The 72,089-nt window shown below is 37.5% G+C and overlaps 4 protein-coding genes across 5 annotated transcripts; all 4 read right to left on the bottom strand.

The window, feature by feature from the left end:
- Positions 1–42,366: 42,366 nt before the first annotated feature.
- jpt1a (Jupiter microtubule associated homolog 1a) lies at positions 42,367–47,412 on the bottom strand. Its single transcript, XM_079884163.1, has 5 exons — positions 47,237–47,412; positions 45,681–45,820; positions 44,471–44,577; positions 44,280–44,307; positions 42,367–43,547 (listed from the first exon to the last, which is right to left on the bottom strand). Exons 1-5 carry the CDS (start codon positions 47,290–47,292, stop codon positions 43,402–43,404), a joined length of 477 nt encoding a protein of 158 aa, XP_079740289.1. The 5' UTR covers positions 47,293–47,412; the 3' UTR covers positions 42,367–43,401.
- Positions 47,413–49,155: 1,743 nt separating this feature from the next.
- sumo2a (small ubiquitin like modifier 2a) lies at positions 49,156–52,923 on the bottom strand. The gene is made up of 4 exons (XM_079884409.1): positions 52,825–52,923; positions 51,433–51,561; positions 49,752–49,823; positions 49,156–49,649 (listed from the first exon to the last, which is right to left on the bottom strand). Exons 1-4 carry the CDS (start codon positions 52,843–52,845, stop codon positions 49,587–49,589), a joined length of 285 nt encoding a protein of 94 aa, XP_079740535.1. The 5' UTR covers positions 52,846–52,923; the 3' UTR covers positions 49,156–49,586.
- A 115-nt stretch (positions 52,924–53,038) lies between these two features.
- Positions 53,039–66,574, bottom strand: gga3a (golgi associated, gamma adaptin ear containing, ARF binding protein 3a). 2 transcript variants are annotated; one of them, XM_079884272.1, is made up of 17 exons: positions 66,437–66,574; positions 65,552–65,636; positions 65,156–65,231; positions 64,979–65,077; positions 64,691–64,814; positions 64,480–64,577; positions 63,662–63,742; positions 62,588–62,725; positions 62,430–62,511; positions 62,218–62,328; positions 61,812–62,054; positions 60,033–60,118; positions 59,733–59,896; positions 59,099–59,361; positions 58,811–58,980; positions 58,534–58,644; positions 53,039–54,147 (listed from the first exon to the last, which is right to left on the bottom strand). In XM_079884272.1, the coding sequence occupies exons 1-17, from the start codon at positions 66,531–66,533 to the stop codon at positions 54,037–54,039; spliced, it is 2,139 nt and encodes a 712-aa protein (XP_079740398.1). In that variant the 5' UTR covers positions 66,534–66,574; the 3' UTR covers positions 53,039–54,036. The 2 variants fall into 2 exon arrangements, with proteins under 2 accessions (XP_079740398.1, XP_079740399.1); XM_079884273.1 differs by having other exon boundaries at positions 53,042–54,147; positions 59,099–59,358.
- Positions 66,575–67,569: 995 nt separating this feature from the next.
- mif4gda (MIF4G domain containing a) lies at positions 67,570–71,660 on the bottom strand. The gene is made up of 6 exons (XM_079883568.1): positions 71,539–71,660; positions 71,210–71,283; positions 70,958–71,067; positions 70,624–70,779; positions 70,438–70,530; positions 67,570–68,211 (listed from the first exon to the last, which is right to left on the bottom strand). Exons 1-6 carry the CDS (start codon positions 71,643–71,645, stop codon positions 67,984–67,986), a joined length of 768 nt encoding a protein of 255 aa, XP_079739694.1. The 5' UTR covers positions 71,646–71,660; the 3' UTR covers positions 67,570–67,983.
- Between the last annotated feature and the right edge of the window lie 429 nt (positions 71,661–72,089).

Below are 72,089 nucleotides of genomic sequence, written 5' to 3'. Positions count from 1 at the left end.
TCTTTATGACGTTATTTCTGATTGATGAACGTTCTCATAACGTTGATATAAAACGTTCTTAGAACAAGGTTCTTGGAACGTCTTTATGGCGTTATTTCTGATTGATGAACGTTCTCATAACGTTGATATAAAACGTTCTTAGAACAAGGTTCTTGGAACGTCTTTATGACGTTATTTCTGATTGATGAACGTTCTCATAACGTTGATAGAAAACGTTCTTAGAACAAGGTTCTTGGAACGTCTTTATGACGTTATTTCTGATTGATGAACGTTCTCATAACGTTGATAGAAAACGTTATTAGAACAAGGTTCTTGGAACATCTTTATGACGTTATTTCTGATTGATGAACGTTCTCATAACGTTGATAGAAAACGTTCTTAGAACAAGGTTCTTGGAACGTCTTTATGACGTTATTTTGTGATTGATGAAAGTTCTCATAACGTTGATAGAAAACGTTCTTAGAACAAGGTTCTTGGAACGTCTTTATGACGGTATTTCTGATTGATGAAAGTTCTCATAACGTTGATAGTAAACGTTTTTAGAACAACATTCTTGGAACGTCTTTTTGACGTTATTTTGTAATTGATGAAAGTTATCATAACGTTGATAGAAAACATTCTTAGAACAACGTTCTTGGAACGTCTTTTTGACGTTATTTTGTGATTGATGAAAGTTCTCATAACGTTGATAGAAAACGCTCTTAGAACAAGGTTCTTGGAACATCTTTTTGACGTTATTTCTGATTGATGAACGTTCTCATAACGTTGATAGAAAACATTTTTAGAACAACATTCTTAGAACGTCTTTTTGATGTTATTTTGTGATTGATGAAAGTTCTCATAACGTTGATAGAAAATGTTCTTAGAACAACGTTCTTGGAACGTCTTTATGGCGTTATTTGTGATTGATGAAAGTTCTCATAACGTTGATAGAAAACGTTTTTAGAACAACATTCTTGGAACGTCTTTATGACGTTATTTTGTGATTGATGAAAGTTCTCATAACGTTGATAGAAAACGTTCTTAGAACAAAGTTCTTGGAATGTCTTTTTGACGTTATTTTGTGATTGATGAAAGTTCTCATAACGTTGATAGAAAACGTTCTTAGAACAAAGTTCTTGGAACGTCTTTTTGACGTTATTTTGTGATTGATGAAAGTTCTCATAACGTTGATAGAAAACGTTCTTAGAACAAGGTTCTTGGAACGTCTTTATGACATTATTTGTGATTGATGAAAGTTCTCATAACGTTGATAGAAAACGTTCTTAGAACAACGTTCTTGGAACGTCTTTTTGACGTTATTTGTGATTGATGAAAGTTCTCATAACGTTGATAGAAAACGTTCTTAGAACAAGGTTCTTGGAACGTCTTTTTGACGTTATTTCTGATTGAAGAAAGTTCTCATAACGTTGATAGAAAACGTTCTTAGAACAAGGTTCTTGGAACGTCTTTTTGACGTTATTTCTGATTGATGAACGTTCTCATAACATTGATAGTAAACGTTCCTAGAACAAGGTTCTTGGAACGTCTTTATGACGTTATTTTGTGATTGATGAAAGTTCTCATAACGTTGATAGAAAACGTTCTTAGAACAAGGTTCTTGGAACGTCTTTATGACGGTATTTCTGATTGATGAAAGTTCTCATAACGTTGATAGTAAACGTTTTTAGAACAACATTCTTGGAACGTCTTTTTGACGTTATTTTGTAATTGATGAAAGTTATCATAACGTTGATAGAAAACATTCTTAGAACAACGTTCTTGGAACGTCTTTTTGACGTTATTTTGTGATTGATGAAAGTTGTCATAACGTTGATAGAAAACGCTCTTAGAACAAGGTTCTTGGAACATCTTTTTGACGTTATTTCTGATTGATGAACGTTCTCATAACGTTGATAGAAAACATTTTTAGAACAACATTCTTAGAACGTCTTTTTGATGTTATTTTGTGATTGATGAAAGTTCTCATAACGTTGATAGAAAACGTTCTTAGAACAACGTACTTGGAACGTCTTTATGGCGTTATTTGTGATTGATGAAAGTTCTCATAACGTTGATAGAAAACGTTCTTAGAACAAAGTTCTTGGAATGTCTTTTTGACGTTATTTTGTGATTGATGAAAGTTCTCATAACGTTGATAGAAAACATTTTTAGAACAACATTCTTGGAACGTCTTTATGACGTTATTTTGTGATTGATGAAAGTTCTCATAACGTTGATAGAAAACGTTCTTAGAACAAAGTTCTTGGAACGTCTTTTTGACGTTATTTTGTGATTGATGAAAGTTCTCATAACGTTGATAGAAAACGTTCTTAGAACAAAGTTCTTGGAACGTCTTTTTGACGTTATTTTGTGATTGATGAAAGTTCTCATAACGTTGATAGAAAACGTTCTTAGAACAAAGTTCTTGGAACGTCTTTTTGACGTTATTTTGTGATTGATGAAAGTTCTCATAACGTTGATAGAAAACGTTCTTAGAACAAGGTTCTTGGAACGTCTTTATGACATTATTTGTGACTGATGAAAGTTCTCATAACGTTGATAGAAAACGTTCTTAGAACAACGTTCTTGGAATGTCTTTATGACGTTATTAGTATTTTCTGAATGTTATATTTAGGCTATCATAAAACGTTCTGGGAACATGTTGTTTGCTTCTTAACAGTTTACAATCACTAGATTTGTATAATATGACTATATATATCCATATAAACATTTTAAACATCACAGTAGTTTATAACACCACCCCAATAAACCAGCACTATATAGCCTATTAATAAATTAATATTAACTAGTGCAAAATGCCTGTGCAAAATCAGTTTTTGTGTGTGTTTTTTTAGTAATTGTTGGTTTGGTGTTTGAGTGCTCATTGTTACAATTACACAGCCAAAGTTTAGTGACATTTTTATTTTGTGTACAGTAGAAAGCAAATACTGATCCTGAAATAATGACATAAAATAAATGTGGAAAATTGAACTACACGATGCAGGGAGCAGACTACACAGTGAACTCAGAGAAAATGCTACGCTTGAGTAAAAACAGTTTGTGAATAGGCTACTACAAATGATGCCCGTGAAAGAGATTGTAAACGCATTGAATAGGATATGTTTTGTTGGTTAATAGCATGCTACTATTACTATTAGTAGTGATAATGTTAAGCACCAGAATGAAATATATTCAGAAGTAAACAGCATAGCTGACTTACAGATTCGGTTAACATGCACAAATGAGTAAGCGTGATGATTCAGGGAGCAGGCTACACGGTGAACTCAGAGAAAACGCTACGCTTGAGCAAACAGTGTGATACTACAAATGATGGCAAACTGCCCGTGCAAAATCGTTTTTTTGTGTGTGTTTTTAATAATTTTTGTTTTGGTGTGTTTGAGTGCTCATTGTTACAATTACACAGCAAAAGTTCAGTGACATTTTTATTTATGCATGGAAGAAAGCACCAAGGAAAATTTAACTACACGATTCAGAGAGCAGGCTACACAGTGAACTCAGAGAAAAGCTGTGAATAAAATACAATATTCAGAAGTAAACAGTGTAGCAGTTGCTGACAGAGTGTTTATGCCAGAATGTTTAAACAATTACCTTCTTTTACTAATATATTTAACAATATCTTTTGTATTTCTAATCCAAACAACGTCAAACTTTACACTGCACTCACTTGTGCCTGTAGCAAAAAACCTGTCAAGTTTGAAAATGTTGTTGTTAACAGACAGACATACAGACACATAGACAGACTGACAGACCTTCCTATAATTTATAGATAGATGTATGGATAGATATGCTATCCACATATGTGAAGCACTGTTAAATATATTGAAATACATTTTGAAAATATATTATTTCAAAAATACATTGAACATACATCTTTTAAATTGTTCCTCATGTTACATCTGTAAATATGTTTACCTGGATATATTTCACAAAATATATTCATGCCTTAGCCTATATCATGTTTAGTTTTTAATAAATGTTTTTGCAATTTTATTTCTACACCACATTAACCATTTATAAAGCTTTTTATAATATTATAGGCTATTACACATTACATTATATTATAGCCTATTATAACCTATGATTTTGTAAACATACACTCGTGCTTCATCATTCTGTTACAGTTTGGTGATGACCACTAGCCTATACACTTAAAAATGTTAACCTCACATTTCAGGATATTTTAAATGATTACCAAATAATTCCCTCCATCAATTCTTCTTTTATGTAAATTCTGCGTGACTTCTAACGTTACGTCTTTTAATTGGCGCGCGCACTCGAGTTACATTTGAACCAGATTTGAACTGAGTTACCATGGAAACGGGCGGGGAGCTCAACTAACTGACGACAAGCAGGAACTCCGTCTTTCACTGATGCATTCGCTAATTTCAGGTAAGTTTGGTGAGTTTTGTCACCAACATTACACAAATAGTACATACAAATGTTTCTGACACATTCTTTCATGTAAATGACACCCTTCCGTTGAATATTTACTTTATAGAAATGGTTTAGTGTCTTTGGGAAGAGTCCGTTAGCATCTCAAATTTTAGGCTAACGTTAACTAACGATAGAGGTGAGGTTAGGTTGATTAGACTTTAGCTGTAAGTTTAGGCTTTAGGCTTTTAATCTTATGTGTTGATTTGAGGTTTTGTAAAAGTTTTGCTGGCAATTTTTCAATGTGAATGGATGTAAACTAAAAAGTATTCTGGATGGTTAATTCATAGTTTTCACGTGACGGAATGCCCACCTGGAGGGCAAATTGGGGTTTTATAATGCCATCATGCCTAGTATTAACATGAATGTCACGCAACCGCTTAATTCGAAGGTAAGTCAGTTGAATCACCGTTTTATATTAATGTGCTCTTTTAATTTAAGCATAACTTACAGCCGCACACACACACACATACGTTAACGTTACACACAGATTAATAACCTTGCTTCAAAAAAATGCTACTTTTTTTACAAGTGAATGAACGATTTATTTGTCCAAAGGACAAGTTACAAGACCAGGGTTAAAGGAGAACTCCGGTCAATTTTAACATTGAGCTCATTTTTTTGTACATTTGGAGTGCTGTCAATACAGAGAACAACGACAAAAATTGGTGTTGCCTACACCGAGTTATCCTCTTTTTAAAATTTGCACCCTGTTGACTTCAATGGGGCAAGTACTAAACCTGCTTTTAGCCTCTTAACATCCTTGATGTGTCATTACAAGTGCACAGAAAATGTGAGTGATTCCTTCTGAGTGAACACGAGTGAGTCTGACTGCAGTAGATGTGAAAGAAATGTATAAAAATGATGTTATTTAAGCCAGGCAAATACCTTTGTTTACATCCTGTTTTTCGGTTGAAGTCCAAAGTAGTCGATTGCCGAGTTCACGCGCGTGATCATAGGTATTAAACCTATGCGTGTGAACTCTGCAATCGACTACTTTGGACTTCAACCGAAAAACAGGATGTAAACAAAGGTATTTGCGCTGGCTTAAATAACATCATTTTTATACATTTCTTTCACATCTACTGCAGTCAGACTCACTCGTGTTCACTCAGAAGGAATCACTCACATTTTCTGTGCACTTGTAATGACACATCAAGGATGTTAAGAGGCTAAAAGCAGGTTTAGTACTTGCCCCATTGAAGTCAACAGGGTGCAAATTTTAAAAATAGAATAACTCGGTGAAGGCAAGACCGATTTTTGTCATTGTTCTCTGTATTGACAGCACTCCAAATGTACAAAAAAATGAGCTCAATGTTAAAATTGACCGGAGTTCTCCTTTAATGCCAAGCGGCAACCTCCCCGTCTCTCTCTTGAAACCAACACGGAAGTGAGTTAAACTGCAATTCATTAACTGGCCGCTTGGCCTGGCTGCAGGAGTGAGTCAAATCTGTATCTCCCTCATGTTAAAATTACCAACTTTACAGCAGAAAAAAACATGTTTACAGCCTGGATCTCTATGTGGCTTTGGTCTATACAGCTAATTTTGCCCTTCATAACAACTGTGAGGGGGGTGAATTATTTTATAACTCGTCCGTTTAGTTGATTAATATTTAAATTTAAGGGTGTGGCCAGTGGCCACTTGAGTGACAGGTGGATTGCCGCTGTCAGTGCTAGCCGTTTGTCTGCTGTTACTAGTCGTCACACTTCACCTCAGCAAATGTTAGCTGCTGAACTTGCCATCTCTGCAGTGTTTGTGCTTTTTTCCGGGATTATTTCATACAATTTAATACTTGGGTACAAAGCCCACGTCTTTGGATTCCGTCGTTATCGTTCGAGAGAACAACCAGCGCTGTATTTCAGTTGTTTTCCTCTGTGAACATGCACTAATGGATGTCTGACAATTTCGTTGCTTTTTGGGGTTTTCAAATTTAAAACGTCAATAAATGCTCGTTCGTTCTGCTCTCACCGAACAGATGGATTATAATATGCTTATGTACCGTCAGATGAAATCATGCAGGCGTCGGCGCTTTCTCCGTCCGTGCAATAAATGCACATGAATGAGCGCGGATTTTCTAGCGCATTTACTTGCACTTCAAAGGTAATCTATGGTTTAACCCATTTGAGAGACGGCCAAAATCAGAATTTAAAATGGACTGAATAAAGCTCTCTACGAACTTAAGCGATGCCGCGCTGACGGACCATGAAAGAGTGACGGACATGTAACGTTATGCACATAAATCACTGTCACACACAAACACTCTCGGAAGTAATACACAGTCTAACTTGTAGCCACGTCTTTTAACTATTATAATATTTCGAAGGGCAAAAATAGGAATGTTTAATTGGTTTTACATTATCAGCTAACTCGATCACGTCGAGCTAGGTGATTTCAGATAGCCAGGCTGCTCAGCTCCACTCACGCCCCGCCTGTTTGCCTATTTTCTGTTATCCGGGAGTGACGCAAGGCAAAGATGGCGACGGACGGCTACGCCCACTTTAGGCTTCAAAAATGCTCTTCAGAAACCTACGGGTGACGTCACGGACACTACGTCCATATTTTTTTACAGTCTATGGTTAATGCCAAGCCCTTGTTTATACATTTTTATAATTTTATTATAAAAGCTTAAGAAAACCTTTCTCAATGCTGCTATTGTCATACAATGAAAGTATTACTTCCATAGTATGGCAAATTAGTACAAATTAGAAAAGTTTAGCAGGTACATAATTTTGATGCACGTTATCTTATTTTCCCCTCAATGATGGAAGTTTTCATTTTCAGGTGTAGCTAATCGTTTACAATGTGTTATTAAACCTTTCCATTGTATAACATTTGTAACCTACATTTTAATCTTGTGTGTTTAATATTTATAGTACTCAAAGCACAGCCTAAATAACTTAAGGGTTAACATTTATAGAGTAGTCACACTGTTGTTATTATTAAATGTTTATGAAATAATAAATCACCATTAGTAACATCAGTCAATCTGTTCACTTTACAGACAGGGCATGAAGAGACTGGACCACAGACTGGATCACATCATGAACAGACTGGACCACAGTGCTAGTTTGGCACCCCCACACTACTTATATTTAAGGGTTAGTTCACCCAAATATGTATATTCTGTCAGTAATTATACACCGTCATGTTGTTCCAACCCCTAGAACGCGAGCTGTCGGTAGCTGCAGTCACCAAAGTCTGTCTGAGTTCTATACAGTATAGTTTTTATACATTTACAAGGAGGTGGGACTTTTGGAGGTGGAGACAAGTCAAACAAAGCAGAGGGATGATTCTTGATTCAATCAAGAATAAGCATAACACTATCATTCAAATGATCCAATCAGCCTGATAGCATCACCCATACCTTCACATGATAATAGACAAAACTTGGAGTCATGTCACTGTTCAGGAGGTGTACACAGATACAAAGGTTAATGTCCGATGACTGGGTTGCTTGACTTAATCTTCTTTGAACTGTCAACTCACATGAACATAAATTAAACTGTCATCATCTATGCCTCACATGAACATAAATTAAACATATTCCCACAATATGTTAGCCAGCCATTAAAAACCGTTTTACCCACTCCACAGTGCACCAAACGCAAATCAGTTATAACACTAGACTATCGATGTATATGTCCGTTGAGGGAATAATGTTAGAAATCAAACTTACCTTTCATCACATTGCATTAGTTATAATTTGTTCCCTGTAATCATAAGCCTTGTCTACAGCAGCAGCGGAGTGATATTGATTACCTAGGCAACCGAGTGAGCCGGTCCACACATGATGCAAGAGTACCGGCATAATTACCTGCCGCTGGCACACTGTGTTTACTTTTTGCCGCATTACTAACCGGAGCAAAGTAAAATTCCGCAGCTGCTGAGAAACTAGTTCCTTTGGGATCATTGAGATGAAAGGTAATGTTTGATTTCTAACATTATTCTCTCAACGGACATTTTCATCGATAGTCTAGTGTTATAATTTATTTGCGTTTGGTGCACTGTGGAGTGGGTAAAACGTTTTTTTAATGGCTGGCTAACATATACCCTTGACTCGCGCTAGCCTAGCATCGGCTAACTATCCAAATATAAGAAATAAAAAAAAAAAAAAAAAAAAATGTCTCCACTGATGAATAACAACCAGGCTGACTTAAAAATGAGGTCCGATGTCAAAAATCCCGAACCACCCCTTTAAAGGGATAGTTCACTTTGAAATTAAATTTTGCTATGTTTTAGCTTACCTGAAGGGCATCCAAGATGTAGGTGTCTTTTTTCCCGCAGTAGTTTTAATTTTGATATTTTTAGGTCAAACCGTTCTTGTCTGTCAGTCATTTCATGCAGGAATATGGATTCTGTCTCAAAGAGTATGCACAGAGTCCAAATTAAAACAATTCCCCATCGTCCAAATTAATCAATTCCCCATCGTAAGTACACATTGATGGCCTAAGACACGAAACGAGCGGTTTGTGTGAGAAAACGAACGGTATTTATATCGTTTTTACCTCTTATAACACAGCCACGTCCAAATGATCTGAGGGCGTGGGCGCTTCCTGCTGTGTGACGTGTGCGCATAGATGTATATACACTAGATGTCGCCTTGGCTACGGCAGTTCATTGGAACGAATGTCTTTAATGCGACATCTAGTAGGGCTGTGCAATTAATTGAATTTGACGCTTGCCTTGTCCAGTCCAGCGCATTTTGAGAGACGGAGAGAGAGAGAGAAGACGCATCACCGCTGAACACTCACGCGGTTTGTGAAATTGTATCTTGGAGAAAGTTTTAAAATTATTGATTTGATTTTATAATCTGTGTGGATTCATTTAAGATACTCATACAATCTACATGCTAAAGTGAATCAATGTTTGCGGGGGGATTTCCCGCATTATAAGTGGTAGACCTGCGGGAATTAAATACTCATTGAAGTATTATCTGATACATTATTTATTTTAATAGTTCAAAAAGTACAATCAATGTTCAAATTTTGATTTTTTAAGAATTGTTGAAAGGTGTCTTTGGTAACACTTAACAATAAGGTTCATTAATTAGCATTATAACTAACTTACCTTAAGATAAACTAATAATTAACAATATTTCTATAGCATCTTAGTTAATATTAATTTCACCATTTACTAATACGTTATTAAAATGAAATGTTGTATTTGTTAACATTAGTTATACCATGGTCTGGGTGAATACTCGATTCTGATTGGCTGCAGGGTGTCCATTAAAAAGTGATAATGTACACCTAGGAACTGATGACAGTTTTAAATGATGCGCTGGTTCAAACTCACTGATCAACTGCTGCGGTCAGCTCGCTGTGGCCACGTTGCTTGGCAACGCCTGTATACTATTAAATAGTGCGCTCGACTTAATAAATAAAAACCCTCACGATTTTTACTCTAAAACACATTAAACTTTAGTAAGTGACCATGGTATAAGCGGGTTAATGCCCTTCGAGGTGTCCATTATCAGGTATTAATGGACTTCAGCGGAGGTTCACACCTCGCCGTCGTCCATTAAAACCTGATAATGGACACCTCGTCGGGCATTAACCCTTACTTAATGCAGTGTAAACTAACATGAACAAACAATGAACAGCTGTATTTTTATTAACTAGCATTAAAAAAGATTAATAAATACTGTAACAAATGTTTTTCTCATTGTTAGTTCATGTTAGTTAATACTTTAACTAATGTTAACTAATTAACATTATTGTAAAGCGTTACCGTGTCTTTTTAATAAATGCAACACGTTCCCAGTCATGTGAAATAATCGTGTTACATAATCGTGATTTCAATATTGACCAAAATAATCGTGATTATGATTTTTTCCATAATCGAGCAGCCCTAACATCTAGTGTATATACATCTATGCGCACACGTCACACAGCAGGAAGCGCCCGTGCCCTCAGATCACTTTGACGTGGTTGTTTTATAAGAGGTAAAAACGATATAAATACTGTTCGTTTTCTCACAAAAACCGCTCGTTTCGTGTCTTAGGCCGTCAATGTGTACTTACGATGGGGAATTGTTTAATTTGGACTCTGTGCATGCTCTTTGAGACAGTGACCATAGACCTGCATTATATGACTGACAGACAAGAACGGTTTGACCTAAAAATATCAAAATTGAAACTACTGTGGAAAAAAAGACACCTACATCTTGGATGCCCTTCAGGTAAGCTAAAACACCAAAATTTAATTTCAAAGTGAACTATCCCTTTAAAGGAACACTCCACCCATTTGCATTAAGCTTTGCAATGTTAGAAACCCAGTCATACTATTGAATGGTCGTGCAACATTTTCTCATTTTCCCCTGAGACGGGAGAAATCTGTATTTACCTCTTTACACTTCCTCCTACAATGATGCAAAAATCGTCATTTTGCGTCATTGTAGGAGGAAGTGTAAGAGGGGGGGGATTTCTGTTGAGACTACAAGCACTAGTTCCCACCCTTTCAAACCCGCCCATAGGGGGTTGGAGCTAATATGCTAACAGACCTATCACAGATCAGTGCCAGTGCGTTTGATTTCACCGGCAGAAACCTGCATGTCCGGCCGTCGAGATCGTCCAAAATGTCCGGGATTCGGCTTTGCTTTCTACGGTCGCCATTCATTGTTTACATGCACACCTTTTGTTTCAATCTAACTGAATTCATTCCGATTGGTGAATCTGAATGTAGTGTTTACATTAACGCTAAACATGTGATCGGTTGATGTGCGTTTTACCATTGCTAAGAAAATACTCGCTCCTCCGTGAGAGATAGCCCAGAGACCGGTGCGTCTCACAGGCGCCGCTCATCAGTAATCATGCCACCGCTTTTGCATTCTACAGTCGCCATTCATCATGTTTACTGTGGCGAGCAGGACGAGGCTAGGGCCGCGGGAGAAAGACGCGAGGCCGGTGGCGTGATCGGTTGATGTGCGTTTTACCACTGCTAAGAAAATTCCCGCTCCTCCGTGAGAGATACGAGCCAGTGCCTCACAGGTGTCGGTCATCAGTAATCACGCCACCGGCCTCGCGTCGTTCTCCTGTGGCCCTAGTCTCGTCCTGCTCGTCACAGTAAACACAATAAATGGCGACTGTAGAACCCAAAAGTCGAATCCCGGACATTTTGTGCCCGGGCATACTCACAGAGACTAGTAACTTAGCTTAGCTTAGCTTTATTATTTACAACTGCTCTCTAACCGGTAGGTGTGGCTTGAGAGTGGCCTCGTAGAGCAGCGAAGCAAGTGCATTCTGGGAGTTGTTGTCTTTCATCCACATAAGCCAAAAATACATTTTCTGGCTTTTCTTAGTCTAGAAAGCTCCAAACTAAAAAAATAATTTCACATTAGGGCTGTGACGGTGGCAGTTTTTTACCACCGCGGTGGTAATGGACCCAAATACCGGCGGTGTTGCGGTGTTTGGGTGGTTGTTTTGAAATAAATAAATAAAAACAAAGAAACGACACAATAAAGCCTGTAAAGCATTGCTATAAATATAAGTAAATACTGGTAACTTACATAATATAATAAATCTATTCTATTTAAGAAAAATCTTAATCTATTTAACAAAAAAAAAACTTTTGTTTACATACCTGCAAACTTGTCGCTTTTCGCCGAAAATCGCCGTTTTCTTGGTCAATTGTGTCATTTATGTGAATCGCGTAGAACCGGAGAGGTTTTTTTTTGGGGGTGTATTGTTTCTCACAGTAAACTGCCATGCAGGCTAGAATTGCGAAACATTATTGGATAATTCTTATAATTGACATTTCTCTGGGCCAATCGGGATCTTAGCACTTTTTATAATCTTGAAGCACACGCACAGCGTCAACAACAGCTGAGCTCGCGATTTGATGAGACGCCTCTGGCTACCGTGCGAGTCTAATGGAAACCATGGAAACTCACGCAGGAATTTTCCAGCATTGAACTTGTTTTAGCGCCCGCCAAAGTGATTTTTTGTCCTGCCAAAGTCTTATTTGATCGGTGAGTAATGTAGATGAACGGCTGCGTTTGTGACAGGGCGTATGTTTTAACTAAAAGAACGACGAGAGAGAGAGAGAGCCGGTCGCGCGCGCGCGCACTCTCTGTGTAAACGACTTCACCGTCTCCATAAGCGCTGCCCTTGCTCTCTCTCCCTCGCACATATTAATCAAAATAAATCGACACGGTGGTAAAATGTCGGAAGACCAAAGTTTCGTGTGGAGCATTCGGAGGTTTTTTTTTCCCTGAATTATACTGCTGGGTGTGAATTGTGCTAAATAAGTTTCCTTATCTTCTCGCGTTCCGGACATTCAGCTGACATAAAACAACACTTTAATTAAACGAAATAAAACTATACAGTGATGAAATGTTTTCTGTGTTGACACAAATCTTGGATTTCCATGTCCTAACTGCTGGGATAATCACACAACGCGCACGACACGTCCAATTCGCGAACTAATGACTCCTTTGAACCGATTCATTTTAATGAACTCAGGAGACGTCTGAATCGGTGTATAACTAATCAGTAACACTTTAGGTTTTATTTATTACATAAATTATATAAAAAGTACAGTTTGCTAACTCAAGCTTAAACTTTAAAATAAATAAAACCACTTTTTTTTAAAGCATTTTAAACATTTTTCCACACAGTGCTATCAAGAATCGATAAGAGAATCGTTAAAGGAGAAGTTCACTTTTAAATGAAAATTCTGTCATCATGTACTCACCCTCATGTTGTTTCAAACCTGTATGAATTTCTTTCTTCTGCTGAACACAAAGGAAGATATTTGGAAAAATGTCAGTACCGGTAACCAGACAGTTTTTGGGTCCCATTGACTTCCATAGTAGGAAAAAAAATATACTATGGAAGTCAATGGGACCCAAAAACTGTCTGGTTACTGACATTCTTCTAAATATCTTCCTTTCTGTTCAGCAGAAGAAAGAAATTCATACAGGTTTGAAACAACATGAGGGTGAGTACATGATGACAGAATTTTCATTTTAAAAGTGAACTTCTCCTTTAACGAATTGGATTGATAATCAGAATCGTCAGTGGCATTATTATTGATAAAATCTTATCAAATCCCATCCCTATGTGAATACAGTAAAATTATAATCAAACATTAAAGAACATACATGTTTTTTAATAGTTTTTTTTTTAAGAGTTAAAAGATTAAGACATTTTGCTAACATGAGGTCTTATTGTGTCACTGTCAGTCTTGTTACATCAGTGCAAAACTAGGGAATGCAGATTAATTATTATTATTATACATCATTCATCAGCATGCTATGATTAATCCCATTGCATGCATAAAAAAAAAGTTAGTCTGCTAACTACTATTAGTCTGCTAACTACTATTTCCACACAAAGACGCGTGATATAGCCTACCGCTCTGCGCTTTGAGAGGGATATGGGACACGAGCAGGAAAGAGACCATCGATCTCTTTTCTGATATCTTCAGGTTTTCTACTTGTAAAAGGTATGAGGAGATTATTTTATTTTCCACATGGATAAGACATTTAAGTTATGTTTGCGCGCTGCCAGAGAAAGCCAAACTAAAATCACCCGTCCTTGTGAAACGCGCTTTACAAATGAACTTGACGCGCCTATACCAATATGTCTAATAACAAGCACAAACTGTGTTGAAAAGAATTTGACGTTCATGTAAAAAATGTAGGCTATATCTGTCCTACAGCGGTTTTTCTACTTTAGCCTGCACAGTAAAGAATACGAAAATAATCGACCTAAAAGCGAACAAAGGAAGAAACGTTTATAATCCCCTTTGGAAATGGGTGAGACACGAGTGAAAGTATGGGAAAAGTAAAAAGAGATTCCATGCAGGGATGAGTCACGATTTTTGAATATTCGATTATGTTCTAATGTCTGTTGTGTGATCATTCTCTAAAATAAAATCTCCATGTTCTGGTGCTGATGCGGTTGACGCGTTCATGTGTGTGACGCTGCCAATAACGCACATAACAGCTGTCACAAACCGTAATGATTATGAACGTGTCAAATATAGCAAGGAGACATTTGAATTGTTTATTAATAAAGTGTTTTTTTTGTGTGACAGTGTCGGGCTGCAAAGATGAAGTTGACATTGCTCACTTGTCATCTTCGCAGTGAACGCGCCTAGAGAATTGCACACTACGGACTACATAAACATGCTAGTCGGTTTATTTTCGTTTTGAATTGTTTTGTTTAAAAGTAGACAATTCAACTTTTTATATGGAATAACTAATGGAATATTTTTAAATTCACTGATTATTATGTTCCATGAATATTATGCTAACCTTAAGATAACGTTCCATGAACGTTATGCTAACCTTAAGATAACGTTCCATTAACGTTATTCTAACCTTAAAATAACGTTCCATGAACGTTATGCTAACCTTAAGATAACGTTCCATGAACATTATGCTAACCTTAAGATAACATTCCATGAACGTTATGCTAACCTTGAGAATGTTCCAGCAATGTTGTGCTAACGTTCCAGCAACGTTATGAGTTATATTCGATTATGTTCTAATGTCTGTTGTGTGATCATTCTCTAAAATAAAATCTCCATGTTCTGGTGCTGATGCGGTTGACGCGTTCATGTGTGTGACGCTGCCAATAACGCACATAACAGCTGTCACAAACCGTAATGATTATGAACGTGTCAAATATAGCAAGGAGACATTTGAATTGTTTATTAATAAAGTGTTTTTTTTTGTGTGTCAGTGTCGGGCTGCAAAGATGAAGTTGACATTGCTCACTTGTCATCTTCGCAGTGAACGCGCCTAGAGAATTGCACACTACGGACTACATAAACATGCTAGTCGGTTTATTTTCGTTTTGAATTGTTTTGTTTAAAAGTAGACAATTCAACTTTTTATATGGAATAACTAATGGAATATTTTTAAATTCACTGATTATCGGGTGAAGATCGCAAACCAGAATTCAAAGCCGACAAAGTTTAAATTTATGGACTCACGCACAACTCTCTCATGAATTCAAACTTTTCCATGGCTGCGATATAACATTTAATTGCTAACCTATTATTTATTTTGTAAACAAAGCTTTGTGTGTCATAATATTAATGTAAAACAGCATTTACATACAAACTTTTTTTTTTTTGGCAAACCACCGCCGGTACTCCTCAGCCACCGCGGTGGCGCTTTACAACCGCGGTGGTGCAGTTGTCAAGTTTACCGGCACAGCCCTATTTCACATTTCTTCTACATAAATGACCCAATTTAAATACACATTCATCTTTCCAGAGGTGGAGTGTCCCTTTAAAGGATAATTCTGGTATTTAGCACTTTGAGTCTCTTTTCTGGTTTGTTTTGGATGAACTAGAGTGGTGGACACAGAAATGTTGACGATGGGTCCTGTCTCGACTTTTAGACTTGTTTAGAATCGCCTTTGACGGCTTCAGAGTGTCTGTCTATGGGCATGCACGAACATGTCCTAAAAACAAACCTAATAACTTTCGTTTTCAAAACTGTGCAACTCACCGAGTGGTTAGTGGTGTTCGTTGATGATTAAAAACAAATATATCGGCACAATGTATGATTTCAATCCGTGTTATTTGCTATATATTTACTAATATACTATTTTTTCAGATAGCTCACAACAAAGTATAAACTTCCGCTCGATATTTGAGTCTGAAGCATCTTTTCCGTTCCCGGTAGCGCAGTAATATCAACGAGCAATGAGTCCTCCAACAGAAATTAATGGGATTTTACAAAATGGCAAATAAAACACAACAGAAACTGTATTTTGCTACGCTACTTGTTTTTAATCATCAACGAACACCACTAACCACTCGGTGAGTTGCACAGTTTTGAAAACGAACGTTAAGGGTTGTTTTTAGGACATGTTCGTGCATGCCCATAGACAGCCACTCTGAAGCGCTCAAAGGCGATTCTAAACGAGTCAAAAAGTCGAGACAGGACCCATCGTCAACATTTCTGTGTCCACCACTCTAGTTCATCCAAAACAAACCAGAAAAGAGACTCAAAGTGCTAAATACCAGAATTATCCTTCAAGACTTCCGTTCATCTTCAGAACACAAATTAAGATATTTTTGATGAAATATGAGAGCTGGCTCACTCCTCCAAAGGCTTCTAGGCAATTTCATTCTGCCCAGAAAGTTAGTAAAGACATTGTTAAAATAGTCCAAGTGACTGGCTCAACCTTAAGTTCATCAAGCGACGACAATTATTTTTGTGTGCAAAAATAACAACTTTATTCAACTATTCATTTTCTTATGTGTGAGCCTCTGAGTGAGTTCACAAAAGTGAAATTTACATCGAGTCCCATCTGCGTCATCTTCTCAGTTCTCGCTGCTCTCGTGAACTCTAGGGCTGGGACGATACAACTATCTCCCGATTCGATACTATCACGATACTTGGGTGCTGATACTGCTGGTATTACAATATTTTTTTAAGAATTGCGATTCGATATTGCGATTTTTATTTTATTTTTAACACTAGACCATCAGAAAATGTTAAATCACACTTTTACAGACTGTATAGGCTACATGATGTATAAGATGAGTAATATTTACAAAAACAATTCATCTCATCTTTCTGACTTATTTCAGAAGCATCATACAGTTAGTACTACATTCTCTTTAATATATGATTGAGTTGAAAAAAAAATCAACTCGAACCGAATGAATAGAGAGGCGGGTCTTCCATTGTAGTGATGAAAGCTACAGTTGTTTTGGACGCCAGAGAGTGCGATGATGGAAGATAAACTTGTGGTGCTCTTGCGGGTTACCAGGAGCTTAACGACTTCACGAATCGTAACTATCACAATGTTAACAGAAAATAAACAAAGTTAATAAAAGTCTGATTTGACATTTACTTGACTGACAGGACAGCTGTTTCTGTGTTCGCCTAGCAACAAAAAACACAGTTCACTGCTTGTTCTGTGTGATTGGGGCAGTGCTGTGTGCCTCGCGTTTTCGAACCGGAAAAACGTGTTAGGTGTGATTGGGGCTTTACTCTATCTTGATTGCTATCATAAACATCAGTGTTTATATTTGAAATTTAAACTTTTATCCTAGTACTTCTATGATAATTTGAACTAGCCTATTGCATCACAGAAATAATGATACTATGAGGTTGAAAAGACTGATTGTGAAGCTGTTTCATGACGACTCTCTCCGGGTCAGCACAGCTTTAAATGTTGCGATATGATTTTGTCAAGGGTTTAATAGACAGACGAAATGGAAGCAGATTGTGTGGGTGTTTGAATCGAGATCACATTTTTTTAAAGATGAATCGTGCAGCTCTATTGTCTTATCTCTCTCCCAGTATATGAGTAGCGTGATGGCTTATCAATGCATTCAATCTCACGCCGCTTTTACGTGTCCAATTGAAAGGGATATTAAGTTACTCGACACTCGAAATTTAACAACACATTTCATCCTTTGTTGGAACGAAGAGACTTACTTCGGTCAACCTCGTCTCTAACTTGAATTTCAATTAATATCGATTCTGTAATAAAGAAATAATCCATTTTAAGAACGTTTAAAAAACAACAACACGATACCTAGGTGAATCGATTTTTTCTCCCAGCACTAGTGAAGTCACTCAGAAGCCAATACGGAAGAAAATGAATAGTTGAATAAAGTCTTTATTTTGTTTTTTTTTGCATAAAAATTATTGTCGTCACTTGATAAACTCGCCAGAATAAAATTGCCTAGAAGCCTATTGAGGAGTGAGCCAGATCTCAGATTTCATCAAAAATATCTTAATTTGTGTTCTGAAGAGTCTTACGGGGTTGGAATAACATGAGGGTGAGTGATTACTGACAGAATTTTTTGGTGAACTAACCCTTAAACACCGTTTTCATTACATTTAAATGCTTATATGAAAATATGTGTTGTTGTTTTTTTAAGCTATAATGTAGCGTTTAAAAATGTATGATAATCATATGAAATGTTCTACTTTTTGATGTGCTGTAAAAGTGTGCACTTATAATTCACATGGTTGTGTTAATAAAAAATAAAGTTGTACAAATTCTGCAGAATTTTTTTTCTAACCTTAAAATAACATTTTAACTTGAAAGAAAGTGGACATTTTAATGTTCTTTGAATGTTGTATTGTTAATAACATTTTGGGGGAAAGAACGTTTCAGGAATGTTATGCTTACCTTAAGATGATGTTCCAGCAACGTTATGCCAATGTTCTGGCAATGTTATACTAGTCTTAAGATAACGTTGCATGAACGTTATGCTAACCTCAAGGTAACGTTGCATGAACATTATGCTAACCTTAAGATAACGTTCCATGAACGTTATGCTAACCTTAAGATAACATTCCATGAACGTAATGCTAACCTTAAGAATGTTCCAGTAATGTTGTGCTAATGTTCCAGCAACGTTATGCTAACCTTAAGATAATGTTCCAGCAACATTATGCAAACCTTAAGATAACTTTCCATGAACATTATGCTAACCTTAAGATAACGTTCCATGAACGTTATGCTAACCTTAAGATAACATTCCATGAACGTTATGCTAACCTTAAGAATGTTCCAGCAATGTTGTGCTAACGTTCCAGCAATGTTAGCTAACCTTAAGATAACGTTCCATGAATATTATGCTAACCTTAAGATAACGTTCCATGAACGTTATGCTAACCTTAAGATAACGTTCCATTAACGTTATTCTAATCTTAAGATAACGTTCCATGAACGTTATGCTAACCTTAAGATAACATTCCATGAACGTTATGCTAACCTTGAGAATGTTCCAGCAATGTTGTGCTAACGTTCCAGCAACGTTATGCTAACCTTAAGATAACGTTCCAGCAACGTTATGCTAACCTTAAGATAACGTTCCAGCAACGTTATGCAAACCTTAAGATAATGTTCCAGCAATGTTGTGCTAACCTTAAGATAACATTCCAGCAACGTTATGCAAACCTTAAGATAATGTTCCAGCAATGTTGTGCTAACGTTCCAGCAACGTTATGCTAACCTTAAGATAACGTTCCAGCAACGTTATGTAAACCTTAAGACAATGTTCCAGCAACGTTATGCTAACATTCCGGCAACGTTATGCTAACCTTAAGATAACGTTCCAGCAACATTATCCTAACGTTCCAGCAATGTTTTTCTAACATTAAAATACCATTCCAGCAACGTTATGCAAACTGGACATTTCAACATTTTAAGAACGTTTCAAGTCAACGTTCCCACAACGTTCTTAGAACATATTTTTGTTAGCTGGGAAAAGGAGGAATTACAAATAGCCACAAAATGGTATTTATTGTTTAAATTTCGTTAAAAATTGACCAAATTTGATAGCTGAGACTTTGTTTCATATCAAAAGTAACCTGCTCTGTCCTGTCTGTCAGCGCATTGTCAGTGAGAACATGGTGTGGCGTGAGAGCAGTGTGGCTTGTTGGACATAGCAACAGTAACTAAAGGTGGCGGTTCCTTGCGAACGGTCAACTGGCATTCTAACTTAAAGGTCCCATATGGTGAAAATGGGTTTTTATGGGATTCTGTAGCTGTGTCCCAATGTAAAGGCTGCATCCTTCGAAGGACGCATAATCCTTCGTAGGATTTCCTAATTGCGCAACCAGGTGTTTCTGATCACCGCTCCTGGCGCCAAGCAACGGTGCCAGAGGACAGCTGCCATCCTGATAATTCATTTGATATAATTGAGTAAACAGCTATGGAGCCAGAATTGGCTATTGTCATTTTTATGTTTTATATTTTACTGGAGGACATGGTGAGGATGTTCCAGCCCCGGCGCTGCCGGATCATGTATTTTCGGTTTAGCCCTGTTTGAATATAATACCCAATTGAATATAAAAAAGTCCAGTATTTCTCGCGCTCGTCATCGGCAGCTGTCACAGTTGCTAGGCGACAGGAAAAATCCTCCATAGGCTAAACCGGTCTGAATGCTTCAGATGCGCCCTTTGATATGGGTCAACAATTTGTTAATATTGTGACAATAGACCTACATTTTGTTTAATTTTCGGAACTGCATATTTCGTTAAGTATTCACGTACAAATGTGAAGTAACCTACTGAAGTACATTTTTTCCCTCACATATGATTTTACATTAAACTACACAGAAGTATATATATAGTTTAAATGTAACAACCTTGAAAATATTCAGAAGTAAAATGCAGTAGTAGCATAATATAAATGCAAAACTATCATAAAAACCCTGACAAGGAGGTTTTTTTTTCCACTGCAGAATACATACCTCTAGTTTTACTCTTGATACTTTAAGTACATTAGAGTATGCAAGATAATTTTGCTTAACTAAGGTTTTAGTAGTTTTTCCCCAATGCAGTATTAGTAGTTATTAAAAGTACTTTTTTCAGAAATATACTCTTTTTGGAGAAAAAAACCCCTCAGTGACATGGCAGCCGTCAATTGAGTCAGCCCTGCAAACCTGTTGGTAGACAACTTAGTGGATAGTGTAAATATACAGTCAAACACTCTGGAGACCATCCCAGATGATGTTCCACCAGCAGAGGCCTTACCAGGGTCTCTATTGTGGCAGCCCGTCCCAGTCCAGCAGCACCACCAGGGTCTCCCACTCAGCTGAATAAAAGTCTACATCATTTTTTTCTTATTTTATGTACTGTAAATTTAAATGTTTATGTTGATTTTGATGTTTAACGTATGTTGTTAATATTTGGAAAAAGTACTTTAATGTAGCCCGTAGAACAAATGATTTTCATTTACCAATTTTATTTGAAAAAAAAAAAAAAAATTTTTTGATGAATTTTTTCAAGAATTTGTTTCATGTAGAAATTATGACATTACAAAAATAAACAATGTCCAGAACAATTCATTATATTTTATTTACACATTTAAAGTTGCATAAAAATAATGTACAGATTTTTTCTTTCCTTTTAAAAAATAAAACTGAAAAAAAGTTAAACAAGAATATGTAGAAAAAATATATAATTTTCAAACATTCTCTCAAGAAGAGAAAACAGCCTGTCCATCCTCTCCTGTGCTCTCTCCTCGCCTCTGCCTCCCTCTCTAGTTGCCCTTTGTCTCGCCGCCTTCGTGCTGGTGCTGCCCCTGGCTCCTCCTCACCGTGGGCACCCACTGCTGAACTCTGCCCTGGTGTGTCCTCAGGGATTGACAACAGAGGGGTTGGTGCAATGCCTCTGTCCCAACACCTCATCCATGAGGACAAACCAGGGCCAAGTTTCAGCAGTGGGTTTCCCACTCACACCCTCACCTGTCCCAGGACACTTGCAATCCTAAGGGCAGAGCAAATGAACCATGGCTTGTTAACAACAACAGCACAATACATTTCAGCAAATATGTGTGTATTAATTTTCTTATTGTATTTTTTTTTTCCTGAATTGCTCTAAAAAAGCAGAAAAGGGTTCTTAACAGGGGTGCAATCTTAAGTGCATTGTTAACACTGCAAAATATGACATCAAGACATGCATACAAAATACTTAAGAAATAATATTTCTGGAAACTCAAACCTTTGTAGACATAGCTTTCATGACAGCACTACAAAAACACAAAAGTGAAACCCCATTGCCTTATCTAATGCTTTTCTTATTGTTGTGGGCTTTATAGGGTGAGTGATATTTCTTATAATACATAAGTGAGATAGACTAGTGCAAATATTACAAATAGGTAGTTAAACTAATATTAGCAAAAGTTTTGCCTCAAACTACCTGACAAATGAAGCCACGCAATGGTGACGAAGGAGTTAAGATGAAGTTTATAAGAAACTTTAACTCTCATTTCGCTAGCTATTTGAGTAAATGAAAACATAATACTTATATTTAAATGTGAATTTGCTGTCCACCACCGAACTCTAGTCTCGTCCGCCTTTAAAATTAAATAAAAATACTGTCGTCACCGGTGCGCAATGACTTATGGGGTAGGATAGGCCGCTTAGGATCCTTTTATGTATCCTTCCTTTCACGGGGAAACGAAGGGTGCATTTGGCATCGCTTTTGAATCAGGGTAGCCATCGTTGTGTCGCGATGACGCAATCGGCCTTCGAAGGATGCAGAATTGAATTGGGACAGCCTTCATCGCTCCGCAGTGACGCAATCGGCCTTCAAATGCAACCTTCCAAGGATGCAGCCTTTGAATTGGGACGTCCTTCATCACGCCGCTGTGACGCAATGCAGCCTTCACATTGGGACACAGCTAGAGTGTCATATAGGCTCGGGGGTGTAAATTAAAAGCTGTGAAAATGTGAAATCGCTCACTGCCGCCATTTCTCCACCCCCCACAAAACTAGACCGCCTCCCAGCTAAATGGGCCAGTTAGAATTTGATGTATTTTGCTACGTAGAACCCGGATAACCAATGGGTGTCGTGTTCCAAAACTCGACCTAGCCCCACCCCCTTTCTCGAATCCGAGAAGAAGCGGGAGTCATGTCTGGAGTTAAGTCGTCCCTGAAAACCGGCCATGAGAAATGCATCATTTTATAAAACTACAGATAAGGTCGTTCTATATCGTCTCCCAGCGGTCACAGGGGACCTTCATGCTGCTGACACCGCTACCTTTTCCAGGCAACAGCGGCGCACAGAGAGCCGCAGTTAGGTGGGCGTGTGTCAGGTAATGCTATGTGCCATGCACCGGAACATAAACACATCACCGAAAGTATGATAACATGAAAACACATCATTCACTCTAGTCTAAGTGGTTTCTGTGACTTTCAGACATGAACGTGAACGTGAACACTCCATCCAGCAGCGAATCCAAGCGTTTGTGGGAGGGGAGAAAAAAGGCTCTCAGAAAAGTGTGGGAAAATCAAAAAAAAAAATCTTTTTGGTAACACTATTAAATCAGTGTTTAATAGACACATATAAACGGTACAAATATAAGTTTAAGTGTCACCACATCGGACCTTAAGATTTGAGATCGATCTTGATTCTTAAAAAGAACTAATCAATCCAACCCAGGTTTTAAATCCCTCTGATTTCCCAGTCAGACCGTGGCTTAGCTGGGTGCAGATTTATTTTCGATGCATGGAAGCAATTATCTATGTTTTAACGGCATGGAATTCCAGAGTTTGGACCTCAATTTTCCAGCCAGATTTTTACAAGCTTCGCAGCGGAGTGTCACGGCAGGTCAAAAAGTGAAGCAAGGATTCAAATGCAGATAAGGATATATTAAATAAATAAACAAACCTACAAACAAAAACCTCCCCATGGGAGGAAAAACGAGACAGGCATCAGTCATGAACATAACACAAGGGAAACAGACAACAAACCAGCACAGGACTGCAAACACAGGGAGACTAAATAGGAAGCAAACAAAAGGAGGTAACGAACAAGGCAGGTGTGGCAAATTAATCAATAGGTAACAAGATGGGAGGGGCCAGACAACTGACAAAAGAGCACCTGGCACAAGGAATACAAGACAAGCCATGTGCTCACAACAAACCAGACTAAACACAAACAGATGACAAACCGGGAATGTCAGAGCTCTGTCACCAAACCAGATATAAACCAAACAGAGATGACAGAACCCTGACACGGAGAGAGTAGGTTTCAAGCCACCATCAGAAGGAACAGACATAATCTTGTCCCCATGGCAAACACCAAACCATGTGCTGAAATAGTCCCATAAACTATTGAACAAACAAAGGAGGAGGGGCACTCCCCAGCAAACATGCCAATAAATCACAGCACGTATATATTAATACATTCATAAATAACATTATAGCACTGCAGGTTACATCTTTATAAATACATTCAAACTGACTAATTAATACTTAAAAATCAGTGTATAATGGATTATGAGCATGCGCATTGAAAGAGCAATTTCTAAATTTCTTTACTATTCTCTTAAATGTATTTCATCAGAACCTTTGTCCATACAGATGAGCCCTTTCTTCGGACAGCACGCCAAATACGCATTTATTATATCTGACTTATTTGTAAGTGTGAACTCGTGAACTCTCCTTTCCTTGTGTGTAATCAGATAAGTGGTACTGCTCTGTAAGTATTCTATTGGAATCACTGTCTGACACATTCTGAGTTTTTTGCATTATAGATTTGTCATAGACATTTACAAAAACGTTCTTTGCACCATATAATTGTATTTTCATAAACATTTTTCTTATGGTATCTGTTAATATTTTGGGTATAATTTTTTTTTTTTTTTTTTAAATGAGATGATCCTCACCTACTTAACAAATACTGTATTTGTCAGTACAGTGGTGTTAGCACATTCTCAGATGTTATTGTACATATTCATGAATAAAAGTTTTAAACTGGGTTTAGCCTATAACATTAAAATGTTATTTGTCCTCTCTCTTTTCAGTATTCATTGCCATCTAATCCTGATTGCAGAATTGCACATTTTTCCGGAACTCAAATTATTCTCAGGTTTCTCCAGTCAAAGCGCATCTAGAGGTTCTCAAAAGATTCTTTGTTCCCTGAGGTGGAAATGTCCTAACCCTTGGGAAAACACAACATAAGAGACTGGGATAGTGGATGGAGCAGAAGAACAAGAAGACTGGAGATCTGGCAAAGATCTGGTATCCGAGGGGATTGATTTATTTTAAAGCTACACTGTGTAACTTTTTTAGTTGATTCTTAGCAAAAAACACTTCGTTCTTTCAAAAATGTATGTGCTCATTAATGTATATTTACTTCTTTCAAGTAATAAAGTATTCTCTTAAGTTTATAATCTGCCATTGAAAGTACATACGGGTGAGGGGTTCGAATGCCGGTCGCCATGTTGCCCCTCCATCTTGAAACTACATTAGCCAAAGAGGGACATACCTGTAAATTCAAGCTTTGCCTTTTGCGTTTTTCACTCAGTGACACCGTGACGAATGTGAGGGGGAGATTACTCGCGAGCTCGCGAGTGCCGGCAGATTTGAAAGATAGTGTGGTGTGTGTGTGTGTGCGTGCGTGCGTACTCACATTTGAAAGAGAGAATTAAAACATCAACGCGACAGACAAATCAGCAAGACCATAGTCAATATTGGAGTAAATTTTCCCAGATGGAAAGAGCTCATGAGGAGAAAAGATTTTAAAACGGACGCCGAGGTTGCCTGCTTTCTTCTCGACAGGTAATTCAGCCTGTTGTAATTAATTTGTGTAAATTCGAAGTTTTATAGACACGCTCCTGTTGAATATTTACTTTATAGAAATGGTTTTGTGTCTTCGAAAAAGTCCGTTAGCATCTCAACCATTTTCAGAAGAGGTAGGCTAAGTTAGACCTGACTGGAGCTCTTGTTTATGAAAGTTAGGGGTTTTAACCACATCTTTGTGTAGATAACAGTTTTTGATAGTTTTGTTCTGCTGGTAATTTGTCAATGGGTGATTGGAAGGAAGCTAATTTATTTAACCTAAAAGAATGCACTGCACTGTTAATCAGTGACGTCACTTACTAACAGTGCAGTGCATTCTTTTAGGTTAAATAAATTAGCTTACTTCTAATCATTTTATTAATTTCATATGCATCTATTTATATTAATATATAATTAATTATTTATTATATTAATTAATATATTATCTTAAGAAATATATATATATATAATTCTTTCTCTTTTCTGCAGTTCACCTCTGCTCTAGCTTGGTTTCTTGTAATAAACCCTATTGTAAATCCTATGTAACATTGTTGGCTCTGTGAAATTGCATGTTATGTTCCTACTGTAGATCATCATGCTGAAGGCCTGCTGCACCCCCGTCCAAGAAAATCTCCACGGCTATGAACCATATGACTAGTAAGCAAAACCACCTCAAACATACAATGCACTACTGTCCAAAAATTTGGGGTCTGTAAGATTTATGCTTTTGAAAGAAGTCTCACATTTTAAAAGCATTAACCCCAGGTTTTTTCAGTGTGATTGTCCTTGAGAAGCCTGTAGGCTAAATAATAGGCGACAAATATAATGGTATAATGGTCGTAGTTATAATAATTTATTTAACTATTATGATAACAGGATATCATGGTCATTGGTATATTTTATTTTATTTCTCTAGGTCTGTTTTGAGTTATGTTGGCCAGTGAGACAGACACCATACTCAGGGGTATTTATTTATTTGTATATATTTTTTACTGATAAATACTGAATTTGTTTTTTTACTTTTAAATGCTAAATGTGATTCAGGCATGCAAGTTATTTTTCACAGATATCTGGCCAGCTTACTCATGGCTCATACTCTTAGCCTTTAAAATGTTTGAATTGATATCCCCAATGCAATATCAGGGGCTAAAGATATCATTAGAGTTCTTAAACTTATGGCTATGCTCTTGTTATCAGATGAGATATTATCCCTAGCGTTTGGCCCTGTGATTCTTCAGGACAAGACCTTGATGCCATCCACACTCAGTAGATGAAGAAGGTGAGTTTCACAATAGCTGCTACTACCACAAATCAAGAGACCGAACACAACAGGCTTTCATCCATATGCACACACCCATATGTAGGCATGGGTACTGAAACCCAGTATTAAATGGGCCCTGGGGCCAAATTATGGATGACCGCAGTATCGATAAGCTTGGACGTTATCAGTTCTGCTGACGGTACTGAAGAAATTACACACACTATTTATTAAATACATTGTCTTGCAAATTGTATTTCACGCCATCCTTAAAATTTTTTAAAATCTTAAAATATTTGTTTGCCGTAACCCGACCGACCCTGTCAATTTAGTACCGACCCAATTATTTATTTATTTTTCCCTTTTAGTCCGACCGACTTGCCGGTTGTAAACTTGTGTTAAGACCAACCGATTTTTCTTTTAACTCTTCAAACAACTAATACAAATGCAATAAAAATAATATTAGTTATTAATAGGGCTGTCAAAAGATTAATCGCGATTAATCGCATCCAAAATAAAAGCTTGTGTTTACATAATATATGTGTGTGTACTGTGTATAATTATTTTGTATATATAAATACACACACATGCTTGTATATATTTAAGAAATATTTGCATACATATACTGTGTAGCAACAATGGGTTGTACATTAATATTAATATTAGCTCAAATGATCTATAGGGAATTTTAATAATTAATCATGAATATGATTAATATTTTGTATGTTACAGTTACATTAATTTATCGCAGCTGAACTAGATTGATATATGAACGATTACCATAACGGGTTATGGTTCGTCATTAATACATCAATTGTTCTTATTTCAGCTCGAAGTTATGGGATAACTTTAATGGAATTAATTTAGTTATCAAACAATCTGTTTGTCCAGCAAACATACGTAAGATTAACTTAACTCTCAAGGAAAATTATCCTTCTTACAAACACGAGAAAGAGTATCTTTTCCAGGCCTTGAAAAGACACTCTCGGTGTTTGTAGACTAAAATTAGGTTACTTAAATCGTAGCCTACCAAGATAAAGCATATAGCTAAGATCGAACATTTCAGGGACTAAGTAGCATGGGCAATTAAATCAGAGTCAGTCAAGGGCATATGGAATTTAATAATTGGACTAATACTACATCGAACTAAGGAATACAAGTTCTACAATTTACACGAGTAAATATGTATGTACAGGACACGTAAACAAAATACAAGACTAAACGGATAACAGATGAGAGAGGGAGAGGAAGGGAGAAAGTGAAACTAAAGTTTCAGGACGAGAGAGATCACCGAGATGATCTCAGCATGGCAAAATCACAGACAGTAACCCGTAAGAGACAACAAAGAAATCACATTGTAAGTTCAATTCAATAATCGATACTTGCATGGCACATGGTTCTCTTTGTATTTGCTGAAGAAGAGCTCCTTTAAGAGCGGGGCGTGTTTCCTCGTGTCTTCGGGGCGAGCAGACTCGCGCGCAGTTTAAAGGTTCACTGAAACGTGAAGTGGCCAGAAACATGATTCAGAGTTCAGTTCCCTTTTGTGGAGGGAGTAACGAATATGAAAATAAAACTTAGTAAAGAAAATAAAACGGAGATGAGGACTAGGTCCCATGGAGCCAGGAATTTCCTCAGACGCAGTGCTCGTGCACGTCCTCAATGAAGAGGAGCGCGCGCCGCGGGATTTTCAACAGAGTCTTTTCCTTTGAGTTGAAGTTGTCGGCTGAAGTTCGAAGACGAAACAAAACTAAAAGACTTAAAGAAAATAAAATATAAAGCCCCCTAAACGGGAGCCATTGATGGTCTCCCTGATGAGGAGGGTTCGAACAAGCAGGAACAAACAAGACGAAAGAAAATACCGGACTCAACTGAACGGAACGCGGAGTGTTCCGCTTTTCTAGGGTAGCGAAAAATTCCTCCTCCCTGGCGCTTGGGCCAATTGGAACGCGAAATTCCAGGCGGGAGAAATTTCCTTTGTCTCACTTAGGAGTTCGATTTGCATGTTTTATGACAGTCTTAGGATCATGCCATTTCTACTTTAAACAATTATAACTGCAGTAAAATGCATTTTAACATAATTTGGTACCCATATCTTTCCTACGGGTATATGGAGGTTCAATTCAAGACCACATTTGGTATGTTTAAACGCTACGGCATAGAAATGACTTCTTATTCTGTAAAATAAGCATTAAGAGTTCTACTAACAATCTAGGAATAAGATTAACCCAAAATGTGATGTACATTTACAAATGGAAATGAAAATTGGACTTTTAAAAAGATCCACATGGCATATCTATGATTGCAACAGGGTGCACATCTGAAACATTATTCCTTTAAGGTTTACAAGAATACAAAAACCCATCACAGAGAAGAACAATCGTGGAAAAGAGAAATTACATTCAGGTTTACATATTTCTTCAATGGTTATACATATAGAAAATGTAGGATTTAAGTAGGGTTAAAGATTAACACTAACTCTGCTCCACTCCTAAAATGTCTGTTGCAGGACATTCCATTAGGCAATAAAACACAGTTCAACACAGGGGGGAAGGGATTGCCAGAGAATGTTAGTGAACCTTCTCTAACTAAAACACTATTGATTAAAGAACACATTTCAAAACCACACCTCTAGAAAATCATAATTATATGATCAAACAAATTACTAAAACATGCATACAGGAAGGTCAAACCCAAATCTGAGTTACATACATTAAAACTATATTTCTATAGGAGGATGTTTGTGTGTGTGTGTGTGTGTGTGTCTGTGTGTAGAAAGTTTCAAGTTTCGTTATCTCTCTGTGGTCCAGAGAGGGGAAAGGGGGGGTTCGGAATGTCTCTGAGGTGAAATTAGTGTCGTAAAAGTCAATTGGTCGCCGACTAGCTGGAGCCAAAGCCTGATTTGCACTCACGAGTTCAAAGTGCACCAGCTTTTGTATTCAGGAAGAAATGTTTTTAGCAACACAGAGTATTTGAATTTGTTAATTCAAACCAACGACGAATGATTCGATAGCCAATGTTGTTACAACTGTATATATATTTATATAGTTTATATTATATATAAACAGGGTTTTTCCTGCATAGACAATTATGAGGCGGCTGCCTCCGTCAAATTTCGTGCCGCCTCCGCCTCTCGACAAAACTCGGACAGACAGTCACGTGCTCATATACACTTTTTCCACCGTGACGGTTCTGTTGCGGTTCCCGCTTGTGTCCATAGTGCTGCACGGATCATAATCCGCGGGTCGAGCGGGCCAAGTAATAACAACATTCCATTCAATCAAGGGTGGAAGACAGATAAATCTAATGTGTTGAGTGTAATAAAGACACGGAACTCCCATCATGGTAACTTACCTAATGTACGGACGGTAACAGCGCTGTTGAGGTTCGCGCCGTTATTTATAACATATTAATTATAGTTAAGAAACAATAACGTTATGTAGGCTACACACGACCAGAGTGCTGTTTTCCTGAATGCCATCACGATTGAAACCGAGATATTGATTTCATAACAGTTCAATAAACAAATAGTTAAAATTAAGTTACTTACATTTTTAGACGCAATGACTGTTTTTGTTCTGTTTCAGCAGCGAAAATAGTTCCAAACAACAGAACCATAGCGCATCTCACAGCAACACGCATCTATGATTCATTACTGAATGATTCAGCGTTTTGAACTAATCACTCGAGTCAAAGATTCAATTACCCATTATTAACCTGTTAAACCCGTAAACCCGGTACCGGGTTGGAATTGCGTTATTAAGATCGTTATTACGATCGTCCTTTAATATTTAAAGGTCCTGATGAAACATTAACAGTCATATGTGATATCATTACAAAGCTTAGACCCTCTAATTTTCACACAAAACCATCATTTTTTCATTCATTTTACATATCGCATCATTTAAATGTTTAAATTCCTCCACCCGCAACCGAAATACCGATCAAAAATAAGTGTGATTATGAATTTGAATATTGATGGCATTAGTCAAATTTGATGAACAAAGGCAAGTCATATACCAAACAAAAGCTTTCTTTCTCAGGATTTTTGCTATATGGTTTATTTAGTTGACATAATACAACAGATCAAATGATTGCAGAATGAGTCGCGAAGTACATCTTTGATCTTTGTAAACAAACTAGGAGAAACGTTGCATTTCATCTCCAATTACAGCATGTCTGAGCTAAAAGTAGTCAAAAAGATATATAGACTTTCACCTTAGACTGTTTTCTTCAAAATGAGTCCATTTTCACCTTTATGTGAGTTTCGCTTGAGAAATAATCCATCGTTATGTCTCATTTAGTCCAGTAATGCAGGAAATAAGTCGATCCTTATGAAAATGGCAGTCGATCCACATGATATGTCCACATGATATACGTTATCGTCGACGGATGATGACGAACTACGCATCATTGGAAAGCTAATGATCTCACCATTACGTGAACATGTCGTGAACACACCTTTCCTCTAAACCAACCAGAGTCTGAGATATTCAGCGCGCAATTTTACCTATATTCTGCGGCGCGCAGTTTGGACGCATTTAGAGTCGTGCACGCATTACAGTGCTCACTCTCGCACTCATTCACAAAATGTTAGACATATAATATTTTTTTCAGTGTTTGGCGACATCTAGTGGAATCAAATGGAACTTATAATAGGTAGCTGTTGCACACAATACCACAGTTATACACTTTCAAAGAAAGATTCAATGAAAAAAACACACAAAAGCGCCTACTTTTTTGTGTGTTTCTTCTGATATTTTAAACACACAATAGTTTTTATTACATTTGACACTTGATTTTGTTTGTTTAAATGGTTTCCTATAAAATGACACCAATATTTTGCATTTACTTCACTGTATGTGGGTAAGGGGAGCCATCAGATTTGGGTATGTCCAATTTCATGCGGAATTCCAAAATTACCCAAAGAGTTTAAGGGGTTAAACCGCCTCATTCTGAATAAATCAGCCGTTTGAACGAATCGTTTAAATGAATGACTCAATGACTCGCTCATTAAGACGGCCACCTGCCGCCTCCTACTGGTGGTTTAGTTTCATAAAGTAGCATTCTTTTCAACATTCCTTATTTGTATATTCAAAAAATATTTAAAACAATCTCATAATCTCATTTAATACAGTTATAATTTTTCAATGTAAATTATTTAATTTGATTGGTAACAGCCTAGTGTCTTATTATTTTAATTGAATGTATTGATAAAATGTAAGAATTTGAAATGAAATTTAGAGCATACATTAAATAAAATTAGGGGAAAATGCTCTTTATAAAGGTACAAAAATTATTCCGATAAGAGTGTTTTCAAAAATGAAACATTGACAATTTAAGTTTAAAGGGAGCAAAGCCTCTGTTTAGGCTATAAAGGAAATGTAAGCTTGCCAAAAGAAGAACTTTTAATTTAAATAAATGTTAATTTTAAATCAGCCTACTTCAGTGTGATATGTTACCATATTATCATGCTTAATTGAATAATTGTAATGTGATGATCAGATGCAGATATCTAAATCAAAGAATCGTTTCATTCACTGTCAATGGTTCGCGCTTGGTAATGATGGCTGCGGCTTTTGTCAAATTACTCTAAAGATTATTTCATTTTTATATGTTGTTGAATATGGTTTATTAAAAAATAAACATGTGAGAGCGTGTTATAGGCTATATGCAGAGATGGGAAGTAACGAAGTACAAATACTTCGTTACTGTACTCAAGTAGATTTTTTAGATATTTTTACTTTACTTTACTATTTATTTTTGTGCCGACTTTTTACTTTTACTCCTTACATTTTAACATGAATATCGGTACTTTCTACTTTTTTTATTCTAAAAAATTGGCTCGTTACTTTAGTTTCAAATAGAGGTCGACCGATATGGGTTTTTTCAGGCCAATGACGATGCCAATCTTTTGAAATCTGGGTAGGCCGATGGCTGATTAATGCTGCCGATTTATATTGGCCGATATTTGGCCGATTATGTGCTTGTTTTTAACCTCTATTTGAAAGATAAAATGTAACACAAATAATTACTTAAGATAGACAAGATTTCTCAACAAAAACATTTATTGAACACTTGACCAATCTGCACTTGTACAAAAGACAAAAAGACCTTGAGATATGTTTGGTAATTGTACCTGAATGAACTGAAAATTAATTTGCTACATTTCAGATAAATATATTTGTTTTCCTTAATTTTAATTGACAGTAACTTAAACACTTTGCAGTTTGAATGATGTCTTGTATAAACAAAATGACGGTGTATGTTTTCACTGTTCGATCGCATCTGCGCCACACACACACACACACACACACACACACACACACACACACACACACACACACACACACAAATATAAGTAAACACTTTGCGACTTTAAACACACGCGACTTTTCGATCGTGCCCGCGCCCCTCTCTCCTTCTCCCTCTCTCTCTCTCTCTCACACACACCATATTCCAGCATTGCAAGGTGTCCCCAAAGAACCCGCGTATCTAACAGTAGTTCCGCATTACATGAATTAATTTGCACGCGAGTTTTATTTATTTTTATACCATGTATTCTCCGTGTAAATGTATACACACGAACCGTGACGCCCGTACCGTTTCGGTTCAATACGAATAGATGTACCGTTCCACCCCTAGTCTACAGTGAAATACAGTCACACATTACACTGTTTGGCCAGCATTTTAACAGTGTTCAATCCAGCTACTAGCTAACGGTATGCTAAAGTTAACTGCTGACTAGCGTCACGTTTCTAACGTCCGTTGTCAGAGCATCCAAGAGAAGCACAGGCATAACAGTAGCACTGAAATGAAGCACATAAATCCGCATTCATATTCGGTCCGGTAAATAACGGTCGTTAAGGCACCAGTGCCGTATTAGCACCGGGTCTGTCTGTCTGTAGCTACCCAAACCTAGCGACGACGCTATAAGCAAACCCAGTCCTTTAGTGCGTTGGTGACTTTTTTATTTCTTATTTCTCTGCATTGAGTGACAACCCTCTCAAATATAAGACACACAAAACAGAACAAATAAAAATCTCAGATTCTCTGTCTGTAATTGCAAAATTCTTGCTTATTGTGACATGATTCCTTCTGCTGTGCTAATGCAACCTCAACTACGCTATCAATATCCAAAGTAGCCGAATGTCATGTCGCCTATTCATATTTTTTCTCGAAGTTGGCAGTAACATATCAAAAGGTTTTAATTAAATATAAAGGAGTTTTCTCCAAGGAACTTAGCTCCTTCCTTAGGCACTGGATGAGGTCTGCTCACTCTGCTGGAGAATGACTCTAGGCGCAGCGTGCGTCCAAAACGTGTTCCACAACAACAACAACACTAGCTGCCCACAGATGCGCCCGCCTAATAATCGGCTTGATATACTGGATATTGGCCGATGCCGATTATGTTAAAAAATGCAAAAAATCGGCCGATTAATCGTCCGACCGATTAATCGTCCGACCGATTAATCGGTCGACCCCTAGTTTCAAATAATTTCAGTGGAATCGTTATTATTTTTGCATCATCAACCCTTCACAGGGAGTATGATTGACAGGCGATGTGACCAATCATAATCCGCCATTTTGTCCGACAAAGCAGTCAGGAGAGTTAGTAGATTAACATTGGAGGATTTAAACTTGAAAAATGAAGTGTACCGACATCTTTTCGCGTAAAAACATCATTCCCTATTATGTTCATTCATGTTTATTTTATGCTATAAATTAGAAGGATACACTTAGTGTATCTTTGATATCAGAACATGAGGACGTGATTCCATCAGAATTTTCTACAGCCTGTCAAGGTACAACTGTGGAAACCACTCAGATGCTCCCTCCAGTGCACCAGAGTATGGAGATTTACCCTTATTAGCTGATAATTCTGATTATGTTCAAGATGGACATGCACATTTCTATCATAGCCCTCCTCTGAGAAAACCTAGTGATACGTTTTTTTCAATCTCATCTGAAATTATCAGTGTTGGGGGTAATGCATTACAAGTAACATGCATAACACATTCAGATTACTTTTTTGATGTTACAAGTAAAGTAATGTGTTACAAGTAACATGCATTACCTAATCAGATTACTTTTTGATCTAACAAGTAATTAACTACAAATAATGTGCATTACCTAATCATATTACTTTTTGATCTAACAAGTAATTAACTACAAATAATGTGCATTACCTAATCAGATTACTTTTTGATCTAACAAGTAATTAACTACAAGTAATGTGCATTACCTAATCAGATTACTTTGTGATGTTATGAGTAAAGAAACACATTACAATAACGCACATTACATAATCAGATTACTTTTTGATGTTATGAGTAAAGAAACGCATTACAATAACATGCATTACGAAATCAGATTACTTTTTGATCTAACAAGTAAAGTAATGCATTACAAGTGTCATACAATATGTAATCACATGACTTTTTGATGTCAATGAAAATTACATTCTAATAATACAAGTAAATTTATTGACAGTAAAAAAAATCACTGCAGATTAAGTTAAGTTTTAAATTTCAAAAACAATATTCGCATTATAATTATGAATTGTTGCTGAAATATAGAAATTGTTGCATGACGTCCACTGCAGTGGACACATGATTAATCAGAGTTTTCTCTCAATCTAAAATCAAAACTTGGAAAATTTTACTGTGATATGAATCATTAGATATTGCTTGATGCTGAAATATTTATTTATTTTTACCTACAAGAGTCTCCTAGGATAGAAGGAATGGGTGTTTTTGAAAACATATTGAACTCTTTAATATTGCAGTAATATTAAACATTTTAATACTACAGTAATATTAAACATCTTTAGTATTTCTGTTTCAAATAACGTTGTGTTTGAGCTGCGTGCGCTAAAGCTAAAGAGCTGAAGGAACACCCCTATATGATAAATTAGATATTTATACAAAATAAACACAATATTACAACTTACACTTGCACAAAATCATGCACAGATTAACTTGAGCTATTATTAATAGTAATCAACTATTACATAGTGAAACTCCTGTTGTGGATGCGCTCCTAGGACAACACGCTGAAACACAGCAACTAAACCCAAAGAATTCACAACGTTTTTAATGCAATATTTTGCTCATTATAATGTATGTATATATGGCAGTCCCAATCATAGTTATTAATGTTCTGCATTGAAGCTAATGATCATCACATATTGTGACTTTTAATTAAATCAAAGCTACAGCTAACACTGTCTGTAAAAGACAGACTTACAATCGGTTAAATGTACTGTTATGTTGATGAAATGTTGAAAAAAAATCAATTTTAGAAAACATGGGTGGTGATGAAGTAAAAAGATCCAGCACATTTAGATGGTACAACCTTTTTAACTGACTGTATGCATATCCCACACAGCCTCATTTTTGATTCACTTGGAATTAAATAAGGCATCTACCCAGACTAAAGTTGCTTGACACATGCTGAAAGGTTCCACACAAATTGTTAAGATCTCACTGAAATGACTAGATATCTTTGTAGGAAGAAAAATACAGCTTCTTATTTGTAATATTGTGATCTGTAAAAAAAAAATGCAGCTCTTATGTGGTAGCCAAAGTAGGAGTAACGTCACAACATTTATAGCTACCAACTGGAATATATTATGTATAAGTGTCTTTTTTCTGTAGAACATAAAAGAAGATATTTTGAAGAGTGTTTTTTTTTCTTTCATACAATTGAAGCTCATTTATGTTTTGTCTTGATCCACATAGGAAACAAAGTTTGGATCAGAGAAGAGGCATGGGAGAAGATTAATTTATCTACAAAAGATTCTCTCTATGTTAAAGAGATAGCTGTGGCACTGTGGGGGACAAACACTTTAAAGAGCAGAAGTGTGTCAGGAAAGGAGTGTCCCACGAATAAACATTCTGCAAAGCCTCCCCTGACACCCTCCAAGCTGCAAGTTTTGAGAGGTAATCTGTTATTTCATTCATTCATTCATATACTTTATGTAGCCGTAGCCAATTTAGTAAAAGGGTTTTACATTAGTTGATTAACTTTCTAAGTTTTACTAGTTGAAAAATGACAAATTAATAATCTAAATTATTTATCTTTCAAGTCTGCTTCAGTGACTGGCTCAAACAAAAAGAACCCGAAAAAGGAGAGAGAGAAGCGGGAGAAGCAAGTGGGGTATTACATATCCCAAAAAATACAAGATGTCATAAAAAAAGAAAAGAAAAATGTAATGTAAAATGTATCTCTATAATTCTGTTATTGTTCTCCTTTAGTTACTATTATAGTTTTTAGCATTTCAATCATTTCAATTAATAATTTTGTACATTACTGTTAGCATATCAATGGGTTGTTTTAAGGGGCTGCAATATCAAATAAAAGGAATTTGTTTGAATGGTTGCCTGTGCTCCTGAAGATTATTTTAAGTATACTTGGAATTGTTTACATTATTTGTCTTAAAAATAGAGAAGACATAGAGTCAGCCAGTCTGACCAGCCTGACCAGCTAAGACCAGCCTGACCAGCTAAAACCAGCTAAGCCCAACAATGACCAGCTAAGACCAGCTAAAACCAGCTAAGACCAGCTTGACCAGCTAAAACCAGCTAAGCCCAACAATGACCAGCTAAGACCAGCCTGACCAGCTAAAACCAGCTAAGACCAGCCTGACCAGCTAAGCCCAACAATGACCAGCTAAAACCAGCTAAGCCCAACAATGACCAGCTAAGACCAGCCTGACCAGCTATGACCAGCTAAGCCCAACAATGACCAGCTAAGACAAGCCTGACCAGCTAAAACCAGCTAAGACCAGCCAGGCTGACCAGCTAAAACCAGCAAAGCCCAACAATGACCAGCTAAGACCAGCCTGACCAGCTAAAAAAGTGTTCAAAACCCCTCTAAAACCAGCCTGATAAACCAGCTATGACCAGGCTGGGAGACCAGCCAAAACCAGCCTGACCATCTTAGGCTGGTTTAAGCTGGATTTTTCAGCAGGGACAGCAACACACCTACATCACACAATTAGCCAAATAGTAAATTTTCTGCCCAAAACCACATTTTCCACAAATACAAACTCTACATTTCAACGCAAAAAAAAACAACTTTTTCAATATACACTAACTCTATCAAAACACTGCAAACCCGTTTCAAAATCGAATCATTCGGTCAAAACTTTAGCACTCGTTTTCTATCCAACATGAATACATAGTCAATCATAGCGCAATGACTGTCAAAATTTTAAAGGGGTCATATAATGGTACATGCACTTTTACAAGTTGATTGCACTGAAATGTCTGTTGGCAGTGCCTGTACCATCCTATCATGATTAAAATCCATCCAGTGGTTTTGTTTTAATCTCCATATATGTTTGACCATCTATGAAATCAAGCCGTTCGATATTGTGACGTCATAAGATCGTACGCCCCTCCCGCGATTGTGATTGACAGCCGTGTTTCAACACAAGACCCGCCCTGAGCGAGCTGTGACAGCCGTCGTCATAGTAGTCCGCCATTGTTGATATGCTGGAGTAGAATGGCGTCTAAGCGATTGTGGTGTTCTGTTCTTAGATGTAATAAGGAACACAGCAGTCATTTGGATGTTCCTAAATCTGAGCCGTTGAAGATGCAGTGGCTGAGTTTTGTTTTTGAAGCGATATGCCCAAAGGATTGACGCGGGGATTCCCTCACGGGGATTCCCCACGATCGTCCATGCTTTCATGTTTACGCGAATCATTTCACACCAGACAGCTTTACAAACGAGAAAAAACGGATCGGTACCAACGTGTTACTGCTGAACCTCCAGAAGATGTGAGTGTAATGTTTTATTAACCTTTATATTAGTATTTATATTAATCTTTGCGAAATTTGCAAACCTTGCTGCAGGCTTCACAATGAATGCGTCTAAGGTTTACACTCAGGGTACATTACGGCATGTTTTCTATGTACGACGTTCTCAATATAATTCATAATCACACGTTTATAACGAATAACACGTGGTTATTGTGTTAGATACGGTGTACCCACAGAACAGAGGGGCGGGGTGAGCAAAGCTCATTATCATTTAAAGACACATGCACTGAAACGGCGTGCTGAAAACAGAGCTGTTTTTGACCAGGTAAAATTAGTGTTTTCTTACAATACTAATGAGAATTTTTAATTAAAGTATATTACAAACTTTTAATTTAGACCCTAAAGAATCATATTAGCTTGTACAAAAATGGCATTATATGACCCCTTTAACAGTTCGTGGCATTACAAAAACTTAATTTTCATGTTTCAGTTCTATCTGTATAGAACATACAGTATGAAATCCATTTTTTTATTATTCATTCAACTGTGTGTGTGTGAATTCATGGTGCACAATTCATGATGTGTACAAAATATCTAAATGTGAAGGAGTCATCAATACTTTATAGAATGTACAACTGAAAAGAAAAAAAAGTAACAGAATTGCTGCAGTAAAGGCTTTATTAGCAATATGAAATTGCTGTCAGTGATCAACAAAACGAAACAAAGACAAACATACATGGCCTTTGGTTTAAAGTGTGCAAAAATAAAACAAAATGAAGGCCCAGAAAAAAGAAAAAAAAACAAGTCCTTTTCTAATCTATACGATCTTCAGCATTTGGCCACATGTTCTCGTCTACATCACATCACATGTTTTCTCTCGCTATACACCTTGGATAGAAATGCTCGGCATGCCTTATCCACCCCTGACAGTCTTCAACTGAGATGTCTCTGCAACCAGGATCCATGGCATCCAGGACGGACATTTGTTCATGTGGCCGATGATCATATACTTTCCACCTCCAAGCAAAAAAAAATTCCTCAATGGGGTTGAGGAAAGGAGAGTACGGAGGAAGAAAAAGGGAAATCATTCTTGGATGTGCTGTAAACCAGTTTGTGATTTCATGTGAATGGTGGAATGCTACATTGTCCCATGTAAATCACAAATGTCCTCATGTTTCCTCCCACCTGTTCTGCTTCTGGTACCAGTTGTTGGTGGAGGTCATCTAAAAACAAAAGGCGCTCTGTGTTGTAGGGGCCAATCTAGCTTTTCTGCAGGACCAAACCAGCACTTGAGATTGCAGCACACATTGTGATATTTGCTCCTCTCTGACCTGGCACATCAACGGTGGCCCTTTTCCCAAATACATTTCTGCATCATCTATGTGTTTTTGCCAGGTTAAACCCTGCCTTAAATTAATTTGTGCAGTGTCTGATTAGCCTCCAACTCCATAAATTGAGTTTGAGAAAAATCAAACACAATTATTACATAAATGCTTTAGAGTAGCTATAGAGAATAGTGAAAAAAAGAGGTGTGGATCACTGTAGAATCAGACATAGTGTATAGACACCATACCTGGACGTATTGGTGCCGGAGTTCCTTGACCCGATCACTGTTTCTCTCAAAGGGAACCGTGTACAACTGTTTAATTCGAATTCTGTGTTTGGTCAGAGTCCGAGCTATATAGCCAGGCTGATGCTTTCCACTTTATGGAATACCAGGTTGTCCTCTACAATTCTGGTCTGAATTTCTCTCAGTTTAATTATTGCATTGTCAGCAATGACCCACAATGGCATGTTCTTGGTCTTCACTTAGAAGCTTTCTTCTTCCCCCAGAGCGAGGAAGTCGTTGTGTCCTTTAGAGGAACAAAAAATACAACATTTGTATTTGTAACTGCTGGTGGCCAGCAACTACACTGATAGCCCTCTTGAAATGCATGAAAAATCCGGATAATGGAAGCAACGGTTGACCGTCTGAGATTAGGCTGGACTCTTTCACCAGCCTCTCTCAATGATAGACCATGGTTTATCACATGGTCTATGATTGTGGCTCTCATTTCATCCGTGACAACAGCTCTTACTCACCTTTAAACAGCACCACGCATTCTTACTCCTCTCCCCCCCTACCTCTCCTTCTCCCTTGCCCTGGTTCATCTGTCCTCTCCCCTAACTAGTCCTCTCCCTCGTGCAGACATTTTCTTTCTTTTTTTTGCTCCTCTGTGTTGTTATGTGTTGCTTTGAACAAAACCAATCCAAAGACTACCTTTTTATTGTGTATGTCCATGTAATGGAAAGTCTTCAACACCTGGCTATGTCTCTGATTGAGATTGGAATCAGCTATTTCTTACAGTACTTTATACTGTATCTATGGTTTGGAAGAATAGGTCTTCATTTCTGGCATGCAGCGTTTAAGCATTTGTAAAAAAGACTATAAAGATCCATGATTTTGGTATTGGGTATGTTTATGTAAAGAAAATGTAGGCATTCTAGAAACGTGTTAATTGACTGCATTTTGTGTGAAAACAACATGAATTGTGTTAATGGTATGGTCACAACAACAGACAGATGTTGTGCTAATTGTGTTTAGAGTTTTGAAAACGTGACTACAGATTGGACAAAAGGATGTTAGCAATTGAAAAAAAAACTGTAATGTGTTGTGATGTTTGATTTTTTTTTTTAAACTCAAAATCTATTTCAAATAAATGCTGCTCTTTTGACAGTTCAAACATTCCTGAATTTTTTTTTTTTTTCACGATTTACATGCTGACGACTGGATGCTGGCTACTGAAAAATCAGTTTTAACATCCCAGGAATAAATTACTTTGTAAAATAGATTAAAACAGAAAACTTATTTTAAGTTGCAATAATATTTCAGAATATTACTCTCTTTTTTAATGTAGCCTATTTATCAAATAAATGCAGCTTTGATGAGCTGAAGGGATTTATTTCAAAAGTATTTAAAAAATCTTACTGACCCCATAACTTTTGTATATATATATATATATATATATTACTGAATAAATGAAATTATTTGAAACATATGACTTAATGCACTAGGTTACTACCTACTTATTTTGCATGTATTGTGGCAAATGTAAAGTAAAACAGACGGAGCGTCTGCTCTCTAATCGCTCTCGCGGTATTTTGATGTCATTCACTGTCCACCGCTCCACCGCGGGTTCAAGTCGAACCATAGCAAGCCTATTGGCAAGTGAGTTAACACGTTCAATGGGCCTGATCTCTTTTGTTTAATAACGCGACAGAATCTTGCAACAGTCCGAAATTGCATGTCCTTGCTTTCAACTTTACATTCATTAAGAAACTGTCAAAAGTCTCTCCCTGTTGTTGTTGTAGACGAGAACGAAAAACATACATTTCAAAAGTCTCCACAGTTAAGTGTAATGCTACTGACACCTAGTGGTTAGTTTAGTACTCACATCTACAAATACACTCCATCACTACAAACACCTGCCAAAATCTGCCCTCAAACAATAGCAGTAGTCTATGACATGCTAAAACTAAATACTAGGGAGGAGTACATTACTTAGGCTAACTAATAGCCCATATTTACTTGAGAGAGTAACTCTCACTGTGCATTATAGGTATTCTCTAGAGACGTTGAGCGCATAGACATACAATAAATATATTATATTGTATTTTATATGTCTATGGTTTAGAACGCAATAAGCAATCCAGTCATTTATAGATCAGTAATTGTGTTCGTGACGATGTGCTGCTTTCACTTTCACTTAGCTATAACTGTTATGTAAACACACCTGTTCATAGTACAGGTAATAATACACTATTATATTATATATAGCCTATTATATTACACTATTATAAAACAATAGTTGTATCTATTCTCAGGACAACACAGACATAGACATTTTTTTATTTTTTTTATTTGAGAAAAGCTCATGTACATACAAAAAAAAAAAAAAAAGAACACTCTATTACACACTTCCGCCAAGAAGTCAAAGAACAATACAGCACCTTTTTGGCATACGTCAAAAATAACAAGGCAATAACTTTCAATCTTTTGGTGAATATGGAATACTTGATGAATGATTAGATAAAATGGCTTTACACTGTGGCTGTTGTTTGTATTTTTGTACATATTTTTTGTACATATGTTTTGTAGCAAACACAAATAAATAATAGCTTGCTCACATGCACCTTTTCTGGCACAGAAAAGTCACTTTAGTGACTAGAAGGTAACACAGTATTTCATTGCACTCTCATGTCGTTGCTCTGTCAACTCTAACCACACCACCTGAATGTACAGGCAATGATTTAATATGTAACTGTTAAACCTCATTGCGTTTTTGTTGTTCTTTGTAAACATCTCTTCAGCGATCAGTATATCAGTGTTAATTTTTTTTTTTCTTTACAACTTCAAATGTTTCAGCTTTTTTTTTTTTTTTTTTTTCATTCGCAGTGATGGATGTGAAAATTTGTGTTTTAACCAGCAGGTCTGAGGTACCACAAATTGGGCACCACAGTTCATAAAGTGCTGACAAAAACTTAATACATAAAAAGGGAGACAAACACTGAATCAGGGAGACATTTCTTAGGCTTATGTGAATGAAGTTTAACCTCCTAAATGGTAATGGTGAGAACTTTGATGGCAAATTTTGGCCTATGGTTTGTAGTATCTGAGAGTAGCAGTGCATACACAGGATTTGTTTTTCCTAAGGGGTCTTTAGTCGACGCAAGACTGAGAGACCAACACTCGACACATTCAAAGACATTCTTTGAATGAATCACAGCTCAGAGATTTGTGACAATCCTCTCTGACTAAATTGCCCTGATCTGAATCAGTTCATTGTGGCTTATGAATACAGTTATGCAGAGGATGAGCACTGAATACAGAACAGCACATTTACTCTGAGATGCTCGTTTCACATAGGCCCAGATCTTATCCTTAAGTGCAGCAACTCTTTAGCCTAAGACGAGAGAAGATTTGCCCCCTGGTGGGTTTCTACGGCCAGAAGGAAGCCCAGCTGCAGGCTGCTCTGTTGCAGAGAGGCAAGGTGGAGCTGGTGTGTCATGCTGCTCCTGAACAGCTTTAGGTTCTTCTGTGCTATCTGTGAACATAACAATGAAAAGAAATACTAATTAATTATCAGATCATTTTATAACATTTCAATAAAACTAAATGGAAAGAGAATGTTCTTCTTTTTTTCTATTATATTTTTTGCCACATTTCCAGTTACTCTCACCCTTGTGAGACAGTGAGAGTGAGACAAATGTGTCAATGACAAATCAATATTTTCATGATTTTTATCAAATCTAGCTTAAAACACATAAGCCAAATTATTCTTTCTAATTATACTGGTTTCATATAGTTTTGAAAAACCTTTATATATTTTCAAGTTTAGATTTAATGACTCTAAAAATGTGGTAAACAAAAAAAGGTTTCTAAAAAATGTCTTTAAACCTTGAATACATATGCAGACCTGTAATCTTATTAATTATTTTAAAATAATTATATTATGTAATATTATAGTTAAGATGTTATTTATATGTATGTAACATGCACCACACCACATGCACCACGTGACATTTTGCAACCTGAACTAACCTTGCCATGAAGACTTCAATTATTGGATATTTTAAGGCCAGAACTTTGATTTGCTGGACAAAAGCTTTATGACATTGTGATATGATTGTACCAAGACATTTTTTACTCTATGCCTTCCAAAAAAATCTCTAAATGAAACATTAAAAACATGCTCATAATAGGTTCACGTCATTTTATTTAATTTAAAAAAAAAGTGTCAATGATGCAACGTTATATGAATGGTTAGAACACTTACCAACATCGACTGAGTCTTCATCACCATTCTGTGCAAAAATAAAGCATATTCTCAGTAATAGATTAAAAAACAAAACAAAACAAAAAAAACATTGAGAATTATGCAACCACTTTGAAGTCAGTCTGAACTTCGATCCAAGGTCACAAGTTTGTTTTCACTCATTAATGACTGAACTTGTCTCTATATCTTACCACAGGTACATTGTCGAGTGTGGTGCTACTTTGTTTGACTGGTTGAGCAGTACATCTTCTGAGCGGGGCAGACGGCTCTCCACACAACACACCTGTAGGCTTCCCACCTTTCAAACAAATAAGAACTGTAAAAGTATCTGTGCATTGATCTCATAAACAATAGAGAATACTTGCAGCCCAGACATACAAGTTGTATTTTATTCTTTGTTATGCATAAAAATATATTTAAGAGCATATTAAGCATTTTAAGAGATTTAAGAACAAAATAATGTTCTGTAAAGAAGTGACATTAGTTATCATTTGTAAAGTGTTTTAAGGTGCAATATGTAATGTTGACAGCTAGCGGTTGAAATGGGTACTGCAGTCCAAATTCAAAACAATGGAGGGAGTTGTTTCTCCCGCCCCCTCCTCCTCAAGACTCGACGCTCGCGCGGATTGCCAGATTGAGGGACACACAACAGGAATGAGCGCAATTGACAATTGAAGGCGACAAGCCTCACACTGTAAGTTGATGAGTTGATTAATCCGCGTTTTAATATAAATATATGTCCTCTGGGACATAGATCTTTTTAGATGGATGCTGAGGCTTTTTAGGTCGGGTAGATTCTGCGATCTCTGACCCAGTTCATTTGCGGTCTTCTATGGCTGCAATATGTTGTGTTTTCCGCCAAACTGGCAACCCGGATGCCGAAATACTATTGGGTAAATTGGCAACGCGCGGGATCACAAAGACCAAAACAAAAACGGACATTCCGACATGGAGCACACATTTCAAAGTAGAATAACTGGCTGATTTATTGTTTTTCGGAGAAACAAGTATCTTGTATGTTAGCAACTTAGCATGTTTCCGAAATATCTGTATTTTTATGCTTTAGTACGGTCAAAACAATTACACACAGCACCTTTAAGAATTAGCAAGACTTAGCAAGTTCTTAAATGTGGAACTTAAACACATTCAGCATTTGGTTGCTCATTATCACACATGCTAAAGTGAGTCACATAAAGTTATTGTTGCTTCCACCAGCAACTTATGTCTGAAACAAAAAATCACATTTAAAGCAGTGCACACTCATCAAACCATAATTTAAATATTTTTTTTAATCATTTTCTCTAAGGTTTAGTCATCTCAAATGCAAGGGAATAACACTGGCTAGAATACTATTAAAAAGTAAAAGACGAGACATGAATCATTATTAAGAAAAATCGTCACCTGGTGGATTGTTCCTCCGATGGGCATGTGGGTCCTCGGGTTCAGCAAATATACTAGATGCCATTTTGTGTTTTTTCACAGATTTGTCTTCATCGTTGCCAAAGCAGATGTTTGAACCTCCACCTGGTGGACGCAGTACTCTGGGATGGAAAACAAAGAAACATTAAAAATATGTTGTCATAAATGCAACTTTTATCAGCGATCACTAATTGGCTTGTCTTTATGCGCATTGTTTACTTATATTTTAAAAGTTCATTTTTTGTGTGTTTTTTGGTGGATTACAGTTCAGCTTTTATTTTTGATTTCTTAAGTGTTTGTTTTGTCACACACTGTAGCCTACATACCCCAACAAATCGCAAAAAGGTGTTGTGGGCAACATCAATCCAAAATGACTGACCCATGAGGGTCACATTAAACAGAATAAAACAACTTAGAATGTTGAGTAAAATTAAGTGATTAAGTTGAGTTTGCCTTTAAAGAAAAAAGAAACCTTGTGGCTTTATAAAGATATTTGTTTTATGAAAATGTAGGAATTTGTGCAGATGTAAGATGTAAATATTCCTAATTGCACATGTACATTTATTATTTGATTGAATTTGATTTGATTTTGATCTTACTTCAATTATATTCTGTAGCCTAAATGAAAATATTTTTCATACTGTTCTTATTCATGCCAATTAGCTGAGCAGATATTGTCGTCTGACAGCAAGCATGGTGAAATAAATCTCACTCAAAATCCCTCCACCAGTCCGACTGAAAACGTGATTAGTGATAAACGTCATTAGTGCATTCAGTTAATGAAACGATAAGACGGATACAACAGGGAGCATGATATAATTCTTTACTACAGCAGCTGAACCGCACCCAACCTTAACCGCGCGCGCGCGCTCCTCGTACTCAGAGTGCATTCTCGTACTCAGAAAGCGTGGTGAGGGACTCTTTTCAAATGCACGAACGACTGACACAGTGCAGTAAATACGATGTTTTAATTACTCAACAATGTCATTAATTGTGTGTCTGTCCTTTTGAAGATGCAGTCAGAGGCCGTGTCACAAAGCCTAGCGAGTTGCCTACCTAGACAGAATTTTGGAGAATTATATGCATTTATAAGAATTGGAAAGCGACCGCATGTCTCAAAAATGCTACACGCGCCTCTGGTGTCTCTCCAAAAAAGCTGTCTAGAGAGGCTAACAAGATTCAGACACTGCTAGAGGGATGCACTTGTTAGTACAATAAAACAGGCATGTATAAACCAAAATCCTGCCTTAAAGGTCTTTTTAAAATTCAATACACTTTGCCTTTGAGCTACGGGGTACCATTTTATCCCCAAATCGCAATATTTGTATCGAAGATGGTGCTCATTCTCATCAGCATCGCCATCCGTTTTTAAACCAATATCGTTCAGCTGGAGAATAATTTTGTCTTTTGTCAGTGATATTACATCTCATAAACGTCCTGATACATTAGCCATTATAAAGCTTAAAATAATTTGCTGTTTGCTACAACCTAAACCGCTTGAGCATTGTTATCTTCCTATAGACATCATATATCAGCACCTGGAGCTGCTCCTCCCAGTAGGATCCATGCCTTGATAAGTGGTGGTGGTTGTCATCTGGAACACTCACAGCTTCTGTTCACGGCTTTTCCCACAAAATATTCGACAGATTATTGTCATCAAGCCACAAAGAGCGTCTCCTGCTCAGGTCATCAGTCTCTAGTGCTGAATCTGCGCTCGGTACACGCCCATTAGACGCGATTAATACTGCATTTCTGCAGATCCGCCACTGGAGCGGCGCCAGAGAGCAAATAGTTGTGTAAAAATACAGTTGGTGTCATAAGTTTAAAATAAAACCTGTCGACGTTTGAGGGACTCATACAAAACTATACAAAAGTTGCAAGCAAACCTTGACTCATTCTCAGTGATCAGGGTAAATTGTACCGGTTTTATTTATATTTTGTCTGTGAAATATTTAAGCTTCCAGAGGAAATTTAAACTAAATATTTCAACTTTTTCTTTTTTTATTTCACACTAGCACCCTATTCAAAACTGTACACCCCATCTCCTATTTGTGTTGCTTTCTTGAGGATCTGTAAGTGTTTACACCTTTTAGAATAGTTATGAGTCCCTCAATTGGCTTGAATGAAAAGATGGATCTCAAACTCATACGGTCACTGCTGGAAAGGGTTTATACAGGTGCTGGTCATATAATTAGAATATCATCAAAAAGTTGATTTATTTCAGTAATTCCGTTTAAAAAGTTGTATATTATATAGACTCATTACATGCAAAGTGAGATATCTCAAGCCTTTATTTGATATAATTTTGATGATTATGGCTTACAGCTTGTGAAAACCACAAAATCATAATCTCAGAAAATTAGAAAATTACAAGAAATCACACAGTAATTACACAGTAATCCCATGGTCATTGAACCAGGTTTTGGTTCTTTTGGCAGTGTGGGCAGGTGCAAATCCTGCTGGAAAATGAAGTCAGCATGAAGTGCTCTGAAAATGTCCTGGTAGACGGCTGCGTTGACTCTGGATTTAATAAAGCACAGTGGACCAAAGTCCTCTTTTCTGATGAGAGCAAATTTTGCATCTCATTTGGAAACCAAGGTCCCAGAGTCTGGAGGAAGAATGGAGAGGCACACAATCCAAGATGCTTGAAGTCCAGTGTGAAGTTTCCACAGTCTGTGTTGGTTTGGGGAGCCATGTCATCGGCTGGTGTTGGTCCACTGTGCTGTCCACTCAACGCAGCCGTCTACCAGGACATGTTCAGAGCACTTCATGCTTCCTTCAGCAGACAAGCTTTATGGAGATGCTGACTTCATTTTCCAGCAGGATTTGCACCTGCCCACACTGCCAAAAGAACCAAAACCTGGTTCAATGACCATGGGATTACTGTGTAATTACTGTGTGATTTCATGTAATATTCTAATTTTCTGAGATTTTGATTTTGTGGTTTTCACAAGCTGTAAGCTATAATCATCAAAATTATAACAAATAAAGTCTTGAGATATCTCACTTTGCATGTAATGAGTCTATATAATACACAAGTTTCACTTTTTTAATGGAATTACTGAAATAAATCAACTTTTTGATGATATTCTAATTATATGACCAGCACCTGTATATGCAGAAGATGCTAGAAAACCAAATGTACCAGATTCTTCTGAAAAACAAGAACAAAAAAAAAAAAGTTTAAAATATTAAGAATTGCGTATGTACACCTTTGAAGTCTTATTCCGCTTTTTTATCTTGTCTCAACAATTTGTAAACATTTGTTTTGTGAAATTGCTTATTCAGGGAGCACTAAAAACATTTTTTCGATGTTATTTTGTAGATCTACAATGTGTATGTAAACCACAACTGTATCTAAAAAGAATAGTGGAAACACAATGCCCCATTTAACCATGTTGCTATTTCTTTTAAATGTAATAATGAACAGGTAAAAAAGAAAACAAAAAGCCTCAAGTGGTTTTGTAAAACAATTTTATTCCAACACAAAATCTTATCAACATTTCAATTCACAACACAAGTCACTAAATAAAATTAGCCTGAGTACAAAATAGAAATACATCAACATATATAAAATATTTATAAAAAGTCCAACGGCTCTGAGCAAACAAGACTGTACCTTAGAACTGACACTGACTAAAGTTCTATATACCAAATCTGATGACTGATTAAAAGCATTTTAGTCTTAACACTCTTAGGTCAACATCTGATGAAATATATCAGCGTTTACACAAATATTTTAAGAAAGCCATTCATCTGATTTGGGAGAGCTGATGGGCATTTTAGAGCACAAGTTTTGGCAAGGTGGAGGGAGGTCAGCCTATTAAAAAAAAAAAAAATGCAGAGGACAGAGAGGAGGACATGGTGATGGAGGGCAGAGGTAGTTATTCACATCAGGCCCCCAGTCTGTTGCTGAAATACATCAATTGTATCCTCATCCTCCATTTCCAACTGCAAATAGATAAAAAAAAAAGAAAAAAAAAGAAAGACTATAAATGATATGAATACTTTAAGCATGGTGACATCCAGAACTGGTCATATCAGTGACTGTACCTGAGCTGGTGTGTCAGTCTCATTAATTGGCTGCCCATCAAAACGGAACCGAATCTGACGCATTGATAGCCCCTGTGAACAGATCAAATGTTGACTTGGCTTCTCGATAAGCATGCTTTAGACACATAACACACAAGTGGAATACTGTGAAGAAAAGGCCCTGTCAAATGACGAATTCAGGTTGATTGGGATACTTTCTTGCCATTGAGATGACTGGGTAAAAGTGTCCCGATCAACCTGAATTCAGACTTTCCCTATATTTCTACTATCCCGTGCTCTGGCATTTAAGACTAAGGAACTATAATGTGGAAAATGTTAATAGATGTACCCTTTTATGTGCTTCAGAGATCAGTTTTTGTTTCCAGGAGCTAGGACCATCCTGAGCTGAGATTTTAAAGTTTCAGTAAAAATCTATAGAGCCAAAATTTGCCACCATGGCAAAGAAAAGAAAAATACTACTGTTATTGCAATAGCAATACATAGAAGTAATCCCTCTTAAAAAAAAAAACCTGTGCTGGAATTATGGAGATGGATTAACCCAATTGCATTGATGCCCTAATGAGAGTCATTTGAAAGGGCCTTATGTTTTATAGGAGGTTTAACAACACATTGTATGAGTTTTATCATTTAGAATTATTTATATCAAAGTTTAGCAATGAGTAGTTGTAACATGTTAGCATTTCTCAACTGCAGTCTTGGGAACCACCTACCAAAAAGTTTCAGATGTCTCACTAATTAAAATCTCTCAGCTCATCAGCTTCTTAGAGTGTTAAATACAGCGACATCTAAAACCTTCTGGGAGGTTGTTCCTGAAGACGCGAGTTGAGAAACTCTGTATAAAAGGATATGACCGTGTTGATGTATTTGGTCTTGGCGGACTACACATGCTGTTGCTGAGAAATGCACAGATGTGCAGCTGTGAGCATGTAAATCATGCTTCTGCACACACACACACACACACACAGACATACATACATAATATTCCCCAGAGCAGATCTAGACAAGATTTCAGAGGAACTCTGATAATGCGACACTGGACTAGCTTTCAGCAAATACTGAACCAAACCATTTAAATGTTGTGCAAGGAAGCTCATTAACTGGGTTTCCATCCAAACGTGAAGCGAATCTTTTCAAAGTTCGCAAAAAAAGAAAAAAGAAAAATGTGAATTAGTGCGTTTCCATCTAGTTGTTTGAGCGGATGACGGTGGTATTTGTAACCAACACTAAATAAAACACCATCAGCAGAAACAGTTGATTAGTCACGGGGGTTTAATATTCACTACAACAGAATTTATTCAGCCAATGCGTTTCTATCTCTCATTAACTCTTTTTCGCACTAGGCAAAGACCAAGCAAGCATAAAAACTTTTTTGCGAATTTGGCGTTTCCATCACTTGTTTCTGATGCAATACTTCAAAATGCGCATAAAACCAGGCTGATGGAAACATAGCTATTGGTTGCAAATACATATAGTATGTATCTGCAACCAATAGCTATGTTTCCATCACCCTTATACAGATGAGATTTATATCCAACTTATAACCAAATATTTCCAGACATTCACATCTTCTTTACCAATCTCTTAGTGGCAAGTTTGGACAACCTGTGCACTTAAAGGAAGGATGATTGTTACTGTAAGGGAAGGTAAATGATGCAGTTGAATGAAAATAAAATAATTGTACCTGTCTCTCACAATATGCTTTCATCAGTTTGTTGAGGGGTGTGTGCCTCTTGATTTTAAACTGAACCACTGAGCCATCCTGCCCAGCCACTTTCAGATTGATGTGGTCATTCTCTGTTTTTACACCCTCCTGAAATGAAAAGTAAAATACAGTTATCATAAACACAGACATCAAAAGCTAAATAAATACATGCTTGGCCACAATTATGTAGAGCACATAATTGGATGGTACAAGATTGTAGCACCTTGGAATCATGACAGGAACACAAAAATTCAGTTCAATAAAAGGGTTTACAAAGCTAATAAGTAAAAAACAATTAAAAAAAAAAACAGGTTCTTTCACCCATCTAAAATAACATACTCTCCTCCAAAGTCTAAACTATTAGACATTATGGCCTGATTTCACAGACAGGGCTTAGATTAAGCCAGGATTAGTCCTTATCTTAATTAAGACATTTAAGTAGCTATTATAAATGTGCCTCAGAAAAAAAAAAGAGAGAAAAAAAAACATTACTGGTTGAGACAAAACAATGGCACTGACATATTTTAAGATATACAAGTTGCTTTCAGTTAAAACATGCATTTTAGTCTTGGACTTGGCTTAAGCCTTGTCTGTGAGAACCGAGGGTTGATGTATTGAACAACAGAATAACAATAAACCTACAAAATAAATTTAACACCACACTACAGACATGAATGTGGCCATTTTCTTTTATTACAGATTTCAAATTAAGTGATTCGTGTAGAGCAGTACTTCGCAAACATGTCTTAGGGACCCCCACCCACCACTGAACATTTTGCACATCTCGCTCATCACTCATACTTCATTCAAGTCTCTACTACTGAGCTGATGAGTTGATTTTTAGATGTGTTAGATGAGGGCGACACGAAAAATGTGCAGTGGCTGCTCGCACAACACACGACTTTAAAAAAAAAAAAAAAAAAAAAAAAAAAAAAAAAAAAAAAATTGTCAAAAAAAGAAAAGTCTTAAGATACAAGATTAAATACACAATTATGACTCCTACAACGCGTCTGTTATAAATCCACGCTGCAGTCTGCACTGTCGGTACTAATTCGCGAGTCCAGAGCTTTGCGCGCGAACAGTCAGCGAGCTCGCGAGAAACTGCAGTGGACCCTGCACGCTTCCAAAATACAGTGCTTTGTTTACTACAAGTTTTGTCTTATCACTTGCAGTGTGTATGAGGTGCGAGGCACATTAGCGAACTGGATAATTAGCGCGTTAGCTTTATGGAAAACCATCACCATTTCACAAAGAAATTGAATCAGTGAACAATAAATGAGAGGAAAATAAACTCTGAAAAGTACCCATTAATCATATAACAAAGAATTGTCGTGCTTATAAAAACATTTATAAAGAGTCTTGCACACGCACCTTTGGCTTCTCGTCTGCCATGACTGCCTCTGCCTCTCACGAACGCGCGTAATGCCGCCGGAAATGACGACATTTAAAAGGGCCCACTTCCGGAATCCCATTACCCCCATGCCCATCCTCCCCTTGATTTGACCAAATCAGCAATATCCCCAGCTGCATTTAAGCAGCAAAGCTGAGTGTGAATGATTTGACAAAACCAACAGCAACCAATACTGATAGACATAGTATACCACATTGTTTAAAACAATATATTTATGTCTTTAAAACAGTATACATAATGTTAAATTGTAGATTTAACTGAGTCTAAAAAGAACAGTATCATTGGAATATTTGTGAAGCTCTTCTTCAAAATAATTTACAAGTCAAATTAATAATCATTATAATAGGCTCCTGGACACATCCAGTACAACAAAATAATACTGAGACATCTGCTGTAAAACAAAACAAATCAAAAGCCATACAAAATTCGCAAACACATCTTTTAAAAGTCACATTTTATAATATAAATAATTGCATCTGTAATAACCCTAAAATGAAGTGTAAAACATGTAATGTAAAACATCAAAACCAGCCTCCTGTCCAATTACACACACACAAAAATAAAGAAAATCGGACAACTCTGCAAATAGGCAATTTCTTCCAGTTGTGTAAAAAAAGGAAATAAAGTGAAACTTTACATCCAAAAACACAGAAGTCAAGTATGCTTTGCACACTCCTTTCCCCTCCACACTTCCCTGTGTGAATTACTGTTATCTGCTGAGTTTCTGCTAAATGACGCAAGACAGAGTATGTCAAAGAATCTGATAAATAGTAATGAAATAAATATGTAAAACTCAGAAATAACATCAATAAAATTCACATAAGCTCTAACACAACTGGCGCATCACATCACGGAACAGAGATTAAAGGATAGAAGAATTGTAACCTGTCCAGTGATCTGAATGAGCTGAATTGTCAAGTGGTGGCTAACAATAAAATGACCCATTACTATAAGCAACATGCTTATGTTAATGACAACAGAACCTAATGAGTACCTAAAACCAGCATATCAAGACATCTGGGGGATTACTCACAGATTGGGATTTATAAATGTAACATCCAGTGTGTCAAAGGTAAAGTCCCAGACATAACATATCTTTGAGACACAGTCAAAGGCTCACTGATGCACACCGTGTTTTCCATTTCTCTTCATGAGTAATAGTGCTTACACAGCTATAAATGACCCCATCTTTCCACTGGAGGGAACTTGTCTATCTCTCCAGACTCTGTGACCTGTCGATCTCCAAGGATCAATGTCAGCTTGTACCTCATTCTCACTTTCTCCTGTAAAACACACACATACAATTATTTACGCAGTCATGAGTTTATCATAGACATTTTATCATGTAAACATATTTATAATTTCTTTGAATGGCCACAAGTAAAACAATATATGAAGGGATTATGCAGGATATTGCAGGGATTAGCAACGTAGTAATTCTCAAAATATGGTGACAAACATGACAATTGACTTTTCAGAGATGAAACATTTCAAATATTCAAGAAATTCCATCCAAAAGCATTCTATAACCTAACCTGTTTTCAGCGATACAAAATGGTGTGACTCTATATTGTTTTGTACAATAAAAAAACACAACAAAAAACCAAAAACCCTTGTCCTCAGTTACTGACGAAGAGGAAACAAAAAGACAGTCTTTATTCACAATCAAAATACTCAGGGGATCACAGGAACAGCATAGGAGAACCGCAAATTGCGTAAATAATAGACGATTAACACCCAACCAGGAATCGACAGAACTCAGAGCTTAATTACACAAGGGAATGGTAACTAATTAACAGAACTAAGTGCGTAGTTTTGAACCATGGAAACAGAGGCTGCATCCGAAATCGCTAACTTCCCTACTATATAGTAGGCAAAAAGAGTATGTGAAAAAAGGAATACTGATGAATTCACAGTACTCGTAGAAGAGTAGGCAAAAAAGTACCTGGATGACCTACTTCCGGCGGGATTCTGAAGTGTGCAAACGATGGACACTTTACTATCCCATGAGGCCACAAGAGAGGATTTATAAATGGCAGTGAAGCCACGTAACTAACGCTGGTAGGTCACATGATACTGACAGCATGGCGGATGCAGTACATCCAAATTACATTCATATTACACACATTCATACTATAAAGATGTACTTTTTTAGTGGTTGTGAAGTAATTACTTGTTCAAAATATGTCAAATAAAACTAAACATGACTGTGAACGTTATTTATTATTTAATATTCAATTTATTTTCCAAGGTTAGGCATTAGTCTAACAAGTTTGCAAAAAAAAAAAAAGCAAAACAATATAAATAATAATATAAATGTATTTTATAAATGTGATGTTAATGTCTATTGTCTAGTGATGTACAATTGTCTAGTGATGTACCTACCAAACCATATTTTGGACAAATGTTCACCCAGAAGTGAGCTAAATCTAACAAAACTAACTTTTGAGGATGTCTATTTATAAAAAGCAGATTTTCTTTTTCTTTTAAGGTTAAGGTTAAGTTATAGTATTTATAACTATCTGTTTATAAAAATGATATAAGTTTATGGAATGTCCTCACCCTCCCGTGGACCCACCACCTGCAGGAGGGACAGTAAGGGGCCGGTGCTAAGTGGATCGGGCGGCAGTCGAAGGCGGGGGCCTAGACAACCCGATCCCTGGACGCGGAATCTAGCTCTAGGGACATGGAACGTCACCTCTCTGGCGGGGAAGGAGCCTGAGGTTGTGCGTGAGGTTCAGAGATTCCGACTAGAGATAGTTGGGATCACCTCTACGCACGGCTTGGGCTCTGGAACTACACTCCTCGAGAGAGGATGGACTCTTCACCACTCTGGAGTTGCCCATGGTGAGAGGCGGCGGGCTGGTGTGGGTTTGCTTATAGCCCCCCAGCTCAGCCGCCATGTGTTGGAGTTCACCCCGGTGAACGAGAGGGTCGCTTCCCTGCGCCTTCGGGTCGGGGATAGGTCTCTCACTGTCGTTTGTGCCTACGGGCCGAACGGCAGTGCAGAGTACCCGGCCTTCTTGGAGTCTCTGGGAGGGGTGCTGGAAAGTGCTCCGACTGGGGACTCCGTCGTTCTACTGGGGGACTTCAACGCCCACGTGGGCAGCGACAGTGACACCTGGAGGGGCGTGATTGGGAGGAACGGCCCCCCTGATCTGAACCCGAGTGGTGTTCTGTTATTGGACTTCTGTGCTAGTTACAGCTTGTCCATAACGAACACCATGTTCAAGCATAAGGGTGTCCATCAGTGCACATGGCACCAGGACACCCTAGGCCGGAGGTCGATGATCGACTTTGTGGTCGTTTCATCCGACCTCCGGCCGTATGTCTTGGACACTCGGGTGAAGAGAGGGGCGGAGCTGTCAACTGATCACCACCTGGTGGTGAGTTGGATCCGATGGCAGGGGAGGAAGCTGGACAGACTCGGCAGACCCAAACGTACTGTGAGGGTCTGTTGGGAACGTTTGGCCGAATCTCCTGTCAGAGAGATCTTCAACTCCCACCTCTGGCAGAGCTTTGACCAGATCCCGAGGGAGTCTGGAGATATTGAGTCCGAGTGGACCATGTTCTCCACCTCCATTGTCAATGCGGCCACTCGGAGCTGTGGCCGTAAGGTCTCCGGTGCCTGTCGAGGCGGCAATCCCCGAACCCGGTGGTGGACACCGGAAGTAAGGGATGCCGTCAAGCTGAAGAAGGAGTCCTATCGGGCCTGGCTGGCTTGTGGGACTCCTGAGGCAGCTGATGGGTACCGACGGGCCAAGCGGACTGCAGCCCGGGTGGTTGTGGAGGCAAAAACACGGGCCTGGGAGGAGTTCGGTGAGGCCATGGAGCAGGACTATCGGTCGGCCTCGAAGAGATTCTGGCAAACCGTCCGGCGCCTCAGGAGGGGGAAGCAGTGCCCTACCAATGCTGTTTACAGTGGAGGTGGGCAGCTGTTGACCTCGACTGGGGATATCACCGGACGGTGGAAGGAATACTTCGAGGATCTCCTCAATCCCGCCGTCACGTCTTCCATTGAGGAAGCAGAGGCTGAGGGCTCGGAGGCGGACTCGTCCATCACCCAAGCTGAAGTCACCGAGGTAGTCAAGGAACTCCTCGGTGGCAAGGCACCGGGGGTGGATGAGATCCGCCCTGAGTACCTCAAGTCTCTGGATGTTGTGGGGCTGTCTTGGCTGACACGCCTCTGCAGCATCGCGTGGCGGTCGGGGACAGTGCCTTTGGACTGGCAGACCGGGGTGGTGGTCCCTCTTTTCAAGAAGGGGGACCAGAGGGTGTGCTCCAACTATAGGGGGATCACACTTCTCAGCCTCCCTGGGAAAGTCTATGCCAGGGTACTGGAGAGGAGAATCTGGCCGATAATAGAACCTCGGATTCAGGAGGAACAGTGTGGTTTTCGTCCCGGTCGTGGAACACTGGACCAGCTCTATACCCTCTACAGGGTGCTGGAGGGCTCATGGGAGTTTGCCCAACCAATCCACATGTGCTTTGTGGATTTGGAGAAGGCATTCGACTGTGTCCCTCGCGGCATCTTGTGGAGCATGCTCTGGGAGTATGGGGTTCGGGGCCCTTTGCTAAGGGCTATCCGGTCCCTGTACGACCGGAGCAGGAGCTTGGTTCGCATTGCCGGCAGTAAGTCAGACTTGTTCCTGGTGCATGTTGGACTCCGGCAGGGCTGCCCTTTGTCGCCGGTTCTGTTCATAATTTTTATGGACAGAATTTCTAGGCGCAGCCAGGGGCCGGAGGGGGTCAGGTTTGGGGACCACACGATTTCATCTCTGCTCTTTGCAGATGATGTTGTCGTGCTGGCCTCATCAAACCAGGACCTCCAGCATGCACTGGGACGGTTTGCAGCCGAGTGTGAAGCGGCTGGGATGAGAATCAGCACCTCCAAATCCGAGGCCATGGTTCTCAGTCGGAAAAGGGTGGTTTGCCCGCTTCAGGTTGGTGGAGAGTTCCTGCCTCAAGTGGAGGAGTTCAAGTATCTTGGGGTCTTGTTCACGAGTGAGGGAAGGATGGAACGGGAGATTGACAGGCGGATCGGTGCAGCTTCTGCAGTAATGCGGTCCCTGTACCGGTCTGTCGTGGTGAAGAAGGAGCTGAGCCGCAAGCCGAAGCTCTCGATTTACCGGTCAATCTACGTTCCTACTCTCACCTATGGTCATGAGCTGTGGGTCATGACCGAAAGGACAAGATCCCGGATACAAGCGGCCGAAATGAGCTTTCTCCGCAGGGTGGCTGGGCGATCCCTTAGAGATAGGGTGAGAAGCTTGGTCACTCGGGAGGAGCTCAGAGTAGAGCCGCTGCTCCTCCACATCGAGGGGTCAGTTGAGGTGGCTCGGGCATCTTTTCCGGATGCCTCCTGGACGCCTTCCCGGGAAGGTGTTCCGGGCATGTCCCACCGGGAGGAGACCCCGGGGAAGACCTAGGACACGCTGGAGAGACTATGTCTCCCGGCTGGCCTGGGAACGCCTGGTGTCCCCCCGGAAGAGCTGGAGGAAGTGTCTAGGGAGAGGGAAGTCTGGGCATCCCTGCTTAGACTGCTGCCCCCGCGACCCGGTCCCGGATAAGCGGTAGAAGATGGATGGATGGATGGATGGATGGATGGATGGAATGTCCTCATTTAGATAGACAATTAAATGTGTATGTGTGTAAATGTGTAACTTCACCTTCAGTGGGTTAGCCAGGAGCATGATCTGAGTGATAGAACTGGGGGGCATGAAGGGGTTAAAGGGAACCATTTCTGTACCAGAAGGGGGCTGCAGCTTCACTCTCATAGACTGTCAATTACAAATCACAGAGGTAAAAGTCAAAAATGCATTAATCAAAACCATCTGAAACCAAAAGGAATTCAGAACTGCAAAATCCATAAAATAAAAAATGCTTGTCTATCACAAAACAATAACAGTCTATTTTTAGCTTCCATATACTTCAGAAGAATATTACCTTCGGCACAGCTGCCTGAAGCACTACATTCCTCACTAACAGTGGTGCTGTGTTCAACATGGACACCACAATCACCAGAACATCAGGGCGACCAGGTGGATGGTCAGTAGCAAAGTGCAACAACACACGAACACCATCCTTATCGTAGGCTGTCACTGGACCCTCCTTACCTGTGAAAACATAAAGGGAAAAACACACAGTTCTAAGCCTTACCATAACAGGCAAGTCATTACGTCTAGAATAACTGCTTTAGCTCTCACAGCATCCATATTCATTTAAAGGCCTTACTTGGTTTAACGGCCTCCAGTGGAACAAAGACAGTGTTTAGGGAGATGTCTGAGCCCGAGGGTGAGTGACTGGTGGGTAGTGTTGGAGACAGGGATCTAAAGAGAGGGCTGTCTGGGGCGAAGCTCTGAGGTTTGGCAGAGGATACAGCAGAAGGCACTGGTGTTATTCCAGCAGGAAAACTGAATGTGGTTAATGCAGGATGAATGTTCTCTTCCCAAGCTCTAAGTTCTCTGCCACCCGAGCTTGAATATTTGGACTGGCTGCTTAATATAGAAAGAACAAACAATTAGTTGTATTTAAATGGAACGAGACAATTCACAAGCAGTTCTCTGATCACAATAAAAGGCTCTAATAATAGAGTGTGGACATACTGCCGCTTTCCTTCCTTCCTTCCTTCCCTGTTTTAATGCTATTATTAAACTGCTATTATTAAAAATCTCAGAACAACTAACATTTACCAATGGCATCAATCCTCTCTAGAATATATTTGGAAAAAAACTTAATTTTCAGCAGCCATTACTTCAGTGTCACATAATCTGTCAGAAGTAATTCTAATATGTAATAAATAAAAATAATAAATGGTTTTTTTGTGTTTTTTTTTTTTTTAAGAAATTGCTACTTATTCTCTCACTACCTATTAGCCTTGTCCAGGTCCAGCATGGCAAAGTCTTTACTGCTCTGCTGGAGGGAGTTTTCAAAGCTTGTGACTGAGGTAGCTTCAGAGGTAGGTGGCGCTGTTGAGATTAGAGGATTTAATGGAGCAGAGCTGAAGAGGAGGTCAATCACTGGTTTAGAAGTCTGTCATTACAAAGAACAAAAAAACAAAATGTTAATGGGTAGATATCAAACATCATAAAATGCAGACCCTCTAGGCACACATTTTAAATTCATTATACATTTAAATGATATATAGGCTACAGCACCGTAATCTTACTTGTGAAGAAATCCAATGATTGCTTTGAGCTTCTTTTGTATTCTTTTCTGCTGACTTCTTTGATTTTGAGTCCAGACTACCAAGGCCTGAAAAATAGTCAGTTAACACCAAGAGTGTTAAACAATGAGATTGCCTTAAAATGGATGACTCTTACTTATTGAATAGGAACCCACTCCTATAGAAATTTATATTATATTATACATATTACTTACACTCCCGTACAAAGGTTTGAGGTTAGTACGATTTTTGTTTACAAAGGCTGTATTTATTTGATAATAAAAAATTGATTATTTGACAGTAAAACAGTTTAATTTACAGTTTAACAGTTTAATTTGTGAAATATTATTATAATTTAAAATAACTGTTTTAATAATAATAAAAAATAAAAATCTGTAAAAAGACAAAGCTCCATATTCAGCAGCCATTATATGAGTCTTCAAGGTTACATGATCCAAACAAAATCATTCTAATATGCTGATTTGGTGCTCAAGATACTTATCTCTCTTCTTCTTTTTATTCTTCCTCTTACTATTAAAAAATGATTGTGCTGCTTAATGTGGAAAGTGTGGAAATATTGGCCTAAAACTTTTGAACAGTGGTGTATTCAATTTTATATTAACCCTTTAAGCCCTGAAGAGTTGTTTTTTCTGAGTGACATACACAAACGTAAAGACTCATAACTCCAAAACTATAGCAAGGAGAGTCAAAAGGTAGGCATAGTTTGATAGAACACTTTTTAAATTTTTAGAAAATATAAATTACATTAGGACATTCTCATGCTGAGAAACTGCTGATAATACATATCTTTCGTATTTGACATGCAATAACTCAGGAAGAAAATAAGGTAAGAGGAAAATCCCTTTTTAAGTTCCTCTACATGTGAGCTGCATCTGCATTTTGTGGGAATTGCATAAAGTAATCAAAAGTTACAGCATTTGGAACCAATGTAGCCTTGTTTAGTGCATTTTTCAAAATTGTTCCACCATGAGGGATATCTTGTGATCAACGCAATGTATTATGTTGATTTTAATCGTGAGAATCTGCTGTAAATAATGCTTTGCCATTTTCCACAATCGGAGCATGTTACGAAGTTATGAAGTTACGAGCAAAAACGCGACGAATGCCGCATCCGTATATTATTTACATATGGGTCTTCACGTACAAAAACTCGCTCAAGTTTAGTCAAAGCCCGAAACAATTATGCTTGTTGTATTCTACTCCGTGAGACCTTTTTAGATGACACATGACTATCTGAACTGTATGATGTTTTTGACATATTGCAGTACATAGTACAAAAAATGATTTCATAAATTATGAAAACATTTATTTTCTATTTATCAGCAAACAGCATTACTTAGGAGTTAATAAAATATGCACTGTTATGCATATATGCACCGAATATGCTATATGCACTGTAAAGTTCAGACTCTAAGCTTTCAAATGACACCTATTTTGTGTTGATCAAGGCAGTAGTTTAGAAAAATATGATTATTAATCTTTTCCTAGCTAGGTGGCGGGCAGTGCACTCGGTTTTAGAGGGACTACTCAGCACTCGTTAAGAGTTTATCAAAATTAGCATTAAAAAGCTGAGTTTCTAAGCTTTAAAATTATACCTATTTTTTGTTATTCCATTCAGTGGTTGCTTAGTAATTTGATTATGATTTTTTTTGAGTGAGGGGGGGGGGGGGTGTACACTTCGGTACACTTCGGGTTTAAAGGGTTAAATACATTCCAAATAAAATACACATCATACACTGCAAAATACATTGCCATCTTTACCTAATGAACCAAGTTCTTCATCCAGAAGAGAAAGACTGCTGGGAAGCTGGCTTGATGGAGGACTGATTTGGAAACTTGACGATCCAGAGGACGTGTTGGAAGAGGAAGGCCGAGCTGCAAGTGTGAGGAGGTCAGCAGGAAGGGAATCTGAGTGCTGGGGTGGAGTCAAAACATGTTTGAGGGGTGAAGGGGACCCCGAGTCCAAATCAATCAAAATCTCAGAAGAGCTTCCGTCATTGGGGTCTGTTCAGAAAAACAGAAAACAAACTCACATTGAAATGCATTTTCAGACTTGTAGTTTCATAAACCATGCAAAGCTCTTTGGATAATTCAGATACAGTATGCTAAATCTTTTTAAAAACATTTTAATGTGTACATTGTAACAATTCTAGTACATAATACATACGTTTTGAGGCTGTTGAACCTGGTATGTCAATCACAATGGTCTGTCCTTCAACAATCTTTTTATATGAGTTGATTACACGTGAGAGATCATCACTAGCGTGTAAAATATCACCTGCACCAAAGACCACAAAGTGCATGTAAAGGAGAGGAAGTTATTTGGTTCTAATATATTATTGGCTTAAGACCTAAATGAGTTTTACTAATGTGTATTACCTAAGGCACTGTCATCATCCTCTGTCTCGGTGGCGAGTCTGAAGACAGCGGTTCGAAGTTTGTCACAGTCATTATAAAGATCCTATGAACATACAGTTGCACATGGTCAATTACGTACAAATGCAAGTCTAGCAGTGACTGGATATAAAAGGGCTCACCGTTAGAAGTTCATTGTCTGCTTGTGTCGACTCATCTCTTTTGAAATGACTTAGCATCTCATTTAGGAGCTTCACACTGTTGTTCACCTCCTCTAGGGTGCTGGCACGATGGGAAGCTTTCTGTTGTATAGCCTCATCCTGAAAGCAAAGTAAGAGGGCAGTAAGCCATTTAAAAAAATGCATATTAATTATTGCAAGCACAACCATCAAGGGAGTAAACAAAAAGGTAATGACTTGAATACACCACTTCTACCATGAGCATGCTTTTAATTTCTGAATTAAAATAAACTGATACTTTTTGGTATAATATTTTATTACTACTCCGGTTGCAATTTATTTTACTGTACATGCACTTAAAGTGTACTTACCTAAGAAAGTACTGGTTAATAAGTTGGTTAAGGTAACTACATGGGTTAAAGTTAGGTTTAGGTTCAGGGTTAGTACCTAGTTATTACCCAGTTATTGTAATGACTATGATAAGTAGTACATAGTATGTATTTGGGGAACAGGACTGTAAAATAAAGTGCTACCATTATTTCTTACAAAACTATATTTTAACAAAACGGCATAAACCTGCTTAAAAATAATCGCACAATCAACATGCAGAAAAACCCCCAAGTTAAAATTGGAATTATATCACATCATAGTAGACCCTCACCGCTGTGTGTCAGGGTCAACAAATAATATCAGATTAATATTGAATAATTAAATAATATCAAGTCTCTTAAAATATCAGATCATTTTACCTTTTTATAACAATGTTTTATGAAATTGTCATGTGGTGCATCTACAAAAACATAATAGTATATAATGTTTGCAAAAAATTATTACACTAAAAGAAAGGACGGAAAGCAAATGTTATTGTATATTGTAAATGTATAATGCTTTTTTTTTTACTGTGTACATGACAGTCATTTTTTATTTTTTAAATGTGTTTTTCAAAACAACATGAATACAATTAGTACATTCCTAAAAAACTGGCTCCTGTTTTTTTTCAAAGATATTTGAAGGATTTACTTATTTGTCAGTGAAGTATTTGTATAAAAAAAAGCACAAGATTATTCAAACACTTACCTCTTTGACCATGCTCTTGATAATTCGGTTGGCTTCTTGAAGATCCTCAGGCTTTTTACTCTTAAGAAGTTCCGCAAGACGCTGCAAGGAAATGTTTATAGATAGACAATGCTTTACAATTTTACAAAACAATTACCCTTAAAATAATATTCTAGGTTCAATACAAATAAAGCTCTGTCAGCAGCATTTGGACTTAAAAGGAGATTAAGTTTCATAAAAGGACTTCCTTTGATTCTTGTTAAAATGTCTTTTAAAAAAAGCTTTTGAGCTGTTAAGTTGTTTAAATCAGCATTTTATGGTTTGGTGATTTACGGCCTTAAAGCCCAAAGTATAAATCGTTTTTTGTGTGTACGTGAGGGCCCGCATACAGTGACGAAAGAATTGCCACCAGAATTGTACTGGCCGATTTTTTGTAACTGTGTATAATTTGTATGCGCAGGTCGCACATGCGCATTGAATTTGTTTAGCATTAATCTGTTATCAGTCACACCAACACAATCATACAATTTTATATAACTTCTCACAGAAAAGGTTAGTAAGTAACTTACACTAAAATCATATTAACACGTTGTTTATATCTTGTGGCTACACAATTGAAAAAATTAGCATTTTACATTTACATTATGGATTCGCTCCATTCACTTCCATTGTGCGTGCCTCACTCAACCTAGACAGTGTAACTTTTGCTTTTTTTAGATAAAGAAAACAAGGGACAAACTGATAATCCATATTATACAATAAATACGGTCAATTGAGCCTAAATTGTACTGAACCTGGAATCTTTCTTTAAGTTCTAATACTGTAATGTGTTTCTTCACCTTACTCTTTTCCTCATTGTCAAACACTGGATTCTTGGGCTTTGGCGAGGGAACAAGGGTCTTGTCCACAGGAACCTCTGGGTCTTCTGTTACAATACCTAAGAAAGAATGTGACAAAGACTAAACAAGACAGTCTAGAAAAATAGAAAGACAGAAAATAAGTAGGTGAGATTCTTATAAATGCAAATGTTTATATTTGTGACGAAAGAACCTTGCATCTTTAGCATCTGATAGGCCTCTGTGATCTTTGCCTCATCTGGTAAAGCAATTGACCAGCTGAAGAGCAACTCTATTACTTTAGTCTTCACTTGTTCAGATACTCTGTCTCCCAAATACTGCAGGATAAAAAAGGGCAAACTTATTATGGAGGTATTGTGTCTGTAATGGATGGTACCTAAAAAGTTGGACAAAAAAAAATCATGCAGGATTTGAATAACTTGAAGGTGGGTAAACGATGACAGAGTTTTAATTTTTTTGTAGAAACAATCTTTTAACTTACCTTAGGTGAAACTACTTTAATGAGTTCATTTAAAAATCTAAATTTTCCAACTTCATTATGAAACCTCCTCCCACAATTCTTCATGCAGGCTTCTAAAACCTGTAAGAACAATCTGAATTTAGTTAGTCAGTCACTTTATTAAACATATAATATTTGATCTGAAGGAGATAATCTCACAGTTAGTGCTTGTAATGACTCCCATTCTTGTGGTGACTGGATTTTATGTGCCAATAATCTGACCGATATCTGTGGGCTGCAAGTTACAGACACAATTCTCAAATCAGTGATTTGTAAGAACAAACACAAACTTTATAGTTTCTTTATTACAGAATCATCCTAACTTAGAATCCAATCTTATCTGCTCAAGCCTGGAACAAAGCCTTTTGAAAATCTGAACAGATTTGATCATACATCATACATTTGCAGATGTTGTAAATGGTTACAGAGGAAAAACTGGGCATTGTACATTAAAGGAATGGCTCTGATTTTCAGCAACTAACATCAACTCCTCTCCTGACTGTAAACCGGGGGCAAATGTCACGTAGTGTAGATGCTCAAAAAGACAAAACATACCCTTCAAGTTCCTTGTTGATTTGGTCACAGAACCCAATGATGTACTCCCATTCCTCCTGTCTGTTTGACGGATTGGTGGCTTTGTCTAACATGAAAAATCAAACTAATAAATTCAATAAATTCTCTCTTATTTTTTACTCTTCTTCTGCTAAACATTTGAATTAGCCTCAGTAATAAACAAGAAAACAACTTAATTTAGCAAAATTTAGCTCAATTTAGTTTAGTATTGATTCAATTCACCTCACTATGTGTCAGTATCGCTAATGAAACAACTTCAAAAGGCAGATAGTATGCTATAGGCAAGGCACTTTCCAGAATTCAGTACTTCACAGTTCACAGTCTTTGTAATGTGTTTTAGCATTACAATTCTAACATTTATAATGTGTTTAGATATATTTTTTTTTCTTTTGAATTGCCTTTACAGGGACTACTATAAACTATGCAACGTGGGAAGTTCAAGACAAACTGGTTGGTTTTCTACTTACAACAGAACCTGTTTCAGAGCTAACAGTAAAGTGCAAAGTTACAGCTGTTTAGACAACAGCCGTTCAAAAAGAGTTTAATTGATTGGTGAAAGACAAAAGAGTTTGCTAATCACAACTGCCTAGTACGTGTCTCAAAACCTCATTTAGGGGCATAACGCGTTGGAACCAAATATTCTGCCGACTTTAAACGCATCAACGATACCCTAAAATGCTGGCTAGGATGGGTCAGTCCATCCAACCAAACCTCATGACCTGTCAGTGTAAATATCACAGACACGCTAAGACATGAGAAAACAACTGGTCACAAACAGCATCCGGATATGACTGTTTTCTGTCTCTTAAAGACTCTACAGAGTAAAATTAAACCATATTCTGGTAATGTATTAGCATGAAAACTCACTTAGCCATGACTCCAGTGACTCTCCTTCCGGATCCGCCATGATCACACAAATGCATAACTGACGAGAGGAGAGGGAACTACACAACAAGCCCGTCATGTGACATTCTCGTGCCTCTGTGTGAATCAGTGGCCTGTGGTCTTCCGAAAGGAAGCGAAGTTCTTTAATGTAAATAGTTAATGATGAAATATTATGTTCACAAATATATTTACCTCCCCCTATAGTAGTCCTGTAACCAAATATTTTCAACCCATTTATTTCATGATATAAGATATAATTTAAGGTATAAAACAATAGGAATAAAAAATGGATTAGTTTAGTTACTCGTGAATCTTAAATTCACACACACAGACCTGGTGACTTACATTAATCACGACTCGTGAAGTCACCAGGTCTGTGTGTGAATTTAAGATTTTGGCTTGTGGGCGTTTATGCGATTTAAGTTTTCAAGTGATGCTATTAGTAACAAGCAATTTGCTCGAGTCTGATTATATGTGTTCAGAATAATTTGAGTAATTCTGATTTTCATTGTACGTTTGTATAAATTGAATAAATTTGGGGATTTTTCTTATAACTAAATCTTTACAACTAGGGCCAGTGTGCTGATAGTTTTGTCATATCCAATTGATCCTAATCTGGCACCATTTATAATCATTCTTAAGTAACTAAGTTCAGTTGTTACATGATTTCTGTATTATAATCTTTTTATTATTATTATTATTCTTTATTATTTTTGCTATATCTAGCCTTGAATATATATAATATTGTCTTTTTTATTTAGTTTAATTTTTGTCTGTACACATGCTTTACTTTTCTAAATCATTTTCTATGTTGTTTTAATGCTTTGGCAATAAAAAAAATAATTTTTTGTCATGCCAATAAAGAGAGATTATGCACTTGACACTTGTTTATGCAACTCAAAACAGCAGACTTTATAGTATATAAACAAAACAATGGAAATGCTCTCAAATTTTGAAAAAATAAACTTACAGAAGCCAACATGACTGAACATTTTTTTCATACATATTGGCCCAAACGGAAACTTTAACAATGCCATTTTAAAATTAATATAAAATTAAGAAGCGTTTACAAGGTATCCTAATGTGCTAACAACACAGGTAAAAGTCAAAGCATCTTCCACTGATATTGCAATAACCCTTCACTGTAAAAAATATGAAACTGTACAAACAAAGTGTTCATTGTATGAATCTTTAACTAAACAGAAAAGACAACTGCCATTCATGTATACTGCTGGTGACTCACAGGTTTGCGGCAGGTAGCGATTGCTTTTCTTATTGCATGGAATCATCATCATCCAGTGCAGATTTAAGACACTAACCTCAAAATAGAACAAATTCTGACCATTCTGAGCTAAACCCAAACGCTGAACACAACACATGCAAATGCATGAACACGAGCTCCGCCATACTGCTCCACAGTACTAGTACATGGGGTTTCCACTTCTTTCTCCCATGAAGTACTCTTTAGGCCTTCCGTGAACACTGAACGCTTGAAACCCGAATGCTGAACAAGGAACCTCATCCTCTCCTCAGTCAGCTACTTCACTGTAGTAGTACTTGTGTGCAGTTTCAGTGAGGGTCCAACCACTGGCCCTGAACTCCAAGATCTCCAGCAGCAAGAGCCTCGTCATGGAGCCGAGGTCTTGCTGAAGGAGAAAACCATCCCTCAGCAAGTAAAAGAGCTGATTCATGCGTTGAGAGTTTGTTTGCTCCAGCTGCTCGCCCACACGATGAAGCTGTAAGACCAGGCAGTCCACCTGTTAGAAACACAAAATAAATTCATGGATTTAAAATAAGTCAAATGTTTTACAAATGACCATACAAATAGTCTTTTGCAACTTCAGAAATCATGTAATGTCAGAGAATGTACTACATTTCAAAAAAACTTCACAACCATTAAAAAGTAGCACGTTCTGTAAAGCATGAACACAATCACATGCTACATTCGGCATAGGGATGTCAATGAGTAATTGTTAATCAAGGAGTTAATGGATTAATCACCTTTAAAAATATAATCAATAAATCTCAAATGCATTCAGTAATAATGTGTGAAGGTGAAAACACTGCCTATACAATCAACTGATGCTATAGTATGCATTACAACTTGACCACTAAATGTATATTTCATTTGAACTACCATTAGTCCGTAACAATTGCATTAAAGGTGGGTGTGCTCTGGGGCTTCGAGGGCAGATAGAATAAACTGGAGAGCTGCTTTCAAATTAAATACTGACTCCTAAATTTAAAGAACTTGGCAACACGGATTCTATTTATTCCTGTTTATTACTTAAGCTGCTTTGAACCAATGTGTATTTTATAAAGCGGAGTACAAATGCTGTGCCGAATTGCAGATCAGGGGCCTCATTTATAAAGCTTGCGTACGCACAAAACGGGGCTGAAAACATGCGTACGCCAGTTCCTGCGCAAAAGGTGGGATTTATAAAGAAAAACTTGACGGGAAAATTTGCGCACCTGCACGCAAACTCTGACCCATGCGTACGAACGTTTTGGAGATGGAGCACTTTGGCGACACCGATGGTGAGCTGGAGTTAAATGTATTTTTGGTCACTTTTATACAGAAAATCTAAAGAAAATTAAACATATACAGAAAGATTATACAAATACAATTTCAATCACCAAGCCTGTCACTTGAAGCAAATATCCATTCCTTCTTAAATGTCTGCAGCAGCGAGTGTGTTGAGCCGTTTAGTGAAACTGACGCAAATAACAGTTTAAATAAATAAAATACTTCTGATATAAACATTTATATTAAATATGCCATTCAAATTAATGGAGTTAAACACTTAAACATGAAATCATTACTGAAGTTACAAAAAAATTTTAAATTCAATCATTAGAAAAATTTGTTGTGGATGCGATTGTTTTTGAACACTTTTCCTGTGGCGTGCTTTAATGTTTTAACCACAGAGATAATTGCTTATCAGATTGTCTGAGAAAATAATTTCGTGCAAATAATGCCCAAGGCCTATCTGTTTCCATTAAAAATATAAATCAATTAAAAATACAATTCGGCAAGTGGAAAAGATTGAGAAAAACTTTCTCTGAAATGTATTTTACACTATTTGATTTATGTAGGCTATTCAAAAACAAGGCAAGGATAGACAACTACTTGATTTGTATTAATGTAATGTTTCTTGTACCGTTTATATCATTTGCATATGATTATTCATCCACGTGATAACGTTTAAGTTATCACGTGGATGAATAATCATATGCAAATGATATGTAGATGAGGATCTGCATAGTAAAACTAGGCGTTGTAAGCTCCATATATGGTTATTTCGGGTGGAGACACATGTACGCACAATCTTCCGCTGACTGGGATTTATAAAGTGAATTCTGCGCAGGTTCTGGCGTACGCACGGTTTTATAAGTCTGAATATTTTTTTCCGTACGCCATTTTTGGCTTTCGGGCGCACGTACACTTTTAGTAAGGTTCCTACGCACAGTTTTATAAATGAGGCCCCTGGAGTAAACATATCTACTTCCCTATGATCAGATGATTTCTTGACAGCTCCCTTCTCACCGCTGTCATTTTTGTTGTGCATTTGTTGTATTATTGAGAGAATAATGCACAGCACATACTTAAAATTTAAACATATTTAAATATTCAACTAAACAACGTTTGCAGCGTGGGCGGCATCTGAATGTTTGAAAACAGTATATCGTTACGCAGGTTTTTCGAACTTCCTTGAAGAACGAAAAAGAGTGAGTACATCAGGGCCTTAAATCGTCCATTTCTTTTTTTTATGAATACTGGGAATTTGGATATTCCACAAAATTGCACAAAGCTACTTTGTCCTCCGACATTCCTACAATCCTGACATTCCTTGTTAATTTGAAACAAGGTTATGATATCAATGCAGCAGACAGTCAAAAATTATAATGTTGACGGATATTTATATATTCCTTCCCAAAATCATAAACAATACTTCCAAATGTTTATGAGCCAAACCTTTTACCTCTTCCTCATTCATCAAGGCATCTGGCTGAGCCAACCTAAAGAGGCAGTCATATATTGGATCCACAAGGGCCACAACAGGAGCATCGTTTACCTAAAAACAAGTAAGTTAGTCAAACCTGGTTGAGGAAAAACAGACCATCCGATACAAATTTAAAACTGCCTACTTGCAACTGAGATATTTTACCTTGATATAATCAAATACGCTGCATATAAACGTGACCACACACACCCACTCCTCCACCGAGCGCTTTCGAATCTCCTCCCTGGCAGTGAACTCTTGCTGTAGACGATTCAACAGCTTTCGCCTGAATACACTGGATGCAGCTTTCCGGGACTCTGCCTATTTAGTATAAAAGTTTATTCGCAATGTAATAAAACAAAATACATGGCTTCAATGGAGGTTCATTTTGATTTCATCCTGTGTTATGCAGACAGTTGTTGGTTCATGAAAACAGCTTTGTGTTAGGGATATATTAAAGGTCACAAGTTAATGAGCAACATAAGAAAGGCTGGCTTACCTGAACTACAGTATAACACAAGCGGCCAGCATCTTTACAGAACGAGAGGTCTTTCAATGACTGCTCTACAATGGCGTTAGATAGCTTGTCCATATCAACTCTCTTTGGATCTGAGAGGAAAGAAATCACTTGTTCTTTTAAAGTTCTTAACCTGCAAGGGTAAGCTAAAGGCAAGATGCTTCACAACCTAACTTAGCCAAATCACTTTAAATGGATTATCAGAGAAGTCAGGTAAAGTTTACATAACGTTACCGTTCATCGCAGTTTGAAGCATAGTCTGAGTTTCCGTATCGAAAGCCGTCCATGCGGAATCCATGCTGCTCGAACTTAACAATAATACAAGGTAATCAAAACAACGGAACGACCACAGACAAAACCATTCACTTATCAAATGTATAAATCAATTGAATTAACGTTACATGACAACAATTCAGAACATGACAGGGATCGCTCGCGTGCACTGTTTATCTCGATGACATCGCTGTGCTGAATTGTTTGGTAGTTTACAAGTCAGAACAAATTCTAGATTCGTTAAAAAAAAGTATTGCGAAATCACAAAATGTTCAATATCACTTTCTTACTTCAAATGCGAATCCTCGCGCGTGTTTGTTTCCTGATTGCGTGGACTGGTCAGTGCGCATGCGCGTTTGGACACACTTCCGGGTTCAACACTCATGTGCATCACCATGGCATGTAGTATCTTATCATTATCCACTTAAAATATACTAATGTATATTGGCGTATTATGAATTATTTACACCGTTTCTGTTAAATATTTAAATAATTACTACAATATTACTCGTTATCTGGGTTGCAGTTCTGAAAAAAATACTTTATTTACCAAGATGTCACTAGGGGGAGACAAATAACAAGTAGAAACAGGTAGAGGTTGTTACCTGTCGGTACGCATTAGGCAAGGCAAGTTTATATAGCACATTTCATACATTATGGTAATTCAAATTGCTTTACACAGAAAGGAATTAAAATAATCACAAAATAAAATCAATGGAAATTAAAACAGTTATAAAAGGAATTAAAAAATAGATATAAATATGATACAGTTAGGCTATAGCCTACAAGGAATTAAAAGAGTAAAGAGTAGGCTATTACTCCGACTCGCAGATATCCAGAT

The sequence above is a fragment of the Squalius cephalus genome, assembly GCF_949319135.1.
Source record: "Squalius cephalus genome assembly, chromosome: 10".
Lineage (NCBI taxonomy): Eukaryota > Metazoa > Chordata > Actinopteri > Cypriniformes > Leuciscidae > Squalius > Squalius cephalus.
This window is presented reverse-complemented; position numbering and strand designations above follow the sequence as displayed.

Coding starts and splice junctions, on each gene's coding strand:
- jpt1a (XM_079884163.1), bottom strand. CDS start 47,292: ATGACAACCACCACCACTTATCAAGGCATGGATCCTACTGGGAGGAGC. Junction 45,821..47,236: donor ACTGGGAGGAGCAGCTCCAG/GTGCTGATATAT, acceptor TTTCCATCCCAG/AGTACTGCGTCCACCAGGTG. Junction 43,548..44,279: donor TGAAGACTCAGTCGATGTTG/GTAAGTGTTCTA, acceptor TTATGTTCACAG/ATAGCACAGAAGAACCTAAA.
- sumo2a (XM_079884409.1), bottom strand. CDS start 52,845: ATGGCAGACGAGAAGCCAAAG. Junction 51,562..52,824: donor TGGCAGACGAGAAGCCAAAG/GTGCGTGTGCAA, acceptor TTTTCATTTCAG/GAGGGTGTAAAAACAGAGAA. Junction 49,650..49,751: donor AGACTGACACACCAGCTCAG/GTACAGTCACTG, acceptor ATCTATTTGCAG/TTGGAAATGGAGGATGAGGA.
- gga3a (XM_079884272.1), bottom strand. CDS start 66,533: ATGACGGGCTTGTTGTGTAGTTCCCTCTCCTCTCGTCAGTTATGCATT. Junction 64,815..64,978: donor TTAAAGTAGTTTCACCTAAG/GTAAGTTAAAAG, acceptor TTTATCCTGCAG/TATTTGGGAGACAGAGTATC. Junction 64,578..64,690: donor TCAGATGCTAAAGATGCAAG/GTTCTTTCGTCA, acceptor ATTCTTTCTTAG/GTATTGTAACAGAAGACCCA.
- mif4gda (XM_079883568.1), bottom strand. CDS start 71,645: ATGGTGATGCACATGAGTGTTGAACCCGGAAGTGTGTCCAAACGCGCA. Junction 71,068..71,209: donor GCTTCAAACTGCGATGAACG/GTAACGTTATGT, acceptor CTTTCCTCTCAG/ATCCAAAGAGAGTTGATATG. Junction 70,531..70,623: donor GCGTATTTGATTATATCAAG/GTAAAATATCTC, acceptor ACTTGTTTTTAG/GTAAACGATGCTCCTGTTGT.